Consider the following 72,089-nt stretch of genomic DNA (forward strand, 5'->3'; position numbering starts at 1 on the left):
GAGGCTCTCCGCAATGCTAAAGCTAACTCTCTCTCCTCTGCTCTCGTCCTTCTAGACCTATCTGCTGCCTTTGATACTGTGAACCATCAGATCCTCCTCTCCACCCTCTCAGAGTTGGGCATCTCCGGCGCGGCTCACTCTTGGATTGCGTCCTACCTGACAGGTCGCTCCTACCAGGTGGCGTGGCGATAATCTGTCTCCGCACCACGTGCTCTCACCACTGGTGTCCCCCAGGGCTCAGTCCTAGGCCCTCTCCTATTCTCGCTATACACCAAGTCACTTGGTCGCTGTCATATCCTCACATGGCCTTTCCTATCATTGCTACGCAGACGAAACACAACTAATCTTCTCCTTTCCCCCCTTCTGATAACCAGGTGGCGAATCGCATCTCTGCATGTCTGGCAGACATATCAGTGTGGATGACAGATCACCACCTCAAGCTGAACCTCGGCAAGACGGAGCTGCTCTTCCTCCCGGGGAAGGACTGCCCGTTCCATGATCTCGCCATCACGGTTGACAACTCCGTTGTGTCCTCCTCCCAGACTGCAAAGAGCCTTGGCGTGACCCTGGACAACACCCTGTTGTTCTCCGCTAACATCAAGGCGGTGACCCGATCCTGTAGGTTCATGCTCTACAACATTCGAAGAGTACGATCCTGCCTTACACAGGAAGCGGCACAGGTCCTAATCCAGGCACTTGTCATCTCCCGTCTGGATTACTGCAACTCGCTGTTGGCTGGGCTCCCTGCCTGTGCCATTAAACCCCTACAACTCATCCAGAATGCCGCAGCCCGTCTGGTGTTCAACCTTCCCAAGTTCTCTCACGTCACCCCCCTCCTCCGCAAACTCCACTGGCTTCCAGTTGAAGCTCGCATCCGCTACAAGACCATGGTGCTTGCCTATGGAGCAGTGAGGGGAACGGCACCTCTGTACCTTCGGGCTCTGATCAGTCCCTACACCCAAACGAGGGCATTGCGTTCATCCACCTCTGGCCTGCTGGCCCCCCTACCTCTGCGGAAGCACAGTTCCCGCTCAGCCCAGTCAAAACTATTTGCTGCTCTGGCACCCCAATGGTGGAACAAGCTCCCTCACGACGCCAGGACAGCGGAGTCACTCACCACCTTCGGGAGACACTTGAAACCCCACCTCTTTAAGGAATACCTGGGATAGGATAAAGTAATCCTTCTACCCCCCCCCCCCCCCCCCTTACTCCACCCCCCCCAAAAAAAATTACAATATTGTAAAGTGGTTATCCCACTGGCTATAAGGTGAATGCACCAATTTGTAAGTCGCTCTGGATAAGAGCGTCTGCTAAATGACGTAAATGTAAAATGTAATACCGACAACTTTGAGAAAAAACACTATAGGAGATGGCTTTGCAAATTCATAACATGATGCTAGTAGCATAGCATCTCTCTCCATTGAATTGACAAGCGAACTCCAAATATCCAAAGTGAAAAACACATTTAAGGCGGTACTTACTGGTGTTAATCAGATCTCCTATCTCCTCCTCTTCATCTTTCAATGTGACAGTAATCTCTCCCTCCTTCTTCACTCCAAAACCTGCATCCTCCTCTATCTCTTCCTCCTCTTCTTTCACTCTGAACGCGTCTTCCTCTTCTTTCACTGTAACATCCTCCTCCTCTTTCACTCTGAACGCGTCTTCCTCTTCTTTCACTGTAACATCTTTCTCTTCTTCTTTCACGGTAACAGCTTCACCCTCTACTTGTTTTTGCATTGTAACATCCTCCTCTTCCTCCTCCTCTTTCACTAGAGCTTCTTTCTCCGTCCAGCAGACCTCCTCTTCTTTAGCAGGAGGAGAGTAGCTTAGTGAACTCATGGTCGGGATGTTAGCTAGCTCAGCTAGTGCTAACTTAACCAGCTAGCTAGCTGACCAATAACAACAACACCGTAAATATTAAATTAAATGGGATAACTAACTAGACGACAAAAGTGTGTTTAAAACACAGTGGCTAATATACACCGAAAGCGTCTAGTGCTTGAATCTTTCGGCTGTTGGCTAACCAGCTACGGAGGTGGTTGATTGTTGCCTCCCGTCCACTACATTATACGTCACGCTTTCAGCATCGCCTGAAAGACACACATCGCCATCTGCTGACTGGAGTGGGTATCGCAGTTGAGGATCTATTTTTTATTTACAAAGTATATTTTAAATGTATTTAATTATATAATACTATTATATTGAGACGTACAAAGACAGCAATGTGTTGATTGATTAGTGCAGATTTTTAACGAGTTCAAATAAAAAAAATTACTACAGCACATCCGCATTTAAGGCAGTTTCATTAAGTCAAACAAAATCTAAATAAGTAACTATCTAACATGTTGCTCCAACATGGTGTAACAATACATCATGTAGATGTATATAATGAACAGACTAGATCTATACTGCTCCTACATGGTGTAACAATACATCATGTAGATGTATATAATGAACAGACTAGGTCTATACTGCTCCTACATGGTGAAACAATACATCATATAGATGTATATAATGAACAGACTAGGTCTATACTGCTCCTACATGGTGTAACAATACATCATATAGATGTATATAATGAACAGACTAGGTCTATACTGCTCCTACATGGTGTAACAATACAGTGCATTCGGAAAGTGTTCGGACCCATTGGCTTTTCCCACATTTTGTTACGTTACAGCCTTATTCTAAAATAGACTAAAATAAAATAAAAATCCTCATCAATATACACATAATGACGAAGCAAAAACACGTTTTTGTTGCTAATTTATGTAAATAAACAAATAATTAAGTATCACATTTACATAAATATTAATATTAACATTAATTAATTAATACATTAATACAAACTTTAATATATCATTTACATAAGTATTCAGACCCTTTACTCAGTACTTTGTTGAAGCACCTTTGGTAGCGATTACAGCATCGAGTCTTCTTGGGTATGACGCTACAAGCTTGGCACACCTGTATTTGGGGAGTTTCTCCCATTCTTCTCTGTAGATCATCTCAAGCTCTGTCAGGTTGGATGGGGAGCGTCGCTGCACAGCTATTTTCAGGTCTCTACAGAGATGTTAGATCGGGTTCAAGTCGGGCTCTGGCTGGTCCACTCAAGGTTATTCAGAGACTTGTCCCGAAGCCACTCCTGCGTTGTCTTGGTTGTGTGCTTAGGGTCGTTGTCCTATTGGAAGGTGAACCTTCACCCCAGTCTGAGGTCCTGAGAGCTCTGGAGCAGGTTTTCATCAGTACTTTGCTCCATTCATCTTTCCCTCGATCCTGACTAGTCCCTACCACTGAAAAACATCCCCACAGCATGATGCTGCCACCACCATGCTTCACCGTAGGGAGGATGCCAGGTTTACGCCACCCGTGACGCTTGGCGTTCAGGCCAAAGAGTTCAATCTTGGTTTCATCAGACCAGTGAATCTTCTTTCTCATGGTCTGAGAGTCCTTTAGGTACCTTTTGGCATATTCCAAGCGGGCTGTCATGTGCCTTTTACTGAGGAGTGGCTTCCGTCTGGCCACTCTACCATAAAGGCCTGATTTGTAGAGTGCTACAGAGATTGTTGTCCTTCTGGAAGGTTCTCCCATCCCAACAGAGGAACTCTGGAACTCTTTCAGTGGCCATCGGGTTCTTGGTCACCTCCCTGACCAAGGCCCTTCTCCCCCGATTTCTCAGTTTGGCCGGGCGGCCAGCTCTAGGAAGAGTCTAGGTGGTTCCAAACTTCTTCCATTTAAGAATGATGGAGGCCACTGTGTTCTTGGGAACCTTCAATATTGCAGACATTTTTTGGTACCCTTCCCCAGACACAATCCTGTCTCAGAGCGCTACGGACAACTCCTTCGACCTCATGGCTTGGTTTTTGCTCTGACATGCATTGTCAACTGTGGGACCTTATATAGACAGGTATAATCGTAAACAATATGATTTCATGTGCCATGAACAAAAACATTAATTCTCAGTCAAAAACAAAAGTCAGAACACAGCCTCACTATTCTCTCATGTGATTTTATTTCTATTCAGATAAACTTACGCTGCATTAATAAAATCATTTTTACAATCAGCACCAGTTCTCTCTGACATGGTGGAATAATACTGATGGGAACAGTCATGAGGTAGTGAATGTTTTTCATGTCAACAACTTATCAATGTTACCAGAACATCACATTTTCATATTTCCTTTAGCTTGATGATTACTACACAAATTAACTAAATGAAACAAGTAAATTCAAAAGGTTTCAATGTTAGAATCAAGAAATGCACATGCTACATTTTGCAATATCCAAATCATGTAATCAAATTCATTTTGCAATATCCAAATCATATATCCAATCAATTTCAATCAAATTAATTTAGCAAAAGCCTAATCTTATATATCAAATCAAAGTCTATAGGTTAAGGTTAGAATCAAGAAATGCAAAGTTCCATTCATCTATATAATAATTTACATTTAGCAATATCCAAATAATATAATGAACAACTGAGGGGTTATACCTGTAACCAATGCATTAAAGTTCATAACCAAAACAAAATACATATTTTATAGTATTTAATCTGATTTTAGATATGATCAGGCCTCGAGGTGAAAAAACAAAAAATATGCCTATTTCTGAGTAAGAATTCATATAAACAAAATTATTTCATGTGGCATAAACAAAAACACAAATTGTCAATTAAAAACATAAGTCAGAACACAGCCTCTCTATTCTCTCATGTGATTTCAGGTTCTCTGACTGGGAAATTGTCCTTCCACACAGAGAGAGAGCAGTGGTGGGTCTTTTTTCGTGTGTGTTCTCTTATGCTCCTTCAGGCTCCTTAACCAGGTAAAACTCTTTCCACACTGGGAACATTGGAATGGCTTTTCTCCTGTGTGTATTCTCTCATGCCTTTTCAGGGTAGCTAACACGGTAAAACTCTTTCCACACTGGGAACATTGGAAAGGCTTTTCCCCTGTGTGTGTCCTCTCATGAGCTTTTAGGTCCCCTACTCGGGAAAATCTATTTTTACACTGGGAGCAGTGGTAAGGCTTTTCTCCTGTGTGTATTCTCTCATGCTCTTTTAGATGCCCTCTCTGAGTAAAACTGTTTCCACACTGGGAACATTGGAATGGCTTTTCTCCTGTGTGTATTCGCTCATGCCTTTTCAGGTTAGTTAACACGATAAAACTCTTTCCACACTGGGAACATTGGAAAGGCTTTTCTCCTGTGTGTGTCCACTCATGCTCCTTCAGGCTCCCTAACTGAATAAAACTCATTCCACATTGGGAACATTGATAAGGCTTTTCTCCTGTGTGTATTCTCTCATGCCTTTTCAGGTTAGCTAACACGGTAAAACGCTTTTTACACTGGGAGCATTGGAAAGGCTCTTCTCCTGTGTGTGTCCACTCATGAGCTTTTAGGTCACCTGATCGGGAAAATCGCTTTTCACATTGGAAGCAGTGGTAAGGTTTTTCTCCTGTGTGTATTCTCTCATGCCTTTTCAGGTTAGCTAACAGGGTAAAAATCTTTCCACACTGGGAACATTGGAAAGGCTTTTCTCCTGTGTGTGTCCTCTCATGAGCTTTTAGGTCCCCTACTCGGGAAAATCTATTTTTACACTGGGAGCAGTGGTAAGGCTTTTCTCTTGTGTGTTTTCGCTCATGCTCTTTTAGGTGCCCTATCTGAGTAAAACTCTTTCCACAATGGGAACATTGGAATGGCTTTTCTCCTGTGTGTATTCTCTCATGCCTTTTCAGGTTATTTAACATGGTAAAACTCTTTCCACACTGGGAACATTGGAAAGGCTTTTCTCCTGTGTGTGTCCTCTCATGAGCTTTGAGGTCCCCTGATCTGGAAAATCTCTTTTCACATTGGAAGCAGTGGTGTTGTCTCGCTGGTTTGGGCGTCTCTGGGTCTGGTTCCGCTGAAGAACTCTTCCCGCTGTCAGAGTGAGAGTCTGGTCTCTCTCCTGCCAAAGACAAAGAGTATTTAGTTAAACAGAGACTTGAATGAAACCTCCACATGATAAACCTGTCTTCCTATGATGTTTAACCTAGACTAGATCCCTCAATAAAAGAGCAGAGCTTGTCATCACAGAGTGGCTGTAGTGCTTTGTAGACTGGGTAAATCCATTTGAATTCAATACATTTTTGACAGCATCCCTTTTGATTTAAGAAAAGCTTTCCTTACATGTTTCCCTTTGGAAGAAGTGGTAAGAAAGTGACTTTTTGTAACTGAAAGCCAAAACATTCATGAGATAAAGGTGCTCGAAGTTGACTCTTTTTGCAAACCCCACCATGCAATGAATCATCCATCGTCTTCATCACTGGAAAATATTAACGGTTGAGTTTGAGATAATTTAAAAGCTTCCAAACAGGGTGGTCAAACTATTTGAATATTTCTTGAGAAAAAAGTGTTTTAATAAAGGCCTGATTGGTGTCACTTTTGCCCCAATCCCAGCTAATAAACCTGACCCCAATAATCAACTAATCATGATGTTCAGTTTAGAATGCATTTAGTTTAATCAGCTGTGTTTGCTAGGGATGGGGGAAAAGTGTGACACCACTCCGTCCCCGAGGACTGGAGCTGCCCGTCCTGGATTCAAAACAACACATATTTTCAAGTCAATATTCTATGTGGACCTCCAACAATCTTTGTGGTTCCATTTGAAAGGTGAAGAACATTTACATTTAAACTTTTAGTAAATGTTTCAGCCACAACACCACCCTGTAAAATAGGATCCAAGCCTTAACGTACTGTATGGGTCTAAGATACAACATACTGTATGGGTCTAACAACATACTGTATGGGTCTAAGATACAACATACTGTATGGGTCTAAGATACAACATACTGTATGGGTCTAAGATACAACATACTGTATGGGTCTAAGATACAACATACTGTATGGGTCTAAGATACAACATACTGTATGGGTCTAAGATACAACATACTGTATGGGTCTAAGATACAACATACTGTATGGGTCTAAGATACAACATACTGTATGGGTCTAAGATACAACATACTGTATGGGTCTAAGATACAACATACTGTATGGGTCTAAGATACAACATACTGTATGGGTCTAAGATACAACATACTGTATGGGTCTAACAACATACTGTATGGGTCTAACAACATACTGTATGGGTCTAAGCTACAACATACTGTATGGGTCTAACAACATACTGTATGGGTCTAACAACATACTGTATGGGTCTAACAACATACTGTATGGGTCTAAGATACAACATACTGTATGGGTCTAACAACATACTGTATGGGTCTAAGATACAACATACTGTATGGGTCTAAGATACAACATACTGTATGGGTCTAAGATACAACATACGGTATGGGTCTAAGATACAACATACGGTATGGGTCTAAGATACAACATACTGTATGGGTCTAAGATACAACATACTGTATGGGTCTAACAACATACTGTATGGGTCTAACAACATACTGTATGGGTCTAAGATACAACATACTGTATGGTCTAAGATACAACATACTGTATGGGTCTAAGATACAACATACTGTATGGGTCTAAGATACAACATACTGTATGGGTCTAACAACATACTGTATGGGTCTAACAACATACTGTATGGGTCTAAGCTACAACATACTGTATGGGTCTAACAACATACTGTATGGGTCTAACAACATACTGTATGGGTCTAACAACATACTGTATGGGTCTAAGATACAACATACTGTATGGGTCTAACAACATACTGTATGGGTCTAAGATACAACATACTGTATGGGTCTAAGATACAACATACTGTATGGGTCTAAGATACAACATACTGTATGGGTCTAAGATACAACATACTGTATGGGTCTAAGATACAACATACGGTATGGGTCTAAGATACAACATACGGTATGGGTCTAAGATACAACATACTGTATGGGTCTAAGATACAACATACTGTATGGGTCTAACAACATACTGTATGGGTCTAACAACATACTGTATGGGTCTAAGATACAACATACTGTATGGTCTAAGATACAACATACTGTATGGGTCTAAGATACAACATACTGTATGGGTCTAAGATACAACATACTGTATGGGTCTAAGATACAACATACTGTATGGGTCTAAGATACAACATACTGTATGGGTCTAAGATACAACATACTGTATGGGTCTAAGATACAACATACTGTATGGGTCTAACAACATACTGTATGGGTCTAAGATACAACATACTGTATGGGTCTAAGATACAACATACTGTATGGGTCTAACAACATACTGTATGGGTCTAAGATACAACATACGGTATGGGTCTAAGATACAACATACTGTATGGGTCTAAGATACAACATACTGTATGGGTCTAAGATACAACATACGGTATGGGTCTAAGATACAACATACTGTATGGGTCTAAGATACAACACACTGTATGGGTCTAAGATACAACATACTGTATGGGTCTAAGATACAACATACTGTATGGGTCTAAGATACAACATACTGTATGGGTCTAAGATACAACATACTGTATGGGTCTAAGATACAACATACTGTATGGGTCTAAGATACAACATACTGTATGGGTCTAAGATACAACATACTGTATGGGTCTAAGATACAACATACTGTATGGGTCTAAGATACAACATACTGTATGGGTCTAACAACATACTGTATGGGTCTAACAACATACTGTATGGGTCTAAGCTACAACATACTGTATGGGTCTAACAACATACTGTATGGGTCTAACAACATACTGTATGGGTCTAAGATACAACATACTGTATGGGTCTAACAACATACTGTATGGGTCGAAGATACAACATACTGTATGGGTCTAAGATACAACATACTGTATGGGTCTAAGATACAACATACTGTATGGGTCTAAGATACAACATACTGTATGGGTCTAAGATACAACATACTGTATGGGTCTAACAACATACTGTATGGGTCTAACAACATACTGTATGGGTCTAAGCTACAACATACTGTATGGGTCTAAGATACAACATACTGTATGGGTCTAACAACATACTGTATGGGTCTAAGATACAACATACGGTATGGGTCTAAGATACAACATACTGTATGGGTCTAAGATACAACATACTGTATGGGTCTAAGATACAACATACTGTATGGGTCTAAGATACAACATACTGTATGGGTCTAAGACACAACATATTGTATGGGTCTAAGATACAACATATTGTATGGGTCTAAGATACAACATACTGTATGGGTCTAAGATACAACATACTGTATGGGTCTAAGATACAACATACTGTATGGGTCTAAGATACAACATACTGTATGGGTCTAAGATACAACATACTGTATGGGTCTAAGCTACAACATACTGTATGGGTATAAGCTACAACATACTGTATGGGTCTAAGATACAACATACTGTATGTGTCTAAGCTACAACATACTGTATGGGTCTAAGATACAACATACTGTACGGGTCTAACAACGTACTGTATGGGTCTAACAACATACTGTATGGGTCTAAGATACAACATACTGTATGGGTCTAAGATACAACATACTGTATGGGTCTAAGATACAACATACTGTATGGGTCTAAGCTACAACATACTGTATGGGTCTACGCTACAACATAATGTATGGGTCTAAGCTACAACATACTGTATGGGTCTAAGCTACAACATACTGTATGGGTCTAAGCTACAACATACTGTATGGGTCTAAGAAACAACATACTGTATGGGTGTAAGAAACAACATACTGTATGGGTCTAAGATACAACATACTGTATGGGTCTAAGATACAACATACTGTATGGGTCTAAGATACAACATACTGTATGGGTCTAAGATACAACATACTGTATGGGTCTAAGATACAACATACTGTATGGGTCTAAGATACAATATACTGTATGGGTCTAAGATACAACATACTGTATGGGTCTAACAACGTACTGTATGGGTCTAAGATACAACATACTGTATGGGTCTAAGATACAACATACTGAATGGGTCTAAGATACAACATAATGTATGGGTCTAAGATATAACATACTGTATGGGTCTAAGATACAAAGTACTCTATGGGTCTAAGATACAACATACTGTATGGGTCTAAGATACAACATACTGTATGGGTCTAACAACATACTGTATGGTCTAAGATACAACATACTGTATGGGTCTAACAACATACTGTATGGGTCTAAGATACAACATACTGTATGGGTCTAAGATACAACATACTGTATGGGTCTATGATACAACATACTGTATGGGTCTAACAACATACTGTATGAGTCTAAGATACAACATACTGTATGGGTCTAACAACATACTGTATGGGTCTAACAACATACTGTATGGGTCTAAGATACAACATACTGTATGGGTCTAAGATACAACATACTGTATGGGTCTAAGATACAACATACTGTATGGGTCTAAGATACAATATACTGTATGGGTCTAAGATACAACATACTGTATGGGTCTAACAACGTACTGTATGGGTCTAAGATACAACATACTGTATGGGTCTAAGATACAACATACTGTATGGGTCTAAGATACAACATAATGTATGGGTCTAAGATACAACATACTGTATGGGTCTAACAACATACTGTATGGGTCTAAGATACAACATACTGTATGGGTCTAAGATATAACATACTGTATGGGTCTAAGATACAAAGTACTCTATGGGTCTAAGATACAACATACTGTATGGGTCTAAGATACAACATACTGTATGGGTCTAACAACATACTGTATGGTCTAAGATACAACATACTGTATGGGTCTAACAACATACTGTATGGGTCTAAGATACAACATACTGTATGGGTCTAAGATACAACATACTGTATGGGTCTATGATACAACATACTGTATGGGTCTAACAACATACTGTATGAGTCTAAGATACAACATACTGTATGGGTCTAACAACATACTGTATGGGTCTAACAACATACTGTATGGGTCTAAGATACAACATACTGTATGGGTCTATGATACAACATACTGTATGGGTCTAAGATACAACATACTGTATGGGTCTAAGATACAACATACTGTATGGGTCTAAGATACAACATACTGTATGGGTCTAAGATACAACATACTGTATGGGTCTAAGATACAACATACTGTATGGGTCTAAGATACAACATACTGTATGGGTCTAAGATACAACATACTGTATGGGTCTAACAACATACTGTATGGGTCTAAGATACAACATACTGTATGGGTCTAAGATACAACATACTGTATGGGTCTAATAACATACTGTATGGGTCTAAGATACAACATACTGTATGGGTCTAATAACATACTGTATGGGTCTAAGATACAACATACTGTATGGGTCTAAGATACAACATACTGTATGGGTCTAAGATACAACATACTGTATGGGTCTAAGATACAACATACTGTATGGGTCTAAGATACAACATACTGTATGGGTCTAAGATACAACATACTGTATGGGTCTAAGATACAGCATACTGTATGGGTATAAGATACAACATACTGTATGGGTCTAAGATACAGCATACTGTATGGGTATAAGATACAACATACTGTATGGGTCTAAGATACAACATACTGTATGGGTCTAAGATACAACATACTGTATGGGTCTAAGATACAACATACTGTATGGGTCTGAGATACAACATACTGTATGGGTCTGAGATACAACATACTGTATGGGTCTAAGATACAACATACTGTATGGGTCTAACAACTTACTGTATGGGTCTAAGATACAACATACTGTATGGGTCTAAGATACAACATAATGTATGGGTCTAAGATACAACATACTGTATGGGTCTAGGATACAACATACTGTATGGGTCTAACAACATACTGTATGGATCTAAGATACAACATACTGTATGGGTCTAAGATACAACATACTGTATGGGTCTAACAACATACTGTATGGGTCTAAGATACAACATACTGTATGGGTCTAAGATACAACATACTGTATGGGTCTAAGATACAACATACTGTATGGGTCTAAGATACAACATACTGTATGGGTCTAAGATACAACATACTGTATGGGTCTAACAACATACTGTATGGGTCTAAGATACAACATACTGTATGGGTCTAAGTTACAACATACTGTATGGGTCTAAGATACAACATACTGTATGGGTCTAAGATACAACATACTGTATGGGTCTAACAACATACTGTATGGGTCTAAGATACAACATACTGTATGGGTCTAAGATACAACATACTGTATGGGTCTAAGATACAACATACTGTATGGGTCTAAGATACAACATACTGTATGGGTCTAAGATACAACATACTGTATGGGTCTAAGATACAACATACTGTATGGGTCTAACAACATACTGTATGGGTCTAAGATACAACATACTGTATGGGTCTAAGATACAACATACTGTATGGGTCTAAGATACAACATACTGTATGGGTCTAAGATACAACATACTGTATGGGTCTAACAACATACTGTATGGGTCTAAGATACAACATACTGTATGGGTCTAAGTTACAACATACTGTATGGGTCTAAGATACAACATACTGTATGGGTCTAAGATACAACATACTGTATGGGTCTAACAACATACTGTATGGGTCTAAGATACAACATACTGTATGGGTCTAAGATACAACATACTGTATGGGTCTAAGATACAACATACTGTATGGGTCTAAGATACAACATACTGTATCGGTCTAAGATACAACATACTGTATGGGTCTGAGATACAACATACTGTATGGGTCTAAGATACAACATACTGTATGGGTCTAACAACATACTGTATGGGTCTAACAACATGCCGTATGGGTCTAACAACATACTGTATGGGTCTAAGATACAACATACTGTATGGGTCTAAGATACAACATACTGTATGGTCTAAGATACAACATACTGTATGGGTCTAACAACATACTGTATGGGTCTAACAACATACTGTATGGGTCTAAGATACAACATACTGTATGGGTCTAAGATACAACATACTGTATGGGTCTAAGATACAACATACTGTATGGGTCTAAGATACAACATACTGTATGGGTCTAAGATACAACATACTGTATGGGTCTAAGATACAACATACTGTATGGGTCTAAGATACAACATACTGTATGGGTCTAAGATACAACATACTGTATCGGTCTAAGATACAACATACTGTATGGGTCTGAGATACAACATACTGTATGGGTCTAAGATACAACATACTGTATGGGTCTAAGATACAACATACTGTATGGGTCTAAGATACAACATACTGTATGGGTCTAAGATACAACATACTGTATGGGTCTAAGATACAACATACTGTATGGGTCTAAGATACAACATACTGTATGGGTCTAAGATACAACATACTGTATGGGTCTAAGATACAACATACTGTATGGGTCTAAGATACAACATACTGTATCGGTCTAAGATACAACATACTGTATGGGTCTGAGATACAACATACTGTATGGGTCTAAGATACAACATACTGTATGGGTCTAACAACATACTGTATGGGTCTAACAACATGCCGTATGGGTCTAACAACATACTGTATGGGTCTAAGATACAACATACTGTATGGGTCTAAGATACAACATACTGTATGGTCTAAGATACAACATACTGTATGGGTCTAACAACATACTGTATGGGTCTAACAACATACTGTATGGGTCTAAGATACAACATACTGTATGGGTCTAAGATACAACATACTGTATGGGTCTAAGATACAACATACTGTATGGGTCTAAGATACAACATACTGTATGGCTCTAAGATACAACATACTGTATGGGTCTAAGATATAACATACTGTATGGGTCTAACAACATACTGTATGGGTCTATGATACAACATACTGTATGGGTCTAACAACATACTGTATGGGTCTAACAACATACTGTATGGGTCTAACAACATACTGTATGGGTCTAAGATACAACATACTGTATGGGTCTAACAACATACTATATGGGTCTAAGATACAACATACTGTATGGGTCTAAGATACAACATACTGTATGGGTCTAAGATACAACATACTGTATGGGTCTAAGATACAACATACTGTATGGGTCTAAGATACAACATACTGTATGGGTCTAAGATACAACATACTGTATGGGTCTAAGATACAACATACTGTATGGGTCTAAGATACAACATACTGTATGGGTCTAAAAACATGCCGTATGGGTCTAACAACATGCCGTATGGGTCTAACAACATACTGTATGGGTCTGAGATACAACATACTGTATGGGTCTAAGATACAACATACTGTATGGGTCTAAAAACATGCCGTATGGGTCTAACAACATACCGTATGGGTCTAAGATACAACATACTGTATGGGTCTAAGATACAACATACTGTATGGGTCTAAGATACAACATACTGTATGGGTCTAAGATACAACATACTGTATGGGTCTAAGATACAACATACTGTATGGGTCTAAGATACAACATACTGTATGGGTCTAAGATACAACATACTGTATGGGTCTAAGATACAACATACTGTATGGGTCTAAGATACAACATACTGTATGGGTCTAAGATACAACATACTGTATGGGTCTAAGATACAACATACTGTATGGGTCTAAGATACAACATACTGTATGGGTCTAAGATACAACATACTGTATGGGTCTAAGATACAACATACTGTATGGGTCTAAGATACAACATACTGTATGGGTCTAAGATACAACATACTGTATGGCTCTAAGATACAACATACTGTATGGCTCTAAGATACAACATACTGTATGGGTCTAAGATATAACATACTGTATGGGTCTAACAACATACTGTATGAGTCTATGATACAACATACTGTATGGGTCTAACAACATACTGTATGGGTCTAAGATACAACATACTGTATGGGTCTAAGATACAACATACTGTATGGGTCTAAGATACAACATACTGTATGGGTCTAAGATACAACATACTGTATGGGTCTAAGATACAACATACTGTATGGCTCTAAGATACAACATACTGTATGGGTCTAAGATATAACATACTGTATGGGTCTAACAACATACTGTATGGGTCTATGATACAACATACTGTATGGGTCTAACAACATACTGTATGGGTCTAACAACATACTGTATGGGTCAAACAACATACTGTATGGGTCTAAGATACAACATACTGTATGGGTCTAACAACATACTATATGGGTCTAAGATACAACATACTGTATGGGTCTAAGATACAACATACTGTATGGGTCTAAGATACAACATACTGTATGGGTCTAAGATACAACATACTGTATGGGTCTAAGATACAACATACTGTATGGGTCTAAGATACAACATACTGTATGGGTCTAAGATACAACATACTGTATGGGTCTAAGATACAACATACTGTATGGGTCTAAAAACATGCCGTATGGGTCTAACAACATGCCGTATGGGTCTAACAACATGCCGTATGGGTCTAACAACATACTGTATGGGTCTGAGATACAACATACTGTATGGGTCTAAGATACAACATACTGTATGGGTCTAAAAACATGCCGTATGGGTCTAACAACATGCCGTATGGGTCTAACAACATACCGTATGGGTCTAAGATACAACATACTGTATGGGTCTAAGATACAACATACTGTATGGGTCTAAGATACAACATACTGTATGGGTCTAACAACATACTGTATGGGTCTAAGATACAACATACTGTATGGGTCTAAGATACAACATACTGTATGGGTCTAAGATACAACATACTGTATGGGTCTAAGATACAACATACTGTATGGGTCTAAGATACAACATACTGTATGGGTCTAAGATACAACATACTGTATGGCTCTAAGATACAACATACTGTATGGCTCTAAGATATAACATACTGTATGGGTCTAACAACATACTGTATGGGTCTATGATACAACATACTGTATGGGTCTAACAACATACTGTATGGGTCTAACAACATACTGTATGGGTCTAAGATACAACATACTGTATGGGTCTAACAACATACTGTATGGGTCTAAGATACAACATACTGTATGGGTCTAAGATACAACATACTGTATGGGTCTAAGATACAACATACTGTATGGGTCTAAGATACAACATACTGTATGGGTCTAAGATACAACATACTGTATGGGTCTAACAACATACTGTATGGGTCTAACAACATACTGTATGGGTCTAACAACATACTGTATGGGTCTATGATACAACATACTGTATGGGTCTAAGATACAACATACTGTATGGGTCTATGATACAACATACTGTATGGGTCTAAGATACAACATACTGTATGGGTCTAACAACATACTGTATGGGTCTAAGATACAACATACTGTATGGGTCTAAGATACAACATACTGTATGGGTCTAAGATACAACATACTGTATGGGTCTAACAACATACTGTATGGGTCTAAGCTACAACATACTGTATGGGTCTAAGATACAACATACTGTATGGGTCTAAGATACAACATAATGTATGGGTCTAAGATACAACATACTGTATGGGTCTAAGATACAACATACTGTATGGGTCTAAGATACAACATACTGTATGGGTCTAAGATACAACATACTGTATGGGTCTAAGATACAACATACTGTATGGGTCTAAGATACAACATACTGTATGGGTCTAAGATACAACATACTGTATGGGTCTAAGATACAACGTACTGTATGGGTCTAACAACATACTGTATGGGTCTAAGCTACAACATACTGTATGGGTCTAAGATACAACATACTGTATGGGTCTAAGATACAACATACTGTATGGGTCTAACAACATACTGTATGGGTCTAAGATACAACATACTGTATGGGTCTAAGATACAACATACTGTATGGGTCTAAGATACAACATACTGTATGGGTCTAAGATACAACATACTGTATGGGTCTAAGATACAACTTACTGTATGGGTCTAAGATACAACATACTGTATGGGTCTAAGATACAACATACTGTATGGGTCTAAGATACAACATACTGTATGGGTCTAAGATACAACATACTGTATGGGTCTAAGATACAACATACTGTATGGGTCTAAGATACAACATACTGTATGGGTCTAAGATACAACATACTGTATGGGTCTAAGATACAACTTACTGTATGGGTCTAAGATACAACATACTGTATGGGTCTAAGATACAACATACTGTATGGGTCTAAGATACAACATACTGTATGGGTCTAAGATACAACATACTGTATGGGTCTAAGATACAACATACTGTATGGGTCTAAGATACAACATACTGTATGGGTCTAAGATACAACATACTGTATGGGTCTAAGATACAACATACTGTATGGGTCTAAGATACAACATACTGTATGGGTCTAAGATACAACATACTGTATGGGTCTAACAACATACTGTATGGGTCTAAGCTACAACATACTGTATGGGTCTAAGATACAACATACTGTATGGGTCTAACAACATACTGTATGGGTCTAAGATACAACATACTGTATGGGTCTAACAACATACTGTATGGGTCTAAGATACAACATACTGTATGGGTCTAAGATACAACATACTGTATGGGTCTAAGATACAACATACTGTATGGGTCTAAGATACAACATACTGTATGGGTCTAAGATACAACTTACTGTATGGGTCTAAGATACAACATACTGTATGGGTCTAAGATACAACATACTGTATGGGTCTAAGATACAACATACTGTATGGGTCTAAGATACAACATACTGTATGGGTCTAAGATACAACATACTGTATGGGTCTAAGATACAACATACTGTATGGGTCTAAGATACAACATACTGTATGGGTCTAAGATACAACATACTGTATGGGTCTAAGATACAACATACTGTATGGGTCTAAGATACAACATACTGTATGGGTCTAACAACATACTGTATGGGTCTAAGATACAACATACTGTATGGGTCTAAGATACAACATACTGTATGGGTCTAAGATACAACATACTGTATGGGTCTAAGATACAACATACTGTATGGGTCTAAGATACAACATACTGTATGGGTCTAAGATACAACATACTGTATGGGTCTAAGATACAACATACTGTATGGGTCTAAGATACAACATACTGTATGGGTCTAACAACATACTGTATGGATCTAAGATACAACATACTGTATGGGTCTAAGATACAACATACTGTATGGGTCTAAGATACAACATACTGTATGGGTCTAAGATACAACATACTGTATGGGTCTAAGATACAACATACTGTATGGGTCTAAGATACAACATACTGTATGGGTCTAAGATACAACATACTGTATGGGTCTAAGATACAACATACTGTATGGGTCTAAGATACAACATACTGTATGGGTCTAAGATACAACATACTGTATGGGTCTAAGATACAACATACTGTATGGGTCTAACAACATACTGTATGGGTCTAACAACATACTGTATGGGTCTAACAACATACTGTATGGGTCTAAGATACAACATACTGTATGGGTCTAAGATACAACATACTGTATGGGTCTAAGATACAACATACTGTATGGGTCTAAGATACAACATACTGTATGGGTCTAAGATACAACATACTGTATGGGTCTAAGATACAACATACTGTATGGGTCTAAGATACAACATACTGTATGGGTCTAAGATACAACATACTGTATGGGTCTAAGATACAACATACTGTATGGGTCTAAGATACAACATACTGTATGGGTCTAAGATACAACATACTGTATGGGTCTAACAACATACTGTATGGATCTAAGATACAACATACTGTATGGGTCTAAGATACAACATACTGTATGGGTCTAAGATACAACATACTGTATGGGTCTAAGATACAACATACTGTATGGGTCTAAGATACAACATACTGTATGGGTCTAACAACATACTGTATGGTCTAAGATACAACATACTGTATGGGTCTAAGATACAACATACTGTATGGGTCTAAGATACAACATACTGTATGGGTCTAAGATACAACATACTGTATGGGTCTAACAACATACTGTATGGGTCTAAGATACAACATACTGTATGGGTCTAAGATACAACATACTGTATGGGTCTAAAATACAACATATTGTATGGGTCTAAAATACAACATATTGTATGGGTCTAAGATACAACATATTGTATGGGTCTAACAACATACTGTATGGGTCTAACAACATACTGTATGGGTCTAACAACATACTGTATGGGTCTAAGATACAACATACTGTATGGGTCTAACAACATACTGTATGGGTCTAAGATACAACATACTGTATGGGTCTAAGATACAACATACTGTATGGGTCTAAGATACAACACACTGTATGGGTCTAACAACATACTGTATTGGTCTAAGATAGGAGGAAACTGGGAGGGTTTTATCGGGAGGCTCATTTCAAACAACCACCTTGCTTCCTAACATCCCGTGACTCAAGAGTTGTGTTTATTTTAATGGTCGAGTAAGAGTTGGTCACCATCTGGATGTCACAGTGACTTACCAATTAGTTCCTTCCGCTTTCAAGACAACTGGGGAATCGGTCATTCTGACAATTCTGACTTGAACACTCATAGAAACATTTCCTTGGTTTCCCCACTTGGAAAATATCGGAATCGACCAACAGGAAGCTCTACACAACAAACTTCCATACACTTTAACTATGAGGTTCCGAGTTCTCTTGAAAGCACCAACACGTTACTGATTTCGGGAGCAGGAAGACGAGCCGTGCGAACGACCATTACACCTAATAAAATACCAAATCACCGGTGTTCGAGGTGCATGCCGGCCTGAGGCTACACAACATTTACATTTACGTCATTTAGCAGACGCTCTTATCCAGAGCGACTTACAGTTAGTGAATATATATATATATATATATATCGATTCCCACGGGGGGCCAGTATAAAAGATACAACATACTGTATAAAAAAATATATATATATATATATATATATATATATATATATATATATATATATATATATATATATATATATATATATATATATATTATTTTTTATACTGGCCCCCCGTGGGAATCGAACCCACAACCCTGGCGTTGCAAACGCCATGCTCTATCAACTGAGCTACATCCCTGCCGGCCATTCCCTCCCCTACCCTGGACGACGCTGGGCCAATTGTGCGCCGCCCATGAGTCTCCCGGTCGCGGCCGGCTGCGACAGAGCCTGGATTCGAACCAGGATCTCTAGTGGCACAGCTAGCACTGCAATGCAGTGCCTTAGACCACTGCGCCACAACAAACTTCCATACACTTTAACTATGAGGTTCCGAGTTCTCTTGAAAGCACCAACACAGTACTGATTTCAGGAGCATGAAGCCGAGCCGTCGAGCACTGCTTTACGCCGAGGGAATGTAGCTAGCTGGCTAACCTCGTCCCACACTGCGTGGAAGTGTCTGGGAACGAGATTACTAGCTAGCTAGCACAAGCTAGTGTAGCCCTAGAGGAAGAGAGAGAACCAACTCACGGGAATATCTCTCCTTCCAGCAGGTGGAGTTTTTGTATGGAGGTCAATGAGCTGGTTCAGGTTGGTCAACAAAATGAATGGCTTACGTGCTACGTGATGTTTACTTGATCGAATAGAAGTTTCGTGATGCTTAAGTTGTTCTGAGTGTACTGATAAGTAGGACACGTGACATACCGACAAATTTGAGAAAAAACACTATAGGAGATGGCTTTGCAAATTCATAACATGAGGCTAGTAGCATAGCATCTCTCTCCCATTGAATTGACAAGCGAACTCCAAATATCCAAAGTGAAAAACAAATTTAAGGCGGTACTTACTGGTGTTAATCAGATCTCCTATCTCCTCCTCTTCATCTTTCAATGTGACAGTAATCTCTCCCTCCTTCTTCACTCCAAAAACGGCATCCTCCTCTATCTCTTCTTCCTCTTCTTTCACTGTAACATCCTCCTCCTCTTTCACTCTGAACGCGTCTTCCTCTTCTTTCACTGTAACGTCTTTCTCTTCTTCTTTCACCGTAACAGCCTCACCCTCTACTTGTTTTTGTATTGTAACATCCTCCTCTTCCTCCTCCTCTTTCACTAGAGCTTCTTTCTCCGTCCAGCAGACCTCCTCTTCTTTAGCAGGAGGAGAGTAGCTTAGTGAGCTCATGGTCGGGGATGTTAGCTAGCTAGGCTAGTGCTAACTTAACAAGCCAGCTAGCTGACTAATAACAACTTAATATTAAATTAAATAGGTTAACAAGTAGATACGACGGAAGTGTGTTTAAAACACAGTAGCTAATATACACCGAAAACGTCTAGTGCTTGAATCTTTCGGCTGTTGGCTAACCAGCTATGGAGGTGGTTGACTGTTGCCTCCCGTCCACTACATTATACGTCACGCTTTCAGCATCGCCTGAAAGACACACATCGCCATCTGCTGACTGGAGTGGGTATCGCGGTTGAGGAAAATATATTATTTTCAAAGTTTATTTTAAATGTATATAATTAAATAATACTATTATATTGAGACGTACAAAGACAGGGATGTGTTGATTGATTAGTGCAGATTTTTAACGAGTTCAAATTAGAAAAATTATACTACAGCACATCCGCATTTAAGGCAGTTTCATTAAGTCAAACAAAATCTAAATAAGTAACTATCTAACATGCTGCTCCAACATGGTGTAACAATACATCATGTAGATGTATATAATGAACAGACTAGATCTATACTGCTCCTACATGGTGTAACAATACATCATGTAGATGTATATAATGAACAGACTAGGTCTATACTGCTCCTACATGGTGTAACAAAACATCATGTAGATGTATATAATGAACAGACTAGGTCTATACTGCTCCTACATGGTGTAACAATACATCATATAGATGTATATAATAAACAGACTAGGTCTATACTGCTCCTACATGGTGTAACAATACATCATATAGATGTATATAATGAACAGACTAGGTCTATACTGCTCCTACATGGTGTAACAATACATCATATAGATGTATGTAATGAACAGACTAGATCTAAACTGCTCCTACATGGTGTAACAATACATCATATAGATGTATATAATGAACAGACTAGGTCTATACTGCTCCTACATGGTGTACCAATACATCATATAGATGTATATAATGAACAGACTAGATCTATACTGCTCCTACATGGTGTAACAATACATCAATTAGATGTATATAATGAACAGACTAGATCTATACTGCTCCTACATGGTGTAACAATACATCATATAGATGTATATAATGAACAGACTAGGTCTATACTGCTCCTACATGGTGTAACAATACATCATGTAGATGTATATAATGAACAGACTAGATCTATACTGCTCCTACATGGTGTAACAATACATCATATAGATGTATATAATGAACAGACTAGGTCTATACTGCTCCTACATGGTGTAACAATACATCATATAGATGTATATAATGAACAGACTAGGTCTATACTGCTCCTACATGGTGTAACAATACATCATATAGATGTATATAATGAACAGACTAGGTCTATACTGCTCCTACATGGTGTAACAATACATCATATAGATGTATATAATGAACAGACTAGGTCTATACTGCTCCTACATGGTGTAACAATACATCATATAGATGTATATAATGAACAGACTAGGTCTATACTGCTCCTACATGGTGTAACAATACATCATATAGATGTATATAATGAACAGACTAGGTCTATACTGCTCCTACATGGTGTAACAATACATCATATAGATGTATATAATGAACAGACTAGATCTATACTGCTCCTACATAGTGTAACAATACATCATATAGATGTATATAATGAACAGACTAGGTCTATACTGCTCCAACATAGTGTAACAATACATCATATAGATGTATATAATGAACAGACTAGGTCTATACTGCTCCTACATAGTGTAACAATACATCATGTAGATGTATATAATGAACAGACTAGGTCTATACTGCTCCTACATGGTGTAACAATACATCATATAGATGTATATAATGAACAGACTAGGTCTATACTGCTCCTAAATGGTGTAACAATACATCATGTAGATGTATATAATGAACAGACTAGGTCTATACTGCTCCTACATGGTGTAACAATACATCATGTAGATGTATATAATGAACAGACTAGGTCTATACTGCTCCTACATGGTGTAACAATACATCATATAGATGTATATAATGAACAGACTAGGTCTATACTGCTCCAACATGGTGTAACAATACATCATGTAGATGTATATAATGAACAGACTAGGTCTATACTGCTCCTACATGGTGTAACAATACATCATGTAGATGTATATAATGAACAGACTAGGTCTATACTGCTCCTACATGGTGTAACAATACATCATGTAGATGTATATAATGAACAGACTAGGTCTATACTGCTCCTACATGGTGTAACAATACATCATGTAGATGTATATAATGAACAGACTAGGTCTATACTGCTCCTACATGGTGTAACAATACATCATGTAGATGTATATAATGAACAGACTAGATCTATACTGCTCCTACATGGTGTAACAATACATCATGTAGATGTATATAATGAACAGACTAGGTCTATACTGCTCCTACATGGTGTAACAATACAATGCATTCGGAAAGTGTTCAGACCCATTGGCTTTTCCCACATTTTGTTACGTTACAGCCTTATTCTAAAATAGACTAAAATAAAATAAAAATCCTCATCAATATACACATAATGACGAAGCAAAAACACGTTTTTGTTGCTAATTTATATAAATAAAGAAATAATGAAGTATCACATTTACATAAATAGAAATATTAACATTAATTAATTAATACATTAATAAAAACTTTAATATATCATTTACATACAGTGAGGGAAAAAAGTATTTGATCCCCTGCTGATTTTGTACGTTTGCCCGCTGACAAAGACATGATCAGTCTATAATTTTTATGGTAGGTTTATTTGAACAGTGAGAGACAGAATAACAACAACAAAAATCCAGAAAAACGCATGTCAAAAATGTTGTAAATTGATTTGCATTTTTAATGAGGGAAATAAGTATTTGACCCCTTTGCAAAACATTACTTAGTACTTGGTGGCAAAACCCTTGTTGGCAATCACAGAGGTCAGACGTTTCTTGTAGTTGGCCACCAGGTTTGCACACATCTCAGGAGGGATTTTGTTCCACTCCTCTTTGCAGATCTTCTCCAAGTCATTAAGGTTTTGAGGCTGATGTTTGGCAACTCGAACCTTCAGCTCCCTCCACATATTTTCTATGGGATTAAGGTCTGGAAACTGGCTAGGCCACTCCAGGACCTTAATGTGCTTCTTCTTGAGCCACTCCTTTGTTGCCTTGGCCGTGTGTTTTGGGTCATTGTCATGCTGGAATACCCATCCACGACCCATTTTCAATGCCCTGGCTGAGGGAAGGAGGTTCTCACCCAAGATTTCAGATCAAATCAAATCAAATCAAATTTTATTGGCCACATGCGCCGAATACAACAGGTGCAGACATTACAGTGAAATGCTTACTTACAGCCCTTAACCAACAGTGCATTTATTTTTAACAAAAAGTAAAACATTAAACAACAACAAAAAAAATGTTGAGAAAAAAAAGAGCAGAACTAAAATAAAATAACAGTAGGGAGGCTATATATACAGGGGGGTGCTGGTGCAGAGTCAATGTGCGGGGGCACCGGCTAGTTGAGGTAGTTGAAGTAATATGTACATGTGGGCAGAGTTAAAGTGACTATGCAAAAATAATTAACAGAGTAGCAGCAGCGTAAAAGGATGGGGTGGGGGGGCAGTGCAAATAGTCTGGGTAGCCATGATTAGCTGTTCAGGAGTCTTATGGGTTGGGGGTAGAAGCTGTTGAGAAGTATGTTGGACCTAGACTTGGCACTCAAGTACCGCTTGCCGTGCAGTAGCAGAGAGAATAGTCTATGACTAGGGTGGCTGGAGTCTTTGATGTACTGGGCCGTACGCACTACCCTCTGTAGTGCCTTGCGGTCGGAGGCCAAGCAGTTGCCATACCAGGCGGTGATGCAACCAGTCAGGATGCTCTCGATGGTGCAGCTGTAGAATTTTTCTGGATCTGAGGACCCATGCCAAATCTTTTCAGTCTCCTGAGGGAGAATAGGCTTTGTCGTGCCTTCTTAACGACTGTCTTGGTGTGTTTGGACCATGATAGTTCGTTGGTGATGTGGACACCAAGGAACTTGAAGCTCTCAACCTGTTCCACTACAGCCCCGTCGATGAGAATGGGGGCGTACATGGCCCCGTCCATCGTCCCTTTGATGCAGTGAAGTTGTCCTGTCCCCTTAGCAGAAACACACCCCCAAAGCATAATGTTTCCACCTCCATGTTTGACGGTGGGGATGGTGTTCTTGGGGTCATAGGCAGCATTCCTCCTCCTCCAAACACGGCGAGTTGAGTTGATGCCAAAGAGCTCGATTTTGGTCTCATCTGACCACAACACTTTCACCCAGTTCTCCTCTGAATCATTCAGGTGTTCATTGGCAAACTTCAGACGGCCCTCTATATGTGCTTTCTTGAGCAGGGGGACCTTGCGGGCGCTGCAGGATTTCAGTCCTTCTCGGCATAGTGTGTTACCAATTGTTTTCTTGGTGACTATGGTCCCAGCTGCCTTGAGATCATTGACAAGATCCTCCCGTGTAGTTCTGGGCTGATTCCTCACCGTTCTCATGATCATTGCAACTCCACAAGGTGAGATCTTGAATGGAGCCCCAGGCCGAGGGAGATTGACAGTTATTTTGCGTTTCTTCCATTTGCGAATAATCGCACCAACTGTTGTCACCTTCTCACCAAGCTGCTTGGTGATGGTCTTGTAGCCCATTCCATCCTTGTGTAGGTCTACAATCTTGTCCCTGACATCCTTGGAGAGCTCTTTGGTCTTGGCCATGGTGGAGAGTTTGGAATCTGATTGATTGATTGCTTCTGTGGACAGGTTTCTTTTATACAAGTAACAAGCTGAGATTAGGAGCACTCCCTTTAAGAGTGCGCTCCTAATCTCAGCTCGTTACCTGTATAAAAGACACCTGGGAGCCAGAAATCTTTGTGATTGAGAGGGGGTCAAATACTTATTTCCCTCATTAAAATGCAAATCAATTAATAACATTTTTTACATGCGTTTTTCTGGACTTTTTTGTTGTTATTCTGTGTCTCACTGTTCAAATAAACCTACCATTAAAATTATAGACTGATCATTTCTTTGTCAGTGGGCAAACGTACAAAATCAACAGGGGATCAAATACTTTTTTCCCTCACTGTATGTATTCAGACCCTTTACTACGTACTTTGTTGAAGCACCTTTGGCAGCGATTACAGCATCGAGTCTTCTTGGGTGTGATGCTACAAGCTTGGCACACCTGTATTTGGGGAGTTTCTCCCATTCTTCTCTGCAGATCCTCTCAAGCTCTATCAGGTTGGATGGGGAGCGTCGCTACACAGCTATTTTCAGGTCTCTCCAGAGATGTTCGATCGGGTTCAAGTCTGGGCACTGGCTGGTCCACTCAAGGTTATTCAGAGACTTGTCTTGAATCCACACCTGCGTTGTCTTGGCTGTGTGCTTAGGGACGTTGTCCTATTGGAAGGTGAACCTTCAACCCAGTCTGAGGTCCTGAGAAGGTTTTCATCTGTACTTTGCTCCGTTCATCTTTCCCTCGATCCTGACAAGTCCCTACAGCTGAAAAACACCCCCACAGCATGATGCTGCCACCACCATGCTTCACCGTAGGGAGGATGCCAGGTTTACGCCACCCGTGACGCTTGGCATTCAGGCCAAAGAGTTCAATCTTGGTTTCATCAGACCAGAGAATCTTGTTTCTCATGGTCTGAGAGTCCTTTAGGTACCTTTTGGCAAACTCCAAGCAGGCTGTCATGTGCCTTTTACTGAGGAGTGGCTTCCGTCTGGCCACTCTACCGTAAAGGCCTGATTTGTAGAGTGCTACAGAGATTGTTGTCCTTCTGGAAGGTTCTCCCATCCCAACAGAGGAACTCTGGAACTCTGTCAGAGTGACCATCAAGTTCTTGGTCACCTCCCTGACCAAGGCCCTTCTCCCCCGATTTCTCAGTTTGGCTGGGCGGCCAGCTCTAGGAAGAGTCTAGGTGGTTCCAAACTTCTTCCATTTAAGAATGATGGAGGCCACTGTGTTCTTGGGAACCTTCAATATTGCAGACATTTTTTGGTACCCTTCCCCAGACACAATCTGTCTCGGAGTGCTACGGACAACTCCTTGACATGGTGGAATAATACTGATGGGATTCATGAGGTAGTGAATGTTTTTCATGTTAACAACTTATCAATGTTACCAGAACATCACATTTTCCTACTCCTTTAGCTTGATGATTACTACACAAACTAACTAAATTAAACAAGTAAATTCAAAAGGTTTCAATGTTGGAATCAAGAAATGCACATGCTATGAATCTAGTTCATCATTTACATTTTGCAATATCCAAATCATGTGATCAAATTCATTTTGCAATATCCAATCAATTTCAATCAAATTCATTTAGCAAAAGCCTAATCTTATATATCAAATCAAAGTCTATAGGTTTCAAGGTTAGAATCAAGAAATGCAAAGTTCTATTCATCTATATAATAATTTACATTTAGCAATATCCAAATAACATAATGAACAACTGAGGGTTTATACCTGTAACCAATGCATTAAAGTTCATAACCAAAACAAAATACACATTTTATAGTATTTAATCTGATTTTAGATATGATCAGGCCTCGAGGTGAAAAACCCAAAATATGCCTATTTCTGAGTAAGAATTCATATAAACAAAATGTTTTCATGTGGCATAAACAAAAACTCAAATTGTCAGTTTAAAAAATAAGTCAGAACACAGTCACTCAATTCTCTCGTGTGATTTCAGGTTCTTTGACTGGGAAATTGTCCTTCCACACAGAGAGAGAGCAGTGGTGGGGCTTTTTTAGTGTGTGTTCTCTTATGCTCCTTCAGGCTCCTTAACCAGGTAAAACTCTTTCCACACTGGGAGCAGTGGTAAGGCTTTTCTCCTGTGTGTATTCTCTCATGCCTTTTCAGGTTAGCTAACACGGTAAAACTCTTTCTACACTGGGAACATTGGAAAGGCTTTTCCCCTGTGTGTGTCTTCTCATGAGCTTTTAGGTCCCTTACTCGGGAAAATCTATTTTTACACTGGGAGCAGTGGTAAGGCTTTTCTCCTGTGTGTTTTCTCTCATGCTCTTTTAGATGCCCTCTCTGAGTAAAACTGTTTCCACACTGGGAACATTGGAATGGCTTTTCTCCTGTGTGTGTCCACTCATGCTCCTTCAGGCTCCCTAACTGAATAAAACTCATTCCACATTGGGAACATTGATAAGGCTTTTCTCCTGTGTGTATTCTCTCATGCTGTTTTAGGTGCCCTATCTGAGTAAAACTGTTTCCACACTGGGAACATTGATAAGGCTTTTCTCCTGTGTGTATTCTCTCATGCACTTTTAGATACCCTCTCTGAGTAAAACTCTTTCCACAATGGGAACATTGGAAAGGCTTTTCTCCTGTGTGTATTCTCTCATGCCTTTTCAGGTTAGCTAACACGGTAAAACGTTTTTTACACTGGGAACATTGGAAAGGCTCTTCTCCTGTGGGTGTCCACTCATGAGCCTTTAGGTCACCTGATCGTGAAAATCGCATTTCACATTGGAAGCAGTGGTAAGGTTTTTCTCCTGTGTGTATTCTCTCATGCCTTTTCATGTTAGCTAACAGGGTAAACATCTTTCCACACTGGGAACATTGGAAAGGCTCTTCTCCTGTGTGTGTCCTCTCATGAGCTTTTAGGTCCCCTGATCGGGAAAATCTCTTTTTACACTGGGAGCAGTGGTAAGGCTTTTCTCTTGTGTGTTTTCGCTCATGCTCTTTTAGGTGCCCTATCTGAGTAAAACTCTTTCCACAATGGGAACATTGGAATGGCTTTTCTCCTGTGTGTATTCTCTCATGCCTTTTCAGGTTATTTAACATGGTAAAACTCTTTCCACACTGGGAACATTGGAAAGGCTTTTCTCCTGTGTGTGTCCTCTCATGAGCTTTGAGGTCCCCTGATCGGGAAAATCTCTTTTCACATTGGAAGCAGTGGTGTTGTCTCGCTGGTTTGGGCGTCTCTGGGTCTGGTTCCCCTGTAGGACTCTTCCCGCTGTCAGAGTGAGAGTCTGGTCTCTCTCCTGCCAAAGACAAACAGAGTATCCAGTTAAACAGAGACTTGAATGAAACCTCCACATGATAAAACTGTCTTCCTATGATGTTTAACCTAGACTAGATCCCTCAATAAAAGAGCAGAGCTTGTCATCACAGAGTGGCTGTAGTGCTTTGTACACTGGGTAAATCCATTTGAATTCAATACATTTTTGACAGCATCCCTTTTGATTTAAAAAAAGCTTTCCTTACTTGTTTGCCTATGGAAGAAGTGGTAAGAAAGTGACTTTTTGTAACTGAAAGCCAAAACATTCATGAGATAAAGGGATGTAGCTCAGTTGATAGAGCATGGCGTTTGCAACGCCAGGGTTGTGGGTTCGATTCCCACAGGGGGCCAGTATAAAAAAATATATATATATGTATTCACTAACTGTAAGTCGCTCTGGATAAGAGCGTCTGCTAAATGACGTAAATGTAAATAAAGGTGCTCGAAGTTTACTCTTTTTGCAAACCCCACCATGCAATGAATCATCCATCGTCTTCATCACTGGAAAATATTAACGGTTGAGTTTGAGATCATTTAAAAGCTTCCAAAAAGGGTGGTCAAACTATTTGATTATTTCTTGAAAAAAAAGTGTTTTAATAAAGGCCTGATTGGTGTCACTTTTGCCCCAATCCCAGCTAATAAACCTGACCCCAATAATCAACTAATCGTGATGTTCAGTTTAGAATGCATTTAGTTTAATCAGCTGTGTTTGCTAGGGATGGGGGGAAAGTGTGACACCACTCCGTCCCCGGGGACTGGAGCTGCCCGTCCTGGATTCAAAACAACACATATTTTCAAGTCAACATTCTCTGTGGACCTCCAACAATCTTTGTGGTTCCATTTGAAAGGTGAATAACATTTACATTTCAACTTTTAGTAAATGTTTCAGCCACGACACCACCCTGTAAAATAGGATCTAAGCCTTAACTTACTGTATGGGTCTAAGATACAACATACTGTATGGGTCTAAGATACAACATACTGTATGGGTCTAACAACATACTGTATGGGTCTAAGATACAACATACTGTATGGGTCTAAGATACAACATACTGTATGGGTCTAAGATACAACATACTGTATGGGTCTATGATACAACATACTGTATGGGTCTATGATACAACATACTGTATGGGTCTAACAACATACTGTATGGGTCTAAGATACAACATACTGTATGGGTCTAAGATACAACATACTGTATGGGTCTAAGATACAACATACTGTATGGGTCTAAGATACAACATACTGTATGGGTCTAAGATACAACATACTGTATGGGTCTAAGATACAACATACTGTATGGGTCTAAGATACAACATACTGTATGGGTCTAACAACATACTGTATGGGTCTAACAACATACTGCATGGATCTAAGATACAACATACTGTATGGGTCTAAGATACAACATACTGTATGGGTCTAAGATACAACATACTGTATGGGTCTAAGATACAACATACTGTATGGGTCTAAGATACAACATACTGTATGGGTCTAAGATACAACATACTGTATGGGTCTAAGATACAACATACTGTATGGGTCTAAAATACAACATACTGTATGGGTCTAAGATACAACATACTGCATGGGTCTAAGATACAACATACTGTATGGGTCTAACAACATACTGTATGGGTCTAAGATACAACATACTGTATGGGTCTAAGATACAACATACTGTATGGGTCTAAGATACAACATACTGTATGGGTCTAAGATACAACATACTGTATGGGTCTAAGATACAACATACTGTATGGGTCTAAGATACAACATACTGTATGGGTCTAAGATACAACATACTGTATGGGTCTAAGATACAACATACTGTATGGGTCTAAGATACAACATACTGTATGGGTCTAAGATACAACATACTGTATGGGTCTAAAATACAACATACTGTATGGGTCTAAGATACAACATACTGCATGGGTCTAAGATACAACATACTGTATGGGTCTAACAACATACTGTATGGGTCTAAGATACAACATACTGTATGGGTCTAAGATACAACATACTGTATGGGTCTAAGATACAACATACTGTATGGGTCTAAGATACAACATACTGTATGGGTCTAAGATACAACATACTGTATGGGTCTAAGATACAACATACTGTATGGGTCTAAGATACAACATACTGTATGGGTCTAAGATACAACATACTGTATGGGTCTAACAACATACTGTATGGGTCTAAGATACAACATACTGTATGGGTCTAAGATACAACATACTGTATGGGTCTAAGATACAACATACTGTATGGGTCTAAGATACAACATACTGTATGGGTCTAAGATACAACATACTGTATGGGTCTAAGATACCACATACTGTATGGGTCTAACAACATACTGTATGGGTCTAACAACAACATACTGTATGGGTCTAAGATACAACATACTGTATGGGTCTAAGATACAACATACTGTATGGGTCTAAGATACAACATACTGTATGGGTCTAAGATACAACATACTGTATGGGTCTAACAACATACTGTATGGGTCTAAGATACAACATACTGTATGGGTCTAACATACAACATACTGTATGGGTCTAACATACAACATACTGTATGGGTCTAAGATACAACATACTGTATGGTCTAAGATACAACATACTGTATGGGTCTAAGATACAATATACTGTATGGGTCTAAGATACAACATACTGTATGGGTCTAACAACATACTGTATGGGTCTAAGATACAACATTCTGTATGGGTCTAAGATACAACATTCTGTATGGGTCTAAGATACAACATTCTGTATGGGTCTAAGATACAACATACTGTATGGGTCTAAGATACAACATACTGTATGGGTCTAAGATACAACATACTGTATGGGTCTAAGATACAACATACTGTATGGGTCTAAGATACAACATACTGTATGGGTCTAAGATACAACATACTGTATGGGTCTAAGATACAACATACTGTATGGGTCTAAGATACAACATACTGTATGGGTCTAAGATACAACATAATGTATGGGTCTAACAACATACTGTATGGGTCTAAGATACAACAAACTGTATGGGTCTAAGATACAACATACTGTATGGGTCTAAGATACAACATACTGTATGGGTCTAAGATACAACATACTGTATGGGTCTAAGATACAACATACTGTATGGGTCTAAGATACAACATACTGTATGGGTCTAAGATACAACATACTGTATGGGTCTAAGATACAACATACTGTATGGGTCTAAGATACAACATACTGTATGGGTCTAACAACATACTGTATGGGTCTAAGATACAACATACTGTATGGGTCTAAGATACAACATACTGTATGGGTCTAAGATACAACATACTGTATGGGTCTAAGATACAACATACTGTATGGGTCTAAGATACCACATACTGTATGGGTCTAACAACATACTGTATGGGTCTAACAACAACATACTGTATGGGTCTAAGATACAACATACTGTATGGGTCTAAGATACAACATACTGTATGGGTCTAAGATACAACATACTGTATGGGTCTAAGATACAACATACTGTATGGGTCTAAGATACAACATACTGTATGGGTCTAACAACATACTGTATGGGTCTAAGATACAACATACTGTATGGGTCTAACATACAACATACTGTATGGGTCTAACATACAACATACTGTATGGGTCTAAGATACAACATACTGTATGGGTCTAAGATACAACATACTGTATGGGTCTAAGATACAACATACTGTATGGGTCTAGGATACAACATACTGTATGGGTCTAACAACATACTGTATGGGTCCAACATACTGTATGGGTCTAACATACAACATACTGTATGGGTCTAAGATACAACATACTGTATGGGTCTAAGATACAACATACTGTATGGGTCTAAGATACAACATACTGTATGGGTCTAGGATACAACATACTGTATGGGTCTAACAACATACTGTATGGGTCTAGGATACAACATACTGTATGGGTCTGAGATACAACATACTGTATGGGTCTAAGATACAACATACTGTATGGGTCTAAGATACAACATACTGTATGGGTCTAAGATACAACATACTGTATGGGTCTAAGATACAACATACTGTATGGGTCTAACAACATACTGTATGGGTCGAAGATACAACATTCTGTATGGGTCTAAGATACAACATACTGTATGGGTCTAAGATACAACATACTGTATGGGTCTAACAACATACTGTATGGGTCGAAGATACAACATACTGTATGGGTCTAAGATACAACATACTGTATGGGTCTAAGATACAACATACTGTATGGGTCTAAGATACAACATACTGTATGGGTCTAAGATACAACATACTGTATGGGTCTAAGATACAACATACTGTATGGGTCTAAGATACAACATACTGTATGGGTATAACATACAACATACTGTATGGGTCTAAGATACAACATACTGTATGGGTCTAAGATACAACATACTGTATGGGTCTAAGATACAACATACTGTATGGGTCTAAGATACAACATACTGTATGGGTCTAAGATACAACATACTGTATGGGTCTAAGATACAACATACTGTATGGGTCTAAGATACAACATACTGTATGGGTCTAAGATACAACATACTGTATGGGTCTAAGATACAACATACTGTATGGGTCTAACAACGTACTGTATGGGTCTAAGATACAACATACTGTATGGGTCTAACAACATACTGTATGGGTCTAAGATACAACATACTGTATGGGTCTAAAATACAACATACTGTATGGGTCTAAGATACAACATACTGTATGGGTTTAAGCCACAACTGATGGAGGGATTGTGCGTTCCTGGTGTAACTCGGGCAGTTGTTGTTGCCATCCTGTACCTGTCCCGCAGGTGTGATGTTCGGATATACCGATCCTGTGCAGCTGTTGTTACACGTGATCTGCCACTGCGAGGACGATCAGCTGTCCGTCCTGTCTCCCTGTAGCGCTGTCTTAGGCGTGTCACAGTACGGACATTGCAATTTATTGCCCTGGCCACATCTGCAGTCCTCATGCCTCCTTGCAGCATGCCTAAGGCACGTTCACGCAGATGAGCAGGGACCCTGAGCATCTTTCTTTTGGTGTTTTTCAGAGTCAGTAGAAAGGCCTCTTTAGTGTCCTAAGTTTTCATAACTGTGACCTTAATTGCCTACCGTCTGTAAGCTGTTAGTGTCTTAACGACCGTTCCACAGGTGCATGTTCATTAATTGTTTATGGTTCATTGAACAAGCATGGGAAACAGTGTTTAAACCCTTTACAATGAAGATCTGTGAAGTTATTTTGATTTTTACGAATTATCTTTGAAAGACAGGGTCCTGAAAAAGGGACGTTTCTTTTTTTGCTGAGTTTAGATAAGCTGGTTAAGAAGCTAAGATTTAAAGTTGGCTTTTTCTACAGAAACAGATCGTGCCTTTCTCTAAGCAGTAGGAAGCAGATTATTCAGTCAGCCTTTTTATCTGTTCTTGATTATGGTGATATTATTTATCAAAGTCCAGCTGCTACTACTCCTAAACCTTTGGATGCCGTCTACCACAGTGCCCTTCGTTTTGTTACAGGCGACAGTTTTGATACTCATCACTGCATCCTGTATCAAAAGCTTGGCTGGACTTCGCTAAAGACCCGTAGATTTCTACATTACCCCCTTTCTGTTTCCAAGGCCCTACATCATAACCTTCTGTCTTATCTAACTTTGCTGTTGAAGTATAGACACCTGAGTTGTTTAACTCGTTCACAGGATTGGTTAACTCTTGAGGTTCCTAACCCGTTCCCAGGATTGGTTAACTCTTGAGGTTCCTAGGGTCTCCACCGAGCTAAAAGGTGAATCTGCTTTTAGTTGAAATGCGCCGTATTACTGGAACAAAGTTCTAAAATAAATTGTTTCTTGATGTTCTGGTGCCGTTCGGGTAATTTAAAGTATTGATTGGGAATTTATTTGTGGCGGAATGTAACAGTTTTTCTGGGTGATTCATGATGTTTGATATTAGTTTGTATTTTAATGAGTATATTTTTGGGTATAATGTGCATATTGATGTTGTATATACATGTTTAAAAGACACCTAGGTCTCAATATATTTTCCCATGACTGTGTTTTTGTATTTTAATGAGTATATGTTTGGGTATTATGTGTATATTGATGTTGTATATACATGTTTAAAAGACACCTAGGTCTCAATATATTTTCCCATGACTGTGTTTTTGTATTTTAATGAGTATATGTTTGGGTATAATGTGTATATTGATGTTGTATATACATGTGGAAAAGAGATCTAGGTCTCAATATATTTTCCCATGACTGTGTTTTTGTATTTTAATGAGTATATGTTTGGGTGTAATGTGTATATTGATGTTGTATATACATGTTTAAAAGACACCTAGGTCTCAATATATTTTCCCATGACTGTGTTTTTGTATTTTAATGAGTATATGTTTGGGTATAATGTGTATATTGATGTTGTATATACATGTGGAAAAGAGATCTAGGTCTCAATATATTTTCCCATGACTGTGTTTTTGTATTTTAATGAGTATATGTTTGGGTGTAATGTGTATATTGATGTTGTATGTACATGTGTAAAAGAGACCTAGGTCTCAATATATTTTCCCATGACTGTGTTTTTGTATTTTAATGAGTATATGTTTGGGTATAATGTGTATATTGATGTTGTATATACATGTGTAAAAGAGACCTAGGTCTCAATATATTTTCCCATGACTGTGTTTTTGTATTTTAATGAGTATATGTTTGGGTATAATGTTTATATTGATGTTGTATATTCATGTGGAAAAGAGATATAGGTCTCAATATATTTTGCCATGACTGTGTTTTTGTATTTTAATGAGTATATGTTTGGGTATAATGTGTATATTGATGTTGTATATACATGTGGAAAAGAGATCTAGGTCTCAATATATTTTCCCATGACTGTGTTTTTGTATTTTAATGAGTATATGTTTGGGTATAATGTGTATATTGATGTTGTATATTCATGTGGAAAAGAGATCTAGGTCTCAATATATTTTCCCATGACTGTGTTTTTGTATTTTAATGAGTATATGTTTGGGTATAATGTGTATATTGATGTTGTATATTCATGTGGAAAAGAGACCTAGGTCTCAATATATTTTCCCATGACTGTGTTTTTGTATTTTAATGAGTATTTGTTTGGGTATAATGTGTATATTGATGTTGTATATTCATGTGGAAAAGAGACCTAGGTCTCAATATATTTTCCCATGACTGTGTTTTTGTATTTTAATGAGTATTTGTTTGGGTATAATGTGTATATTGATGTTGTATATTCATGTGGAAAAGAGACCTAGGTCTTAATATATTTTCCCATGACTGTGTTTTTGTATTTTAATGCGTATATGTTTGGGTATAATGTGTATATTGATGTTGTATATACATGTGGAAAAGAGATCTAGGTCTCAATATATTTTCCCATGACTGTGTTTTTGTATTTTAATGAGTATATGTTTGGGTATAATGTGTATATTGATGTTGTATATTCATGTGGAAAAGAGACCTAGGTCTCAATATATTTTCCCATGACTGTGTTTTTGTATTTTAATGAGTATTTGTTTGGGTATAATGTGTATATTGATGTTGTATATTCATGTGAAAAAGAGACATAGGTCTCAATATATTTTCCCATGACTGTGTTTTTGTATTTTAATGAGTATTTGTTTGGGTATAATGTGTATATTGATGTTGTATATTCATGTGGAAAAGAGACCTAGGTCTCAATATATTTTCCCATGACTGTGTTTTTGTATTTTAATGAGTATTTGTTTGGGTATAATGTGTATATTGATGTTGTATATACATGTGGAAAAGAGACCTAGGTCTCAATATATTTTCCCTGTTAAAGTAAAGGTTCCATAAAAAGGGCATTTATTATTTGCAGCTCAAATCAATTTAAACTGTTTCTCCTCAAAGACTATTGATGCGGCATCTAAAAGTGATGGACTACAAACTGAGGGATGCTGCTATTGGGAAAGGAATGGTTTCCTCCTCAGACAAGCTGGTTGGCCTCTCCTCTCCAAACAGGAATGGTTTCCTCCTTAGACAAGCTGGTTGGCCTCTCCTCCCTAAACAGGAATGGTTTCCTCCTCAGACAAGCTGGTTGGCCTCTCCTCCCCAAACAGGAATGGTTTCCTCCTTAGACAAGCTGGTTGGCCTCTCCTCCCCAAACAGGAACGGTTTCCTCCTTAGACAAGCTGGTTGGCCTCTCCTCCCTAAACAGGAATGGTTTCCTCCTCAGACAAGCTGGTTGGCCTCTCCTCCCCAAACAGGAATGGTTTCCTCCTTAGACAAGCTGGTTGGCCTCTCCTCCCCAAACAGGAACGGTTTCCTCCTTAGACAAGCTGGTTGGCCTCTCCTCCCCAAACAGGAATGGTTTCCTCCTTAGACAAGCTGGTTGGCCTCTCCTCTCCAAACAGGAATGGTTTCCTCCTTAGACAAGCTGGTTGGCCTCTCCTCCCCAAAGAGCAATGGTTTCCTCCTTAGACAAGCTGGTTGGCCTCTCCTCTCCAAACAGGAACGGTTTCCTCCTTAGACAAGATGGTTGGCCTCTCCTCCCCAAACAGGAATGGTTTCCTCCTTAGCTGGTTGGCCTCTCCTCCCCAAACAGGAATGGTTTCCTCCTTAGCTGGTTGGCCTCTCCTCCCCAAACAGGAATGGTTTCCTCCTTAGACAAGCTGGTTGGCCTCTCCTCCCCAAACAGGAATGGTTTCCTCCTTAGACAAGCTGGTTGGCCTCTCCTCCCTAAACAGGAATGGTTTCCTCCTTAGACAAGCTGGTTGGCCTCTCCTCCCTAAACAGGAATGGTTTCCTCCTCATACAAGCTGGTTGGCCTCTCCTCTCCAAACAGGAATGGTTTCCTCCTTAGACAAGCTGGTTGGCCTCTCCTCCCCAAACAGGAATGGTTTCCTCCTTAGACAAGCTGGTTGGCCTCTCCTCTCCAAACAGGAACGGTTTCCTCCTTAGACAAGATGGTTGGCCTCTCCTCCCCAAACAGGAATGGTTTCCTCCTTAGCTGGTTGGCCTCTCCTCCCCAAACAGCAATGGTTTCCTCCTTAGACAAGTTGGTTGGCCTCTCCTCTCCAAACAGGAACGGTTTCCCTCTAATACAGAGCCTTCGGAAAGTATTCAGACCCCTTGACTTTTTCCACATTTTGTTACGTTACAGCCTTATTCTAAAATTGATTTAAAAATATTATTCCTCATCAGTCTACACACAATACCCAATAATGACAAAGCAAAAGCTGTTGTTGTTTTTTACGGAAATATCACATTTACATACGTATTCAGACCCTTTACTCAGTACTTATTTTAAGCATCTTTGGCAGCGATTACAGCATTGAGTCTTCTTGGGTATGATGCTACAAGCTTGGCACATCTGTATTTGGGGAGTTTCTCCTATTCTTCTCTGCAGATCCTCTCAAGCTCTGTCAGGTTGGATGGGGAGCGTCGCTGCACAGCTATTTTCAGGTCTCTCCAGAGATGATAGATCAGGTTCAAGTCCGGGCTCTGGCTGGGCCACTAAAGGACAGTCAGACACTTGTCCCGAAGCCGCTCCTGCGTTGTTTTGGATGTGTGCTTAGGGTCGTTGTCCTGTTGGAAGGTTAACCTTCGCCCCAGTCTGAGGTCCTGAGCACTCTGGAGCAGGTTTCATCAAGGACATCTCTGTACTTTGCTCCGTTCATCTTTCCCTCGATCCTGACTAGTCTCCCAGTCCCTGCCGCTGAAAAACATCTCCACAGCATGATGCTGCCACAACCATGCTTCACCATATGGATGGTGCCAGGTTTCCTCCAGATGTGACGCTTGGCAATCAGGCCAAAGAGCTCAATCTTGGTTTCATCAGACCAGAGAATCTTGTTTCTCATGGTCTGAGAGTCTTTAGGTGCCTTTTGGCAAACTCCAAGCGGGCTGTCATGTGCCTTTTACTGAGGAGTGGCTTCAGTCTGGCCACTCTACCATAAAGGCCTGATTGGTGGAGTGCTGCAGAGATGGTTGTCTTTATGGAAGGTTCTCCCAACACCACAGAGGAACTCTGGAGCTCTGTCAGAGTGACCAATTGGTTCTTGGTCACCTCCATGACCAAGGCCCTTCTCCCCCGATTGCTCAGTTTGGCCGGGCGGCCAGCTCTAGGAAGAGTTGGTGGTTCCAAACTTCTTCCATTTAAGAATGATGGAGGCCACTGTGTTCTTGGGGACATCAATGCTGTAGAAATGTTTTGGTACCCTTCCCCATATCTGTGTCTCTACACAATCCTGTCTCAGAGCTCTATGGACAAATCCTTTGACCTCATTGCTAGGTTTTTGCTCTGACATGCACTGTCAACTGTGAGACCTTATATAGACAGGTGTGTGCCTTTCCAAATCATGTCCAATCAATTGAATATACCACAGGTGGACTCCAATCAAGTTGTAGAAACATCTCAATGATGATCAATGGAAACAGGATGCACCTGAGCTCAATTTCGAGTCTCATAGCAAAGGGTCTGAATAAGGTATTTCTGTTTTTATTTTTAATAAATGTGAAAATAATTCTAAAAACCTGTTTTGGCTTTGTCATTATGGGGTACTGTGTGTAATTTAATCAATTTTAGAATAAGGCTGTAACGAAACAAAATGTGGAAAAAGTCAAGGGGTCGGAATACTTTCCGAATGCACTAAAACCATTCCATATAGCTCAGTAGATCCCCCGTCTCCTATCCTTAGACAGGGCTTAGACTGTAATGGGTTTAAACTATCATTTCCATCTTATGGATGGTCAGTCCTTGCATTCATAGCTTTGTCTCAAATAAAAACCAAATCAAATCAAAGTTTATTTGTCATGTGCACAGGACACAGCAGGTCCGTTGGGGGAAACAGAGACCCATTTTCAATGAAGAGAAGCAAAGTGGGTGGAGTGAGCGTGAACAGGGCGGGACCAAAAGATGGGGAAAGCTGAACTTCTGCTACATACTACGCGACACTGCAGGGCTATTGACCAATCGAAGCTCACTATAGCTTCCAGCCTCTACTGGATTGGCTGTGCAGTATCTTAGACCGCTGTGCCGCTAGGGAGGCTGTTGATAGCTACCACTACTCACTATAGAACCAAGCTAGCGCGGTTATCCACATTATATTGACCAATCTCACTATAGAACCAAGCTAGTGTGGTTTTCCACATTCTATTGACCAATCTCACTATAGAACCAAGCTAGTGTGGTTATCCACATTATATTGCCCAATCTCACTATAGAACCAAGCTAGTGCGGTTATCCACATTCTATTGACCAATCGAAGCTCACTATAGAACCAATCTCACTATAGAACCAAGCTAGTGTGGTTATCCACATTCTATTGACCAATCTCACTATAGAACCAAGCTGGCGCGGTTATCCACATTCTATTGGCCAATAGTATAAACGTCACATTACTTGCAAGCTCTTCCTCAACAACAATGCAGTTTTCAATATCAAAAGTAAAGAAATGTGTAAAATCAAGAATAGATTCATCAAAAAGCAGGGACCAAAGACTAAGGATTCTAATTTAACAAACCAAATATAAATGTTAGCACGCTCGCGCGGTCAGTTGAATTGTGGGAGTCCGAATTTATTTTTGCTATTTTGACAGCAGGAATTCTGGACCCAAAACCTGGCGTTAGTGTACGGAGACCGGCTTTCTACGGATAAAGAAGTTGTAGCTGTGACGAGGGCTTGACCACTCACTGGCCAATGAAAACATGTTCCCAACCTTTTCATGTGGTTGCATCAAGTTGTGTATTTACGATGTTTGATGTTGTGTTGTCATAACCTCCAGGAGGAGAGCACGGGCGTGTGTCCTGGGAGAGTCCAGAGGCCAGCGGAGGCCGGGAAATATTTTGGGTGTCTGAGTGTTCTGGCAATTCTCACATCTAGAAAATATACCTGTAGACAAAATGTTCTAAACAATATGTTTTAAAATGAACAAATTACAATTTTCAGGTAGTCACAGAATCGGCTAGAATGTCATTGTATGGTGTTGCGTTAAGAATTCCCTTCACTGGAACTAAGGGGCCTAGCCCGAACCATGAAAAACAGTCCCAGACCATTATTCCTCCTCCACCAAACTTTACAGTTAGCACTATGCATTGAGGCAGGTAGCGTTCTCCTGGCATCCGCCAAACCCAGATTCGTCCATCAGACCGCCAGATGGTGAAGCGTGATTCCAATGAACGCGTTTCCACTGCTCCAGAGTCCAATGGCAGTGAGCTTTACACCACTCCAGCCGACGCTTGGCATTGCTCATGGTGATCTTAGGCTTGTGTGCGGCTGCTCGGCCAAGGAAACCCATTTCATGAAGCTCCCGACGAACAGTTCTTGTGCTGATGTTGCTTCCAGAGGCAGTTTGGAACTCGGTAGTGGGTGTTGCAACCGAGGACAGACAATTTTCACGCGCTTCAGCACTCGGCGGTCCCGTTCTGTGAGCTTGTGTGGTCTACCATTTTGCGGCTAAGCCGTTGTTGCTTCTAGACGTTTCCACTTCACAATAACAGCACTTACAGTGGACCGGGGCAGCACAAGCAGGGCAGAAATGTGACTTGTTGGAAAGGTGGCATCCAATGACAGGGCCACATTGAAAGTCACTGAGCTCTTCAGTAAGGCCATTCTACTGCCAATGTTTTTCTATGAAGATTGCTCGATTTCATACCCCTGTCATACACCTAATTTTTTACATCTCATTTATACATGATACAATTTTTTTTTTTTTTAAGTAAACCGATTTTTTAAATGATTTCATTAAACAACATGATTTTATGTGGCATCAACAACAACACAAATTCTCAGTCAAAAACATAAGTCAGAACACAGTCTCTCTATTCTCTCATGTGATTTCAGGTCCTCTTACTGGGAAAATGTATTTCCACAATGAGAGCAGTGGTATGTCTTCTCCTCCTGTGTATGTATTCTTTCATGCTTATTCAGATGTCTTAACCGGTTAAATGTCTTTCCACACTGGGAGCAGTGGTAGGTCTTATCCCCTCCTGTGTGTGTCCTCTCATGCCTAGTCAGGCCCCCTAACTTGGTAAAACTCATTGGTAGGGCTTTTCTTGTGGGTGTGTCCTCTCATGCTGTTTCAGGTTTACTAAACCCCTGAAAGTCTTTCCACACTCGGAACATTGATAAGGCTTCTCTCCTGTGTGTATTCTCTCATGAGTTTTCATGTTTATTAACCAGGTAAAAGTCATTCCACAGTGGGAGCAGTGGTAAGGCTTCTCTCCTGTATGTATCCTCCCGTGTAATTTCATGGACTTTAACTGGGTAAACCTCTTTCCACACATGGTGCATTGGTAAGGCTTTTCTCCTGTATGTGTCCTCTCGTGCATTTTCAAGGTGCCTAACCATCTAAAACTCTTTCCACACTGGGGACAGTGGTAAGGCTTCTCTCCTGTGTGTATTCTCTTATGCTGTTTCAGGCTCACTAAACCCCTAAAACTCTTTCCACACTGAGAGCATTGGTAAGGCTTCTCTCCTGTGTGTGTCCCCTTGTGCCTATTCAGGTTCCCTAACTGGCTAAAACTCTTTCCACAGTGGGAACATTGGAAAGGATTTTCTCCAGTGTGTATTCTCTCGTGCGTTTTCAGGCTCCCTAACCAGGTGAAAGTCATTCCACATTTGGAGCAGTGGTAAGGCTTCTCTCCCGAGTGTATTCTCTTGCGTATTAACAGGTACCCTAATTCGTTAAAACTCTTTCCACACTCGGAACACCGGAAAGGTTTTTCTCCTGTGTGTGTCCTCTCATGCCTTTTAAGGTGATACAACCAAAGAAAACCTTTCCCACACTCGGAACATTGGAAAGTATTTTTCCCTGTGTGTGTCCTCTCATGTTTCTTCAGGCTCCCTAACTTAGTAAAATTCCTTCCACAGTGGGAGCAGTGATGTTGTCCTGCTGGTTTGGGAGCCTCTGATTGGTCTGATTGCCCTGAAGGACCCTGGTCTGGGTCCCCTGAAGGACTCTTCCCGCTGTCAGAGGGAGAGTCTGGTCTCTCTCCTGCCAAAGACAAACAGAGTATCCAGTTACTGTGTGTCCAAACTTGTGAAACAGACGTCTATGATTGGTTCAGATTTGGTCTTGTTTGGGGGTGGAGTTCATGAAAGTAATAGCCAGTGTGAAGAACAGTGGTCACCAAGGCAACCTAGACAATCATCAAACATTTCGGTCGCAGTGTGTTTTCCGTTTGCTCCCGCAGTATTCTTAAAGTTAATGTGAATTTAGCGGTAAAACCGTATTTCTTTTCAAATATTATTTTGGTGATCCCTTTCTGGAGTACGCAAGACTACTTTGCTTTCAAAATGTCACGAAACATAAAGCCAAAAACAGGACTGAGGAAAAACCCGGCCTACAAGACCCAGTTTCATCACTGTCCTCTCCTGAGCCTGAAAGCCCAGAGACTCGCACTTTGCCCAGAGGTGTGGTTTTGTCTGGGGGCGCTAAAATGAACATTCGAGGCCATCAAGCTTCTTCTACGCTTCTTCTTCTACGCTCTGAGAAAGTTAAGATGAAAATGTATGTAGTTGAATACAAGCATCATATTCCCTATACAGTGCACTACTTTAGACCACTGTGGGCAAGAGGTTTCTGGTACTTTTCAAAGCAGATTCAACTAATCTGTGAAACGAGAATGCCTGTTATTGCATCACTCAAAACAACAACAGAGTTCTACACCATGATGATTACAGCCCTTTACACCTGACTCCGACCTGACTACCTCTCTGGAGGCTGACGTGAAATGCCTGGCTGGGAGAGCTGACTACCTCTCTGGAGGCTGACGTGAAACGCCTGGCTGGGAGACCTGACTACCTCTCTGGAGGCTGACGTGAAACGCCTGGCTGGGAGAGCTGACTACCTCTCTGGAGGCTGACGTGAAACGCCTGGCTGGGAGAGCTGACTACCTCTCTGGAGGCTGACGTGAAACGCCTGGCTGGGAGACCTGACTACCTCTCTGGAGGCTGACGTGAAACGCCTGGCTGGGAGACCTGACTACCTCTCTGGAGGCTGACGTGAAACGCCTGGCTGGGAGACCTGACTACCTCTCTGGAGGCTGACGTGAAACACTTGGCTGGGAGACCTGACTAACTCTCTGGAGGCTGACGTGAAACGCCTGGCTGGGAGACCTGACTACCTCTCTGGAGGCTGACGTGAAATGCCTGGCTGGGAGACCTGACTAGCTCTCTGGAGGCTGACGTGAAATGCCTGGCTGGGAGAGCTGACTACCTCTCTGGAGGCTGACGTGAAACGCCTGGCTGGGAGACCTGACCACCTCTCTGGAGGCTGACGTGAAACGCCTGGCTGCGGATCTGAAAAAGGTGAAGGAGAGCTGTGTGAGCTTAGAGGGATTTTCTTGCCCTAATAACCTGAGACTGGTATCGGTCCCAGAGTCAGCGGAAATGCCTCGCGCAAACAGATTTTGTTTCCGGGCTGCTGAAGGATGTTCTCATTTACGTTACATTTACGTCATTTAGCAGACACTCTTATCCAGAGCGACTTACAAATTGGTGCATTCACCTTATAGCCAGTGGGATAACCACTTTACAATTATTATTATTTATTTATTTTTATTTTTTTTTTGGGGGGGGGGGGGTAAGGGATTACATTATCTTCCACATTTCTGTTACGTTACAGCCTTATTCTAAAATGGATGATATAAAAATGTTTCTTGTCAATCTACACACAATACCCCATAATGCCAAAGCAAAAACAGGTTTTTAGATTTTTTTGCTAATAATTCTCAGAGTAATAATGTTACTATATAATGTTATAATGTATAATATAATAATATGATGTAATATAATATAAAGATACTTGGAAAAAGAAGCTGAATAGAATGACAGAATGACAACATTAGAACTAAACAATTCAACCTCCTTCCTCCACCCCCACCCCCACCCCAGACAATACCTCCCCAAACAAGGTACAAGCCTAAATAGAACACGTTTTCTCTCCCAGTCGGTCTGAGGGTCTTAAACCCAAACCCAGTCCTTTTTAAAGTAGCGTTCTGTGTTCGTGAATCAGGCAGCAAAAAAAAAGAGAGAGAATTCAAAGTGAATCCCAAGACCAAACGAAATTAGAAAAGCACCACTTATAGATGTATAAAATGGTATCCCAAGTCTTATAACGGAGAAAGAAAATAAATACCATGTATCAAGGCTCTTAGCCCAAAACCTCTCATTTAAAGTAAGCAACTCGTAGTAAAACGACAAAATTATACATCTAGTTGGACGATGTGACAACGTACAGCCAAGACCACAAAACTATGTCTGTGCAACGTTGAAAGTTTACTGGGTAAAAATTACATTAAAAAGCTACAACATTGAAGTGATGAACAGCCCCCCCCCCAACCCCAAAACGGATAATACAGTTAGAACTAAACATAGTTCTGCTACAGCTTCTTACTGTTACTATTAACAAGCCACTGTTTCTGATCTATGAGTTCAAGACTTCTTGATGTGAGCCATAGCCTCCCTGTGGAGAGTCAAAAGTGTAGTCTTTTACATCATGAGAAAGCCACAGGTGGGCCGGGAATCGCAGTCCGTACTTCACACCTGGATGGTCGCGTAGCTGTCGTTTGGCCTGCCCGAAAGCTGAGCGCTGCCTGGACACAGTGGGGGGAGTAGTCCTGGTAGATAGAGAAGCTCTGTCCTTGAAAGCTCAGAGTGGTATTGCGGGCTCAGAGAATCGACATCTTCTCATGGAAAAAGTGCTGAATGATGTCACGGGGGCCTCTCACTGTCCTGTGGCCTTGGGCGCAGTGACCGGTGGGCACGATCAATCAGGGTTTCTCATCCATGGCGAGAACTGGACAACACCCTGGACAACACCCTGTCGTTCTCCGCTAACATCAAGGCGGTGACCCGATCCTGTAGGTTCATGCTCTACAAAATTCGGAGAGTACGACCCTGCCTTACACAGGAAGCGGCACAGGTCCTAAACCAGGCACTTGTCATCTCCCGTCTGGATTACTGCAACTCGCTGTTGGCTGGGCTCCCTGCCTGTGCCATTAAACCCCTACAGCTCATCCAGAATGCCGCAGCCCGTCTGGTGTTCAACCTTCCCAAGTTCTCTCACGTCACCCCGCTCCTCCGCACACTCCACTGGCTTCCAGTTGAAGCTCGCATCTGCTACAAGACCATGGTGCTTGCCTACGGAGCTGTGAGGGGAACGGCACCTCCGTACCTTCAGGCTCTGATCAGTCCCTACACCCAAACGAGGGCATTGCGTTCATCCACCTCTGGCCTGCTGGTCCCCCTACCTCTGCGGAAGCACAGTTCCCGCTCAGCCCAGTCAAAACTGTTCGCTGCTCTGGCACCCCAATGGTGGAACAAGCTCCCTCACGACGCCAGGACAGCGGAGTCACTCACCACCTTCCGGAGACACTTGAAACCCCACCTCTTTAAGGAATACCTGGGATAGGATAAAGTAATCCTTCTACCCCCCCCCCCCCCCCCTTACTCCACCCCCCCAAAAAAATTAAAATATTGTAAAGTGGTTATCCCACTTTAGCTCTCCAGGTCAGTAGGGTGGATGTTGCTATGGTGACCAGTAGGTTACAGTAGGACACGTGACATACCGACAACTTTGAGAAAAAACACTATAGGAGATGGCTTTGCAAATTCATAACATGAGGCTAGTAGCATAGCATCTCTCACCATTGAATTGACAAGCGAACTCCAAATATCCAAAGTGAAAAACACATTTAAGGCGGTACTTACTGGTGTTAATCAGATCTCCCATCTCCTCCTCTTCATTTTTCAATATGACAGTAATCTCTCCCTCCTTCTTCACTCCAAAACCTGCATCCTCCTCTATCTCTTCCTCTTCCACTCTGAACGCGTCTTCCTCTTCTTTCACTGTAACATCCTCCTCCTCTTTCACTCTGAACGCGTCTTCCTCTTCTTTCACTGTAACCTCTTTCTCTTCTTCTTTCACGGTAACAGCTTCACCCTCTACTTGTTTTTGCATTGTAACATCCTCCTCTTCCTCCTCCTCTTTCACTAGAGCTTCTTTCTCCGTCCAGCAGACCTCCTCTTCTTTAGCAGGAGGAGAGTAGCTTAGTGAGCTCATGGTCGGGGATGTTAGCTAGCTAAGCTAGTGCTAACTTAACAAGCCAGCTAGCTGACTAATAACAACTTAATATTAAATTAAATAGGTTAACAAGTAGATACGTCCGAAGTGTGTTTAAAACACAGTAGCTAATATACACCGAAAGCGTCTAGTGCTTGAATCTTTCGGCTGTTGGCTAACAAGCTACGGAGGTGGTTGACTGTTGCCTCCCGTCCACTAGATTATACGTCACGCTTTAAGCATCGCCTGAAAGACACACATCGCCATCTGCTGACTGGAGTGGGTAACGCAGTTGAGGAAAATATTTTATTTTAAAAGTTTATTTTAAATGTATATAATTATATAATACTATTATATTGAGACATACAAAGACAGGGATGTGCTGATTGACAAGTGTTTTGGTAATAAGATGATGGATGGGACTGGAGAAATGTAACTACTCTCAAATTCATAGACAGACCTACAGTGAGGGAAAAAAGTATTTGATCCCCTGCTGATTTTGTACATTTGCCCACTGACAAAGACATGATCAGTCTATAATTTTAATGGTAGGTTTATTTGAACAGTGAGAGACAGAATAACAACAACAAAAATCCAGAAAAACGCATGTCAAAAATGTTATAAATTGATTTGCATTTTTAATGAGGGAAATAAGTATTTGACCCCTTTGCAAAACATTACTCAGTACTTGGTGGCAAAACCCTTGTTGGCAATCACAGAGGTCAGACGTTTCTTGTAGTTGGCCACCAGGTTTGCACACATCTCAGGAGGGATTTTGTTCCACTCCTCTTTGCAGAGCTTCTCCAAGTCATTAAGGTTTTGAGGCTGATGTTTGGCAACTCGAATCTTCAGCTCCCTCCACATATTTTCTATGGGATTAAGGTCTGGAGACTGGCTAGGCCACTCCAGGACCTTAATGTGCTTCTTCTTGAGCCACTCCTTTGTTGCCTTGGCCGTGTGTTTTGGGTCATTGTCATGCTGGAATACCCATCCACGACCAATTTTCAATGCCCTGGCTGAGGGAAGGAGGTTCTCACCCAAGATTTCAGATCAAATCAAATCAAATTTTATTGGCCACATGCGCCGAATACAACAGGTGCAGACATTACAGTGAAATGCTTACTTACAGCCCTTAAACAACAGTGCATTTATTTTTAACAAAAAAGTAAAAAATTAAACAACAACAAAAAAAATGTTGAGAGAAAAAAGAGCAGAAGTAAAATAAAATAACAGTAGGGAGGCTATATATACAGGGGGGTGCCGGTGCAGAGTCAATGTGCGGGGGCACCGGCTAGTTGAGGTAGTTGAAGTAATATGTACATGTGGGCAGAGTTAAAGTGACTATGCATAAATAATTAACAGAGTAGCAGCAGCGTAAAAGGATGGGGTGGGGGGGCAGTGCAAATAGTCTGGGTAGCCATGATTAGCTGTTCAGGAGTCTTATGGGTTGGGGGTAGAAGCTGTTGAGAAGTATTTTGGACCTAGACTTGGCACTCCAGTACCGCTTGCCGTGCGGTAGCAGAGAGAACAGTCTATGACTAGGGTGGCTGGAGTCTTTGACAATTTTGAGGGCTTTCCTCTGACACCGCCTGGTATAGAGGTCCTGGATGGCAGGAAGCTTGGCCCCAGTGATGTACTGGGCCGTACGCACTACCCTCTGTAGTGCCTTGCGGTCGGAGGCCAAGCAGTTGCCATACCAGGCGGTGATGCAACCAGTCAGGATGCTCTCGATGGTGCAGCTGTAGAATTTTTTGAGGATCTGAGGACCCATGCCAAATCTTTTCAGTCTCCTGAGGGGGAATAGGCTTTGTCGTGCCTTCTTCACGACTGTCTTGGTGTGTTTGGACCATGATAGTTCGTTGGTGATGTGGACACCAAGGAACTTGAAGCTCTCAACCTGTTCCACTACAGCCCCGTCGATGAGAATGGGGGCGTACATGGCCCCGTCCATCGTCCCTTTGATGCAGTGAAGTTGTCCTGTCCCCTTAGCATAAACCCCCCCCCCAAAGCATAATGTTTCCACCTCCATGTTTGACGGTGGGGATGGTGTTCTTGGGGTCATAGGCAGCATTCCTCCTCCTCCAAACACGGCGAGTTGAGTTGATGCCAAAGAGCTCGATTTTGGTCTCATCTGACCACAACACTTTCACCCAGTTCTCCTCTGAATCATTCAGGTGTTCATTGGCAAACTTCAGACAGCCCTGTATATGTGCTTTCTTGAGCAGGGGGACCTTGCGCGCGCTGCAGGATTTCAGTCCTTCACGGCATAGTGTGTTACCAATTGTTTTCTTGGTGACTATGGTCCCAGCTGCCTTGAGATCATTGACAAGATCCTCCCGTGTAGTTCTGGGCTGATTCCTCACCGTTCTCATTATCATTGCAACTCCACAAGGTGAGATCTTGAATGGAGCCCCAGGCCGAGGGAGATTGACAGTTATTTTGTGTTTCTTCCATTTGCGAATAATCGCACCAACTGTTGTCACCTTCTCACCAAGCTGCTTGGTGATGGTCTTGTAGCCCATTCCATCCTTGTGTAGGTCTACAATCTTGTCCCTGACATCCTTGGAGAGCTCTTTGGTCTTGGCCATGGTGGAGAGTTTGGAATCTGATTGATTGATTGCTTCTGTGGACAGGTTTCTTTTATACAGGTAACAAGCTGAGATTAGGAGCACTCCCTTTAAGAGTGCGCTCATAATCTCAGCTCGTTACCTGTATAAAAGACACCTGGGAGCCAGAAATCTTTGTGATTGAGAGGGGGTCAAATACTTATTTCCCTCATTAAAATGCAAATCAATTTATAACATTTTTTACATGCGTTTTTCTGGACTTTTTTGTTGTTATTCTGTGTCTCACTGTTCAAATAAACCTACCATTAAAATTATAGACTGATAATTTCTTTGTCAGTGGGCAAACGTACAAAATCAACAGGGGATCAAATGCTTTTTTCCCTCACTGTATGTATTCAGACCCTTTACTACGTACTTTGTTGAAGCACCTTTGGCAGCGATTACAGCATCGAGTCTTCTTGGGTGTGATGCTACAAGCTTGGCACACCTGTATTTGGGGAGTTTCTCCCATTCTTCTCTGCAGATCCTCTCAAGCTCTATCAGGTTGGATGGGGAGCGTCGCTGCACAGCTATTTTCAGGTCTCTCCAGAGATGTTCGATCGGGTTCAAGTCTGGGCACTGGCTGGTCCACTCAAGGTTATTCAGAGACTTGTCCCGAAGCCACACCTGCGTTGTCTTGGCTGTGTGCTTAGGGACGTTTGTAACACTCTGGCTCCGGGACTTTTGTATTTGAGCCAGGGTGTATTGTGTTTTGTTGGGTTTTGGGTGATTTTCTATGTTTGCATTTCTGTCACGTTTATTTCTAGGTTTGGTCATTGACTCCCAATCGGAGGTAACGAGTGTCAGCTGTCGGCTCGTTATCTCTGATTGGGAGCCATATTTATACTGCATGTTTTCCTGTGGGCATTGTGGGTTATTGTTCCTGTTTAGTCTTTGTCACTATTGGACTTCACATTCGTCGCTTTGATTTGTTGTTTTGTCGTGCTTTAACTTAATAAAGTACCATGTTCGTTTCACACGCTGCGCCTTGGTCTCCCTCATCAGACGATCCTGACAGAATAACCCACCAAAGAAAGACCAAGCAGCGTGTCCAGGAGCAGGGAGACTGGACATGGGAGGAGGCACCGGGCAAGGAGATAGAGAGGCTGGCGATGGCCCAGGTGGGCACATCGTGGTCCTGGGAGGACATGCTCGGAGGCAAGGGACCTTGGGGAAGGATCAAGGCCCTGGCGAGAGAGGAGCAACGGCGGCAGCAGGGCCATCGTCGGAGGGTCGTGTGTCAACCCCAGAAAATTTTTAGGGGGGGGCACACGGCATGGACGACGGGGCTGACGGAGGAGAAAAGGGGGAGTATCCAGGAGGCCACCAGGCCAGGGGTACACCGCCCTGTACGTCCTGTGCTGATGCCTCACACAGAGTGTGTGAGGGTAGGCATTCAGCCAGGACGGGTGGTGTCCGCTGTTCGCTCCAGGCCTCCTATCCGTCTCCACAGCCCGGTCCGGCCTGTTCCTGCCACCCGCACCAGGTCTACGGTGTGCGTCGCCAGCCCGACCCGGCCTGTTCCTGCCACCCGCACCAAGACTACGGTGCGCGTCGCCAGCCCGACCCGGCCTGTTCCGGCCACCCGCACTAAGTCTACGGTGCGCGTCGCCAGCCCGACCCGGCCTGTTCCTGCCACCCGCACCAAGACTACGGTGCGCGTCGCCAGCCCGACCCGGCCTGTTCCTGCCACCCGCACCAAGACTACGGTGCGCGTCGCCAGCCCGGTCCGGCCTGTTCCGGCCACCCGCACTAAGTCTACGGTGCGCCTCAGACGGCCAGAGTCTGCCGTCTGCCCAACGGGGCCTGAACTGCCCGTCTGCCTAAAGCCTGCAAAGCCGCCCGTCTGCCATGAGCCATCAGAGCCGTCCGCCAGACCAGAGCCGCTAGAGCCTTCCGCCAGACAGGATCAGCCAGAGCCTTCCGCCAGACAGGATCAGCCAGAGCCTTCTGCCAGACAGGATCAGCCAGAGCCTTCTGCCAGACAGGATCAGCCAGAGCCTTCCGCCAGACAGGATCAGCCAGAGCCTTCCGCCAGCCATGAGCAGCCAGATCCGTCGGCCAGCCATGAGCAGCCAGATCCGTCGGCCAGCCATGAGCAGCCAGATCCGTCGGCCAGCCATGAGCAGCCCGATCCGTCAGCCAGCCATGAGCAGCCAGATCCGTCAGCCAGCCATGAGCAGCCAGATCCTTCAGCCTGCCATGAGCCGTCCAGCCAGGATCCGCCAGAGCCAGCCAGCCAGGATCCGCCCCTTAGTCAGGTACTGTCCCTTAGTCCGGTGCTGCCCCTTAGTCCGGTGCCGCCCCTTAATCCAGTGGGGTTTAATTGGGGGGTGGTCATGTGGAGGAGGCTAGGGAAGCGGGTGGTGACTAAGGTGGGGTGGGGACCACGACCAGGGCCAGAACCGCCACCGTGGACAGACGCCCACCCAGACCCTCCCCGAGACTGTATGCTGGTGCGCCCGGAGTGCGCACCTTTAGGGGGGGGTACTGTAACACTCTGGCTCCGGGACTTTTGTATTTGAGCCAGGGTGTATTGTGTTTTGTTGGGTTTTGGGTGATTTTCTATGTTTGCATTTCTGTCACGTTTATTTCTAGGTTTGGTCATTGACTCCCAATCGGAGGTAACGAGTGTCAGCTGTCGGCTCGTTATCTCTGATTGGGAGCCATATTTATACTGCATGTTTTCCTGTGGGCATTGTGGGTTATTGTTCCTGTTTAGTCTTTGTCACTATTGGACTTCACATTCGTCGCTTTGATTTGTTGTTTTGTCGTGCTTTAACTTAATAAAGTACCATGTTCGTTTCACACGCTGCGCCTTGGTCTCCCTCATCAGACGATCCTGACAACGTTGTCCTATTGGAAGGTGAACCTTCAACCCAGTCTGAGGTCCTGAGAAGGTTTTCATCTGTACTTTTCTCAGTTCATCTTTCCCTCGATCCTGACAAGTCCCTACCGCTGAAAAACATCCCCACAGCATGATGCTGCCACCACCATGCTTCACCGTAGGGAGGATGCCAGGTTTACGCCACCCGTGACGCTTGGCATTCAGGACAAAGAGTTAAATCTTGGTTTCATCAGACCAGTGAATCTTGTTTCTCATGGTCTGAGAGTCCTTTAGGTACCTTTTGGCAAACTCCAAGCGGGCTGTCATGTGCCTTTTACTGAGCAGTGGCTTCCGTCTGGCCACTCTACCGTAAAGGCCTGATTTGTAGAGTGCTACAGAGATTGTTGTCCTTCTGGAAGGTTCTCCCATCCCAACAGAGGAACTCTGGAACTCTGTCAGAGTGACCATCAGGTTCTTGGTCACCTCACTGACCAAGGCCCTTCTCCCCCGATTGCTCAGTTTGGCTGGGCGGCCAGCTCTAGGAAGAGTCTAGGTGGTTCCAAACTTCTTCCATTTAAGAATGATGGAGGCCACTGTGTTCTTGGGAACCTTCAATATTGCAGACATTTTTTGGTACCCTTCCCCAGACACAATCCTGTCTCGGAGCGCTACGGACAATTCCTTCGACCTCATGGCTTGGTTTTTGCTCTGACATGCATTGTCAACTGTGGGACCTTATATAGACAGGTATAATCGTAAACAATATGATTTCATGTGCCATGAACAAAAACACTAATTCTCAGTCAAAAACATAAGTCAGAACACAGCCTCACTATTCTCTCATGTGATTTTATTTATATTCAGATAAAATGACTCTGCATTAATAAAATCCTTTTTACAATCAGCACCAGTTCTCTCTGAGATGGTGGAATAATACTGTTTGGAACATTCATGAGGTAGTGAATGTTTTTCAGGTCAACAACTTATCAATGTTCTCAGAACAACATCATCACATTTTCATATTTCTTTGGCTTGACGTCTAGTACACAAACTAACTCAATGAAACACAACAAGTCAATTCAAAAGGTTTCAATGTTAGAATCAAGAAATGCACATGCTATGAATCTAGTTCATCATTTACATTTTGCAATATTCAAATCATGTAATCAAATTCATTTTGCAATATCCAAATCATATATCCAATCAATTTCAATCAAATTCATTTAGCAAAATCTTATATATCAAATCAAAGTCTATAGGTTTCAAGGTTAGAATCAAGAAATGCAAAGTTCCATTCATCTATATAATAATTTACATTTAGCAATATCCAAATAACATAATGAACAACTGAGGGGTTATACCTGTAACCAATGCATTAAAGTTCATAACCAAAACAAAATACACATTTTATAGTATTTAATCTGATTTTAGATATGATCAGGCCTCGAGGTGAAAAAACTAAAATATGCCTATTTTTGAGTAAAAATTCATATAAACAAAATGTTTTCATGTGGCATAAACAAAAACACAAATTGTCAGTTAAAAACATAAGTCAGAACACAGTCGCTCAATTCTCTCATGTGATTTCAGGTTCTTTGACTGGGAAATTGTCCTTCCACACAGAGAGAGAGCAGTGGTGGGGCTTTTTTCGTGTGTGTTCTCTTATGCTCCTTCAGACTCCTTAACCAGGTAAAACTCTTTCCACACTGGGAGCAGTGGTAAGGCTTTTCTCCTGTGTGTATTCTCTCGTGCACTTTTAGATACCCTCTCTGAGTAAAACTGTTTCCACACTGGGAGCAGTGGTAAGGCTTTTCTCCTGTGTGTATTCTCTCGTGCACTTTTAGATACCCGCTCTGAGTAAAACTGTTTCCACACTGGGAGCAGTGGTAAGGCTTTTCTCCTGTGTGTATTCTCTCGTGCACTTTTAGATACCCGCTCTGAGTAAAACTGTTTCCACACTGGGAGCAGTGGTAAGGCTTTTCTCCTGTGTGTATTCTCTCGTGCACTTTTAGATACCCGCTCTGAGTAAAACTGTTTCCACACTGGGAACATTGGAAAGGCTTTTCTCCTGTGTGTATTCTCTCATGCTCATTCAGGCTCCTTAACTGCTATTCAAATGTAGTAAATAAAACATAGAAGTATCTCAAAATAATATTTTAAAGAAATGAAAAGGAGAGGAATGTGTCTAGGGTGGACAAAATGTTGCTGCCTTCAGGAACAGGAAGACGAGCCTTGTGACCATTACACACTGGTGTGGGCGGCAGGTAGCTTAGTGGGTAAGAGCGTTGTGCCAGTAACCGAAAGGTCACTGGTTCTAATCCCCGAACCGACTAGGTGAAAAAAATCTGTCGATGTGCCCTTAAGCAAGGCACTTAACCATAATTGCTCATGTAAGTCGCTCTGGTTAAGAGCGTCTGCAAAATAACTAAAATGTAAAGTGTTTCCCACTGGGCAGCTGTATCACTCTAGTGTAGCCAGAGAGGAAGAGCTGGAGTTTTTGTATGGATCAATGAGATGGTCGAATTTGGTCAACAACTAAATGAATGGCTTATTTTCTACGTGACGTTTACTTGATCGAATAGAAGTTTCGTAATGCTTGAGTTGTTCTGAGTGTACTTGATAAGTAGGACACGTGACATACCGACAACTTTGAGAAAAAAAAACACTATAGGAGTTGCCTCGAGATGGCTATGCATATTCATGACATGAGGCTAGTAGCATAGCATTTCTCTCCATTGAATACAGGCGGTTGACGTCAACAACCCTCACAGAATATTTAAGAAAAAAATGGATTACAACAATAAGATGTATCCACCAATCCAAATAAAGGATCGGCTGGAGCTCAACAGCAGTGCCGCTTTGTGGACAACGACTCCCCTCGTTATGGCGGAGAGACATCTGGTCAGTATCTCCATGGCAACCCAACTCTCGCATGGCACTATTTAGTAAATCGTCACTACACGAAAATCACTACATGCCCGCCCCCCCCCCCCCCCCCCAGTCTGCGGTCAGCAGATAGACAAACGGAACGGAGAAAACAAGGGGGTAGCTTGTTCTCTACGTCATCTCATTATAGACATATCTGGTCATCATCCTAGGGCCCTCCATTGAAGAGGAATTTGAAGAGCGAACTCCGAATATCCAAAGTGAAAAACGCATTTAAGGCGGTACTTACTGGTGATAATTAGATCTCCTATCTCCTCCTCTTCATCTTTCAATGTGACAGTAATCTCTCCCTCCTTCTTCACTCCAAAACCTGCATCCTCCTCTATCTCCTCCTCCTCTTCTTTCACTGTAACATCCTCCTCCTCCTCTTTCACTCTGAACGCGTCTTCCTCTTCTTTCACTGTAACATCCTCCTCCTCTTTCACTCTGAACGCGTCTTCCTCTTCTTTCACTGTAACATCCTCCTCCTCTTTCACTCTGAACGCGTCTTCCTCTTCTTTCACTGTAACATCCTCCCCCTCTTTCACTCTGAACGCGTCTTCCTCTTCTTTCACTGTAACATCCTCCTCCTCTTTCACTCTGAACGCGTCTTCCTCTTCTTTCACTGTAACGTGAAGGTGGAGGTAGGGTGGAGGTAGGGGACGATTATGGCCAAGGAGGTGCGTGTGCATGGACGTCGGGGGTTCTGGCAGAGGAGATCGCCAGGGCATCGGATCCCAGAGGCCGATTGAGGGAGGACGTTAGAGTGATGGCGGCTGAAGCGGGCATGAGTGCTTCGTCCACTGTGTTTCGCACGGATTCTGGTGGGCGGACCGAAGGGGTGACGTCGACGCGGCGGGACGAGGAATCTGGGGCTCAGGATGTAAACAAACATGGCGGCGCCCAGTTCCCGGCTGCGTCCGTATCCGTTAAGACCCCGAAGTATTCCGGTAAGGCGGATTGGGAAGCTTTTCATGCTCAGTTTGAACTGTTAGCTCATTTTAGGGGGTGGTCGGATGAAGATAGGGCACTGCAGTTGGCTTTATGCCTCACGGATGAAGCTCTGGCCTGTTTGATATTGATTAGCCCCGAGGACAGACGTGATTATGGTGCTTTAGTGGGAGCACTGAGGAGGCGCTATGGACAGTGTGTACAGCCCGGGCTACTGCGCTCCGAACTGAGTAATAGACGCAGGCAGCCTGGAGAGCCTCTACGGGTGCTAGCTAATGACATTGAGAGCCTCTCTCGGCGGGCATATGCTCACATGCCCCCCTCCGTGCAGAGCGAGCTAGCACGGGACCAGTTCATACAGGCGCTCTCTCCTACGGAGCTGCGTATACAGACCCAGCTGGCTCATCCTGAGTCATTGCAGGTAGCCTTGGAGATGGCTTTGGAGAGGGAGCTGGTGTGGGCTGGGGCTTCAGCTGGGGCTTTGGTGGGGGTGCAGGGAGACAGACCCTCTGTGCGAGCTGGGGGGCAGAGCAGCCCGGAGCCGGAAAAGCCTGCATGGGTGGCTGAAATGACAGAACTCATTCGTGCTGTGTCGCTACAGGCGGCACGAAACACACGCCCTGGTCCCAGGGTCTGCTGGGGTTGTGGCCAGCCAGGCCATCTGCGCCGAGATTGCCCCATGTCCCCCAGAGCTCAGGGAAACGGCTCGGGGTCCGCATAGACCGGGTAGTGCGGACCCCTGGCTTTCTATCCCAACCACCATCTTCTTCAGGAGGAGCCCACCGGCACAGACGGGGAAGCAAGGCTCCACTTCCCCCAGAAGCAGACGAGGGCAAGCGGATGGAGCCTGTTGTTGTGGTGGGCCGGACCTGTGTTGGGGACTTTTGTCATGTCCCTGTCACTGTGGAGGGGGTGCCCTGCTCCGCCCTGGTGGACACTGGGTCCACAGTAACCCTGGTGAGGCCAGATATTGTGCCAGGTTGGACTCAGTGTGAGCCTACAATTGTGCAGCTCCGCACAGTCACAGGTGAGCTGGCACCCATGAAAGGGAAGGGAATAATGACTCTGACAGTAGGGGGCAGGACTGTGCGTCATCCTGTGTGGGTGGCGGCTGTGCAGGACCCTTGTATCCTGGGGTTGGACTTTCTTAGGAGCACAGGCTGCCAGTTAGACCTAAATAGGGGCACACTGAGCTTCCAGGGAGGGCCGGAGGTCACCATGGCCCCTAATGTCACATTCCCTCAACCCAACAAACCCTTTACTCCAACAGTTAAAGCAGCAGAGACTCATGGCTGCCCCCCCTCCCCCACATCTGGGTGTGACTTTTCCCCAGCCCCCCTGTCACCTACGGCGTAGTGTTACATTCCCCCAGCTACCTCCACGACACAGCCCTCTGTGAGCCCGGGCCGCGCCCCCCCCAGCCCAGCTACCCCAGATGGGACGGGAGAGAGAGCTGTGTGCAGAGGAGGGGGTCTGTGCCACAGTGTGTCGGGCGAGCGGGCCTGTCTGCTGTGAGCTGCAGACTGTCGACGTGGCTGAATGGGGGCAGCAGCAGGGACGGGACACAGACCTACAGCCAGTGCTACAGTGGGTAGAGGCGCAGGTGAGGCCACCATGGGAAGAGGTGACAGCGCTCTCACTCGCGACCAAAGGGTTGTGGTCAAAGTTTGAGCGACTGCGGCTGGCTGATGGCGTGTTACAGCGGGCATGGAAGGAGTCAGCTACGGGGGAGGAGAGGTGGCAGGTGGTGGTCCCAAAAGCATTGCGGGAGGCTGTGCTCCAGAGTACTCATGGGGGGGTGGGGACTGGACACTTTGGGGTCACAAAAACACTGCGCCGCCTCCGTCAGGGCTTTTACTGGGGGCAGCACAAGAGGGATGTGGAAGACTTTTGCCGCTGCTGTGACAACTGCACAGCGAGAAAGGGCCCCCCAGGCCGCTCTCATGCTCAGCTCCAACAGTTCCCAGTGGGGGCTCCCATGGAGAGGGTGGGAGTGGATGTAGTTGGGCCGTTCCCCACCACAGACAGTGGAAACCGCTGGGTGCTCACGGCCATGGACTATTTCACAAAATGGCCCGAGGCCTATGCTCTGCCTGACCAGGAGGCAGAGACCATCGTCGACGCCCTGACAGCGGGGATGTTCAGCAGGTTTGGAGCTGCAGAGTCCATCCACAGCGACCAAGGCAGAAACTTTGAGTCCCGTGTGTTCGTCACCATGTGTGAGAGGCTGGGTATGCACAAGACCCGCACTACTCCTCTCCATCCTCAAAGTGATGGCCTTGTGGAGCGCTTCAACAAAACGCTTGGACAGCAGCTGGCCATCGTCTCTTCCAAACACCAGCGTGACTGGGACAAGCACCTGCCTATGGTCCTCATGGCATGCCGCTCCGCTGTCCAAGACTCCACCTCCTGCACGCCTGCCCTCCTCATGCTGGGGAGAGAGATCCGTACCCCTGCGGAGATGGCGTTTGGTCGTCCCCTGGATAGCCCTCATGTTTCCCCGGGGCCGGAGTATGCCCGGAGACTCCAGGACCGCCTGGAGACAGCCCACACCTTCGCCAGAGAGCAGCTGCTGAATGCAGGTGTGAGGCAGAAGAGGAACTATGACGTGCACACCCGGGGAAGGCACTTTGTGGCTGGGGAGCTGGTCTGGGTCTACAGCCCGCTAAGGAAAAAAGGCAGATGCCCCAAGTTGGACAGTCACTGTGTGGGACCCTGCAGTGTCCTGGAGAGGGTAGGGGAGGTTGTTTACCGGGTGCAGCTTCCTCCCAGGGGGAGAAAGGTGACACTGCACCGGGACAGGTTAGCCCCATATAGAGGGGCCTCTTCTCCCCAATCCCCAGGAACCCCCACAATTCCCCTCTCTGGCAATGACATTCTCCAGGCACCCACCCCCAGGTGCCGCAGACAAGGCTCCAGACAGCCCACTCCCCCTGTGTCACCGCGTAGTTCCCCAGAGCCACGGACTGTATTACCCGTTCCCGCTTCCTTGTCCCCCATGTCCTTGCCTTCATCCCCTGGTTCCCAGAGGGGCACTCTGCGGCCATCACAGCCACGCAGGCAAAGGAGACCTCCGGGTCGCTTCAGAGACTTTGTTTGTTCCCTCGGGGACGAGGGACTTTGTGGTGGGGGGGCTGTGTAGCGACCCGCACAGACAGCTGTGTGTTATGTGTTAGGCTAGTAGATGGTTGTGTTGTACCTACCAGTACCCAGTGTTCGCGGGGTCCGACATGTCAATCAACCTGCTATCTGCCAATCACGGGAATGCCTGGAATGTTCTGATGCCAGGCATCCTGGCGGTTGGCGGAGTGGCGTGGAGGGGGGTTGGGCAGGGGGATGGAGCATTGGAAGTTAAGACCAGGTTTAGCTTTTGTTCTCTCTCTTTTACGTCTGGGCTTCACAAGAGAAGGTCACGATTGGCTTGTGGGTTATCTTTCATTTATTTGGCGTGGGCTACGGCCAAACAGTAGCCTGTGTAAAGTTGGTTTAATAAACCGTCCATTCGTAAACTCAATCCTCTGTCTGGACAGTTGTTCTTTTATGATCTAGTCAGGTCATTACAATATTATATTTTAAGACAAAGTTAATTTTAAATGTATTTAAGAAACGTTTTTTTTTTTTTTTTACTTTAGTTTACAGTGCATTCGGAAAGTATTCAGACCCCTTGACTTTTTCCACATTTTGTTACGTTACAGCCTTATTCTAAAACGGATTCAATTAAATGTTTTCCTCATCAATCTACACACAATACCCCATTATGACAAAGCAAAATAAGGTTTTTAGACATTTTTGCAAATGTATTACAAAAAAAAAACTGAAATACCTTATTTACATAAGTATTCAGACCCTTTGCTCAAATAATTTTGATGCACTATGTGAAGTAGGCACGCTTTTTCTGTCATCTTCAGAAACGTTAGATTCCTTTAAGCACAGTCATTCACACAGAGTTTTGTTAATTAATAATGTTGTATATTTAGAGTTTACTCCATAAGTGGATGGTATTGTTAAGATGTTGTATATTTAGAGTTTACTCCATAAGTGGATGGTATTGTTAAGATGTTGTATATTTAGAGTTTACTCCATAAGTGGATGGTATTGTTAAGATGTTGTATATTTAGAGTTTACTCCATAAGTGGATGGTATTGTTAAGATGTTGTATATTTACAGTTTACTCCATAAGTGGATGGTATTGTTAAGATGTTGTATATTTAGAGTTTACTCCATAAGTGGATGGTATTGTTAAGATGTTGTATATTTAGAGTTTACTCCATAAGTGGATGGTATTGTTAAGATGTTGTATATTTAGAGTTTACTCCATAAGTGGATGGTATTGTTAAGATGTTGTATATTTAGAGTTTACTCCATAAGTGGATGGTATTGTTAAGATGTTGTATATTTAGAGTTTACTCCATAAGTGGATGGTATTGTTAAGATGTTGTATATTTAGAGTTTACTCCATAAGTGGATGGTATTGTTAAGATGTTGTATATTTAGAGTTTACTCCATAAGTGGATGGTATTGTTAAGATGTTGTATATTTAGAGTTTACTCCATAAGTGGATGGTATTGTTAAGATGTTGTATATTTAGAGTTTACTCCATAAGTGGATGGTATTGTTAAGATGTAATTGTACTTTTTTAGGATGATATTAACATTGTGAATTCAACATGTGGTTACTAGCTAGCTAAGGTATTGTATGTGTGAACGATGGCTAGGCTCCTCCACTGATCCCAGTTCAGTTCAACATGTGGTTACTAGCTAGCTAAGGTATTGGATGTGCGAACGATGGCTAGCTCCTCCACTGATCCCAGTTCAGTTCAACATGTGGTTACTAGCTAGCTAAGGTATTGGATGTGTGAACGATGGCTAGCCCCTCCACTGATCCCAGTCCTTTGTATTGTGCGTCTATGTTGTAGAAAGAACATATTTGTGCTCTACAAATGTTTTGTCTTTTCTTTTGGATGCAGAGAGAATTCTGATTCATTAAAACAGCCTGATCTCCGAAGTCCACGTCTATAGTCCCAATCAATCACACACAACGCAGAGATACAGCCGTGCAGTACAGCGCCGGTTACACCTACACCGTTGCTGTGTGATTATGAAACTCGGGTCGGAATCGGGAAAATAAGACCTGTGCAATGTTGTACACATGTTTTTCCTTCATAGAGAGCCTAACCTGAGTCACGTAGCTTAAATCGTTTGCGAGCTATTGAAGATTGAATGTCCGGCGAACTAACTTTTTAAAACCGAGCCACTATCGGGAGCCACGGTCAGTAATACTCACATACTGTATACATGTATATTTTGCATAATTCCATTTAATTCCATTTCCTCTTCTTTCCTTTGTCACGTCCTTGTAAGTTGTTCCTGAGGGTCACTGGCATTAGTGGATCACATTATAAGTTGTTCCTGAGGGTCACTGGCATTAGTGGATCACATTATAAGTTGTTTCCAAGGGTCACTGGCATTAGTGGATCACATTATAAGTTGTTTCCAAGGGTCACTAGCATTAGTGGATCACATTATAAGTTGTTTCCAAGGGTCACTGGCATTAGTGGATCACATTATAAGTTGTTTCCAAGGGTCACTGGCATTAGTGGATCACATTATAAGTTGTTTCCAAGGGTCACTGGCATTAGTGGATCACATTATAAGTTGCTCCTGAGGGTCACTGGCATTAGTGGATCACATTAGGCTATCTTGGACGACGCTGGACCAATTGTGCGCCGCCCCACGGGTCTGTTCAACCCCCTATTGTCCGCCCCACGGGTCTGTTCAACCCCCTATTGTCCGCCCCACGGGTCTGTTCAACCCCCTATTGTCCGCCCCACGGGTCTGTTCAACCCCCTATTGTCCGCCCCACGGGTCTGTTCAACCCCCTATTGGACACTTTTTACCACCTTCCAATATTTCATGGACTGAACTTGAATATGACAACTTTCAGGATGAATCAAACCATTATTTTTTATTAAGCAACATATTTTGTGCATAAAGGCTCTCCAAACCCTAAAATGTACCTAAATAATGTACAAGATCAGAGTATTTTTAAATCTACCAGTTGGTGCTGAAACGGAGACCAATATGTTGTAACGTCTCTTTAGCCATATAGCCAGTTGGCATGTTGTAACGTCTCTTTTGCCATATAGCCAGTTGGCATGTTGTAACGTCTCTGTTGCCATAGCGCCAGTTGGCATGTTGTAACGTCTCTTTTGCCATATAGCCAGTTGGCATGTTGTAACGTCTCTTTTGCCATATAGCCAGTTGGCATGTTGTAACGTCTCTTTAGCCATATAGCCAGTTGGCATGTTGTAACGTCTCTTTAGCCATATAGCCAGTTGGCATGTTGTAACGTCTCTTTTGCCATATAGCCAGTTGGCATGTTGTAACGTCTCTTTTGCCATATAGCCAGTTGGCATGTTGTAACGTCTCTTTTGCCATATAGCCAGTTGGCATGTTGTAACGTCTCTTTTGCCATATAGCCAGTTGGCATGTTGTAACGTCTCTTTTGCCATATAGCCAGTTGGCATGTTGTAACGTCTCTTTAGCCATATAGCCAGTTGGCATGTTGTAACGTCTCTTTTGCCATATAGCCAGTTGGCATGTTGTAACATCTCTTTTGCCATATAGCCAGTTGGCATGTTGTAACGTCTCTTTTGCCATATAGCCAGTTGGCATGTTGTAACGTCTCTTTTGCCATATAGCCAGTTGGCAGGCATGTTGTAACATCTCTTTTGCCATATAGCCAGTTGGCATGTTGTAACGTCTCTTTTGCCATATAGCCAGTTGGCATGTTGTAATGTCTCTTTTGCCATATAGCCAGTAGGCATGTTGTAACGTCTCTTTAGCCATATAGCCAGTTGGCATGTTGTAACGTCTCTTTTGCCATATAGCCAGTTGGCATGTTGTAACGTCTCTTTTGCCATATAGCCAGTTGGCATGTTGTAACGTCTCTTTTGCCATAGCGCCAGTTGGCATGTTGTAACGCCTCTTTAGCCATATAGCCAGTTGGCATGTTGTAACATCTCTTTTGCCATATAGCCAGTTGGCATGTTGTAACGTCTCTTTAGCCATATAGCCAGTTGGCATGTTGTAACGTCTCTTTTGCCATATAGCCAGTTGGCATGTTGTAACGTCTCTTTTGCCATATAGCCAGTTGGCATGTTGTAACGTCTCTTTTGCCATAGCGCCAGTTGGCATGTTGTAACGTCTCTTTTGCCATATAGCCAGTTGGCATGTTGTAACGTCTCTTTTGCCATATAGCCAGTTGGCATGTTGTAACGTCTCTTTTGCCATATAGCCAGTTGGCATGTTGTAACGTCTCTTTTGCCATATAGCCAGTTGGCATGTTGTAACGTCTCTTTAGCCATATAGCCAGTTGGCATGTTGTAACGTCTCTTTTGCCATATAGCCAGTTGGCATGTTGTAACATCTCTTTTGCCATATAGCCAGTTGGCATGTTGTAACGTCTCTTTAGCCATATAGCCAGTTGGCATGTTGTAACGTCTCTTTTGCCATATAGCCAGTTGGCATGTTGTAACATCTCTTTTGCCATATAGCCAGTTGGCATGTTGTAACGTCTCTTTTGCCAGTCAACATGTTTAAACACAACTGTTGCAGTGGCTTAAAGGATGGAAGGGACACTTAGATTCGAAACAGCAGTGATGTCGCAAACATGTCACATCCTCAAGTGAGTTCGGAAAATCGCTATGCGGCATCTTAAAAATACTTTTCACATACACACTTTATATGTCCGAACTTAAGAACCAAATAGACTTTAAAAAATAATATGGTATTTATTTGTATTTTATTTCACATTTTATTTAATCAGAGTCAACTTAGAACCAATGACAATCTGAATGAAGAAATACTAATTATATTCATCTATTTAATAATTAACATTTTTGAAATATCCAAATTATATAGTGAACAACATTTAGGGGTTTACACTTGCATACAATCAATCTTAAGTTCATAATCAAAACATAATATACAGTGGGGAAAAAAAGTGTTTAGTCAGCCACCAATTGTGCAAGTTCTCCCACTTAAAAAGATGAGAGAGGCCTGTAATTTTCATCATAGGTACACGTCAACTATGACAGACAAAATGAGAAAAAAAAATCCAGCAAATCACATTGTAGGATTTTTAATGAATTTATTTGCAAATTATGGTGGAAAATAAGTATTTGGTCAATAACAAAAGTTTCTCAATACTTTGTTATATACCCTTTGTTGGCAATGACACAGGTCAAACGTTTTCTGTAACTCTTCACAAGGTTTTCACACACTGTTGCAGGTGGGAGTCATTAAAACTCGTTGAGGTATGAAGAGAGATGTCTATGTTATACTGGGTATATGTACTACTGTACTCTACCTGTATGTACTGGTATCTCAAACGGCATCCTATCCCCATAGAGCTCTGGTCAAAAGTAGTGCACTATATAGGGAACAGGGAGCCATTTGAGACACACTTTATGTGTGTGTGTGTGTGTGTGTGTGTACAGTTGAAGTCGGAAGTTTACATACACTTAGGTTGGAGTCATTAAAACTTGTTTTTCAACCACTCCACACATTTCTTGTTAACAAACTATAGTTTTGGCATGTCGGTTAGGACATCTACTTTGTGCATGACACAAGTAATTTTTCCAACAATTGTTTACAGACTTATAATTCACTGTATCACAATTCCAGTGGGTCAGAAGTTTACATACACTAAGTTGACTGTGCCTTTAAACAGCTTGGAAAATTCCAGAAAATGATGTAATGGCTTTATAAGCTTCTGATAGGCTATTTGACATAAGTTGAGTCAATTGGAGGTGTACCTGTGGATGTATTTCAAGGCCTACCTTCAAACTCAGTGCCTCTTTGCTTGACATCATGGGAAAATCAAAAGAAATCAGCCAAGACCTCAGAAAAAAAATTGTAGACCTCCACAAGTCTGGTTCATCCTTGGGAGCAATTTCCAAACGCCTGAAGGTACCTCGTTCATCTGTACAAACAATAGTACGCAAGTATAAACACCATGGGACCACGCAGCCGTCATACCACTCAGGAAGGAGACACGTTCTGTCTCTTAGAGATGAACATACTTTGGTGCGAAAAGTGCAAATCAATCCCAGAACATCAGCAAAGGACCTTGTGAAGATGCTGGAGGAAACAGGTACAAAAGTATCTATATCCACAGTAAAATGAGTCCTATATCGACATAATCTGAAAGGCCGCTCAGCAAGGAAGAAGCCACTGCTCCAAAACCGCCATAAAAAACCCAGACTAAGGTTTGCAACTGCACATGGGGACAAAGATCGTACTTTTTGGAGAAATGTCCTCTGGTCTGATTAAACAAAAATAGAACTGTTTGGCCATAATAACTATCGTTATGTTTGGAGGAAAAAGGGGGTCTTGCAAGCCGAAGAACACCATCCCAACCATGATGCACGGGGTGGCAGCATCATGCTGTGGGGGTGCTTTGCTGCAGGAAGGACTGGTGCACTTCACAAAATAGATGGCATCATGAGGAAGGAAAAGTATGTGGATATATTGAAGCAACATCTCAAGACAGCAGTCAGGAAGTTTTAAAGCTTGGTCGCAAATGGGTCTTCCAAATGGACAATGACCCCAAGCATACTTCCAAAGTTGTGGCAAAATGGTTTAAGGACAACAAAGTCAAGGTATTGGAGTGGCCATCACAAAGCCCTGACCTCAATCCTATAGGACATTTGTGGGCAGAACTGAAAAAGCGTGTGCGAGCAAGGAGGCCTACAAACCTGACTCCGTTACACCAGCTCTGTCAGGAGGAATGGGCCAAAATTCAACCAACTTATTGTGGGAAGCTTGTGGAAGGCTACCCGAAACGTTTGACCCAAGTTAAACAATTTAAAGGCAATGCTACCAAATACTAATTGAGTGTATGTAAACTTCTGACCCACTGTGAATGCGATGAAATAAATAAAAGCTGAAATAAATCATTCTCTCTACTTTTATTCTGACATTTCACATTCTTAAAATGAAGTGGTGATCCTAACTGACCTAAGACAGGGAATTTTTACTAGGATTAAATGTCAGGAATTGTGAAACTGAGTTTAAATGTATTTGGCTAAGGTGTATGTAAACTTCCGACTTCAACCGTATACCAGGCAGGGCAGTAACTACACCAGTGAGGGGAACCAATTAAGTTCTTGCCTAGCAACAGAGATGTACCCATGTTTAACCCTGGCTCCGTGTTGGTCATGTTGTGATTAACTATGTTTATCTGTAGTCTGAGTCTGAAGAGATGTAACTACTGTATAGTCCACTGAAAAATTCCCATCTTATCCCCACTCTGGGACTTTATTGGTCCCACATCTTTACAAATGGATATAGTGACTAATATATGAATACAGGGATATGTAGTGACTAACATAAGAACAACCATGTTTACGATATAAAGCACTAAGGTTATACTTTCAAACATTACCAATTCCAAAGGTAACAACATAAATGTTTCTACTTGAAATAAAATATAAGTGTCAGTATCCAAACACATAAAAAATACACAACAATAATGCAGCTCTGTTTCAACCATAATATCTATTTAAGACAGTTATCTTGCAATTGAATAAGCAATACATGAACTAGTGGATTATTTCTAATATTATTTCTCATAATATAATTTATTAATGTTTACAAGGTCTAGTAATGCTTGCTCTCCATTTCGGACACTTCCCTAACAACAGACTTCTGAATCTAAGCAGAACCTGTTTACTTCCCTAACAACCGACTTCTGAATCTAAGCAGAACCTGTTCACTTCCCTAACAATCGACTTCTGAATCTAAGCAGAACCTTGTTCACTTCCCTAACAACCGACTTCTGAATCTAAGTAGAACCTTGTTTAGGGGATTAAGAGACATGTCCGTGGACACTCGTAACCGGAAAAAACCCTTTGTAACATACATCTACTACATAGGTTAAGACATGAGAGAGGCGTAGTCTATCTTTTTTAGGATTCCTGGTTTTCCTCAGGCGTCCCCCATATGGGACTCCCAGTTCCAACACCAAAATCCATTTCAAATGTTACCTCACCTACTTTCCTTAACTAATGCTTCATCTATGTTTGCTTATTATCCCATTTCTGACGTCATTCTAGAGTCATTATCACCACAAAAGTAATATGGAACAGGATATAAGTCTGGGAGGATGAATATCTCCAAGTCCAGGTTTCTCCAGCTGTTGCTGGTCCTTGTAGTCATGACAAGCCCCTCCTCCTCCTCCTGCAACAAACAGCAAAAAGACTATTCCCGTTACTACCAGTGCTATGCTTATTATCATTGCCATTTTTAGTGAACATTGCTCCCCGTTTTCCAAATGTCAAGAACCAGCCAATCCCAGAAACACGTGTCCTGCCCAGCATTGTCTCAATCCTTTAAGCTTGATCATTGCCTCAGAGAATATTCCTCCTGGGGAGGTATTATCTTGACTTCCTGTCTCAATCCTTTAAGCTTGATCATTGCCTCAGAGAATATTCCTCCTGGGGAGGTATTATCTTGACTTCCTGTCTCAATCCTTTAAGCTTGATCATTGCCTCAGAGAATATTCCTCCTGGGGAGGTATTATCTTGACTTCCTGTCTCAATCCTTTAAGCTTGATCATTGCCTCAGATAATATTCCTCCTGGGGCAGTATTATTAGGACTAAAAGTTCAGCCCTTGCTTCCGAACATAACACAGACTCCGCCTTTTTCTGTTAGGAGCCAATCTAGAGCCTGTCTATTCTGCCAGATCATCCTACTTGTTGCCTGTACTTGTTCTCCCAGCGCTGACAATGCTGATGTAACTGGTGTGAAATGGCTAGCTAGTTAACGGCGCGCACTAGTAGCGTTTCAATCGGTGATGTCACTCGCTCTGAGACCTTGAAGTAGTTGTTTCCCTTGCTCTGCAAGGGCCGCTGGCCTTTTGTGGAGCGACGGGTAATGGTGTTTCGAGGGTGACTGTTGTAGATGTGTGCAGAGGGTCCCTGGTTCAAGCCCAGGTATGGCCTTTTGGCCATAATGTCCTTAGTTGGCCCCTGACAGACCCAGAAGAAATTCTCAATGGCCCCCCGACTGATCCTCATAAGGAATGATCAGTGGTGATGCCAGTGTCTGATTTCCGCATCCTTCCGGGATAACTATTACCCCAGTACTTGACCCTGCTGCCTGATCAATTTTTCTTTGAGGGGTGTCTGCATTCCAAAAGCTATCTGTATCTAGGTGTCATGTTGTTTCACATTCTCCCTTGAATTCTCCCAAATTGTATAACCCAATTGTTTTGTTGTATAACTACTTCGGCAACACTGCCCCCTGGAAACGTAGTACTTGTAAGTACTACATCAAATTGTTTATCTAAGTCTTGGGCTGTTATTCATATGTCTATGATCCACCTGTCGTTCCTTTTATTATCCTGAGGTCACAGTTACCCATGATCCACCTGTCGTTCCTTTTATTATCCTGAGGTCACAGTTACCCATGATCCACCTGTCGTTCCTTTTATTATCCTGAGGTCACAGTTACCCATGATCCACCTGTCGTTCCTTGTATTATCCTGAGGTTACAGTTACCCATGATCCACCTGTCGTTCCTTTTATTATCCTGAGGTCACAGTTACCCAACGCAATTTCCCCATAATCCTTGTGCTGGTTCCTCCTACACCAATAATGATTTGACCCTCGTACTTTAATAGCGATCCCTTTCTGTACTTCAGTTGTGGTTCCTGCTTGTGCAAGAATATACATTCCAATCCTGTCTGTTTCTCTTCTCTGTCTTTTTCTTGTGCTCTTTACTATTGTCAGTATGCCATTTTCCTTACTCAACTGTTCTGGTTTCCAATTTCTGTTAGGGGGACTAGTCAAGGGTAGAGAAATCAATGGTGGGGAAATCTGGTGAGTCTTGGTGGTCTTGTAGGATCTTGGTGGCCTTGTAGGATCTTGGAGGTCTTGTAGGATCTTGGAGGTCTTGTAGGATCTTGGAGGTCTTATAGGATCTTGGAGGTCTTGTAGGATCTTGGAGGTCTTGTAGGATCTTGGAGGTCTTGTAGGATCTTGGAGGTCTTGTAGGATCTTGGAGGTCTTCTAGGATCTTGGAGGTCTTGTAGGATCTTGGAGGTTACGTAGTATTTATAAGGTCCTCTGAATGGGGAGCAGCATTTATTTTTCAACTGGAAACAATGAGCCCAATCAGTCCTCCATGACAACAACATCATAAGCAACAGAATGGGCTTATTCAATCCTTCGTTTTGGAGTTATGCTCAGGAGAAACAATTTGTCTAATCTATACTTCCATAATTCCAACTCCTGTTCTTGAAGACTGGAAATCTGACAGACTGTTTTTTTCTGTAGGCCTAAATATATAACCTAATCATATTATTATCTATAGTAGAGAGCAATGGGTTAGAAGATGCCTACATAACAAACTCATGAAGTTAAATGCAACATCCATTTATGGCCAGCTACATAACCTCTAACATTGACTTATCCTGCAATAGATGTTCAATTGGTAATATTAAATGTGTCTTCTTCTAATGCCTCTTAAGCAGGTTGACGTTTATTGTGATGAGTCTTGTCCTGGAGGCAGAACTGAGGGATTTCTGCTAGATGGGCCAGCTGCAGTCAACATTGGCTATACTGTCAATTTTCATGAAAACACAAATGTAAGGTTAGGGTAATTTAATGTTAGGGTTAGGCATTAGGGTTAGCAGTGTGGTTAAGGTTAGGGTTATTTAATGTTAGGGTTAGGCATTAGGGTTAGCAGTGTGGTTAAGGTTAGGGTTATTTAATGTTAGGGTTAGGCATTAGGGTTAGCAGTGTGGTTAAGGTTAGGGTTATTTAATGTTAGGGTTAGGCATTAGGGTTAGCAGTGTGGTTAAGGTTAGGGTTATTTAATGTTAGGGTTAGGCATTAGGGTTAGCAGTGTGGTTAAGGTTAGGGTTATTTAATGTTAGGGTTAGGCATTAGGGTTAGCAGTGTGGTTAAGGTTAGGGTTATTTAATGTTAGGGTTAGGCATTAGGGTTAGCAGTGTGGTTAAGGTTAGGGTTATTTAATGTTAGGGTTAGGCATTAGGGTTAGCAGTGTGGTTAAGGTTAGGGTTATGTAATGTTAGGGTTAGGCATTAGGGTTAGCAGTGTGGTTAAGGTTAGGGTTATTTAATGTTAGGGTTAGGCATTAGGGTTAGCAGTGTGGTTAAGGTTAGGGTTATTTAATGTTAGGGTTAGGCATTAGGGTTAGCAGTGTGGTTAAGGTTAGGGTTATGTAATGTTAGGGTTAGGCATTAGGGTTAGCAGTATGGTTAAGGTTAGGGTTATTTAATGTTAGGGTTAGGCATTAGGGTTAGCAGTGTGGTTAAGGTTAGGGTTATTTAATGTTAGGGTTAGGCATTAGGGTTAGCAGTGTGGTTAAGGTTAGGGTTATTTAATGTTAGGGTTAGGCATTAGGGTTAGCAGTGTGGTTAAGGTTAGGGTTATTTAATGTTAGGGTTAGGCATTAGGGTTAGCAGTGTGGTTAAGGTTAGGGTTATTTAATGTTAGGGTTAGGCATTAGGGTTAGCAGTGTGGTTAAGGTTAGGGTTATTTAATGTTAGGGTTAGGCATTAGGGTTAGCAATGTGGTTAAGGTTAGGGTTATTTCATGTTAGGGTTAGGCATTAGGGTTAGCAGTGTGGTTAAGGTTAGGGTTATTTAATGTTAGGGTTAGGCATTAGGGTTAGCAGTGTGGTTAAGGTTAGGGTTATTTCTAATCAAATCAAATCAAATCAAATTTTATTGGTCACATGCGCCGAATACAACAGGTGCAGACATTACAGTGAAATGCTTACTTACAGCCCTTAACCAACAGTGCATTTATTTTAAACAAAAAAAGTAAAAATAAAACAACAACAAAAAAAAAAGTGTTGAGAAAAAAAAGAGCAGAACTAAAATAAAGTGACAGTAGGGAGGCTGTATATACAGGGGGGTACCGTTGCAGAGTCAATGTGCGGGGGCACTGGCTAGTTGAGGTAGTTGAGGTAATATGTACATGTGGGTAGAGTTAAAGTGACTATGCATAAATACTTAACAGAGTAGCAGCAGCGTAAAAAGGATGGGGTGGGGGGGCAGTGCAAATAGTCCGGGTAGCCATGATTAGCTGTTCAGGAGTCTTATGGCTTGGGGGTAGAAGCTGTTGAGAAGTCTTTTGGACCTAGACTTGGCACTCCGGTACCGCTTGCCGTGCGGTAGCAGAGAGAACAGTCTATGACTAGGGTGGCTGGAGTCTTTGACAATTTTGAGGGCCTTCCTCTGACACCGCCTGGTATAGAGGTCCTGGATGGCAGGAAGCTTTGCCCCAGTGATGTACTGGGCCGTACGCACTACCCTCTG

General features: G+C 42.2%; 1 protein-coding gene across 1 annotated transcript; it reads right to left on the bottom strand.

Moving 5' to 3' along the window:
- Positions 1-4,509: 4,509 nt before the first annotated feature.
- Positions 4,510-20,919, bottom strand: LOC311124847 (uncharacterized protein). Its single transcript, XM_084198950.1, has 2 exons — positions 20,877-20,919; positions 4,510-5,947 (listed from the first exon to the last, which is right to left on the bottom strand). The coding sequence occupies exon 2, from the start codon at positions 5,745-5,747 to the stop codon at positions 4,722-4,724; it is 1,026 nt and encodes a 341-aa protein (XP_084055076.1). The 5' UTR covers positions 5,748-5,947; positions 20,877-20,919; the 3' UTR covers positions 4,510-4,721.
- Between the last annotated feature and the right edge of the window lie 51,170 nt (positions 20,920-72,089).

This window comes from Coregonus lavaretus (assembly GCF_964263955.1).
Source record: "Coregonus lavaretus genome assembly, contig: HAP1_SCAFFOLD_106, whole genome shotgun sequence".
NCBI lineage: Eukaryota > Metazoa > Chordata > Actinopteri > Salmoniformes > Salmonidae > Coregonus > Coregonus lavaretus.

What these genes read in the sequence shown, in the direction of transcription:
- LOC311124847 (XM_084198950.1), bottom strand. Translation starts at nt 5,747, where the DNA reads ATGTTAAATAACCTGAAAAGGCATGAGAGAATACACACAGGAGAAAAG.